The 72,089-nt window shown below is 41.3% G+C and overlaps 2 protein-coding genes across 5 annotated transcripts; both read left to right on the top strand.

Moving 5' to 3' along the window:
- The first annotated feature begins 44,548 nt into the window (after positions 1-44,548).
- Positions 44,549-46,955, top strand: TMEM225 (transmembrane protein 225). The gene is made up of 4 exons (XM_024557148.3): positions 44,549-44,723; positions 45,320-45,466; positions 45,738-45,872; positions 46,592-46,955. The coding sequence occupies exons 1-4, from the start codon at positions 44,549-44,551 to the stop codon at positions 46,801-46,803; spliced, it is 669 nt and encodes a 222-aa protein (XP_024412916.1). The 3' UTR covers positions 46,804-46,955.
- A 13,191-nt stretch (positions 46,956-60,146) lies between these two features.
- On the top strand, positions 60,147-65,742 carry OR10G6 (olfactory receptor family 10 subfamily G member 6). 4 transcript variants are annotated; one of them, XM_045192848.2, is made up of 3 exons: positions 60,147-60,273; positions 63,331-63,487; positions 63,570-65,742. In XM_045192848.2, exon 3 carries the CDS (start codon positions 63,587-63,589, stop codon positions 64,520-64,522), a length of 936 nt encoding a protein of 311 aa, XP_045048783.1. In that variant the 5' UTR covers positions 60,147-60,273; positions 63,331-63,487; positions 63,570-63,586; the 3' UTR covers positions 64,523-65,742. The 4 variants fall into 4 exon arrangements, with proteins under 4 accessions (XP_045048783.1, XP_045048782.1, XP_045048781.1 ...); XM_045192847.2 differs by having other exon boundaries at positions 60,147-60,308; XM_045192846.2 differs by having other exon boundaries at positions 60,147-60,498.
- Positions 65,743-72,089: the final 6,347 nt, after the last annotated feature.

Genomic DNA, 72,089 nt, shown 5'->3' with positions numbered 1-72,089 from the left:
AACATTCAATAAAAAACTAACACCTATCCCTCTCAAACTATTTCAAAAAATTCAACAGGAGGAAAGACCCCAAGGCTCATTTTACAGCATTATCCTAATTCCAAAACCAGATAAAGAGAATACAAAAAAGGAAAATTACAGGCCAATATCCCCGATGAACACAGATGCAAAAATTCTCAGTGAACTATTACCAAACTGAATTCAGCAATTCATTAAAAAGATCATATACCGTGAATGAGTGGGATTTCTTCCTGGGATGCAAGTATGGTACAATATCTGCAAAACAACTTATGTGATACACACTTAAATAAAATTAAAGATAAAAATAATATAATCATGTAAATATATGCAAAAAAGCATTTGACAAAATCCAGCACCCATTTATGATACCAACTCTCAGGAAAGTAGTAATAGTAGGAACACACCACAACATAATAAAAGCTATATATGACAACTCACAGTTAACATCATACTCAACAATAAAAAATTAAATGTTTCCCTTATGATCAGGAATAAGACAGAGATATCCACTTTCAACACTCTAATTTTTTATTGATTTCAGAGAGAGAGAGAGAGAGAAATATTGATTTGTTGGTCCACATATTTACACATTCATTGGCTAATTCTTTTATGTGCCCTGACCAGGGCTGATGCTCTAACCAACTGAGCTATTCAGCCAGGGTTCACCACTCTTACTCAACATAGTACTGGAAGTCCTAGCCACAGCAATCAGACAAGATGAAGAAATAAAAGGCATTCAAAATGGAAAAAAAGAAGTAAACTGTCATTATTTGCAGATGATACAATACTGCATATAGAGATTTCACCCAAAATCTTCTAGAACTGATAAATGAATTCAGGAAAGAAGGAGAATACAAAAAGTATTCAGAAATCAGTTGCATTTTAAACACCAATAATGAACTATCAGAAAGGAATAGTAAGAAAACAATTCTACTTACAATTAAATAAAAAATATGTAATACATGGGAATGAATTTAACTAATGAGGTAAAACATTTCTACTTCCAAAATTATAAGACACTGAAGAAATGAAGAAGATACAAGTTAATGAAAGCACATATTGTGATCATGGATAGGAAGAAATAGCATCATTAAAATGTCCATACTACCCAAAGCAATCTACAGATTCAACTCAATTCCTATTAAAATATTATTGGTGTATTTCCCAGAACTAGAACAATTAATACACTAATTTGTATAGAACCAACAAGACCTCAAATAGGCACAGCAATCTTGAGAAAGAAGAACAAGGTTGGAAAACTCACACCACCTGATATCAAATATAAATTAATATTTGACAAAGAAGAACATACAACAGGGTGGAGACAACCTAGCCAATAAATGGTGTTGACAAAATGGGACATATATATTCAAAAAGCAAAACTAGACCATCACTTACACCACGCACAAGAATAAACTCAAAATGGTTAAAAGACTTAAATGTAAGACTTGAAACCACAAAACTCCTAGTGGAAAACATAGGCAGTAAAATCTCAGACATTTCTCATTGCAAATTTTTTTCTCACATACCTCCTTGGGCATGGGAAACAAAAGAAAAATAAATGAGACTACATCAAATGAAAAAAAATTTGTACAGCAAAGGAAATTATCAACAAAACAAAAAGACAACTTACTGAATGAAAGAACATGTTCGTCAATGATACCTCAGATAATATCCAAAATTTATAAAGAACTCATACAACTGAACACCAAAAAAAGCAAACAATCCATTTTAAAAATGAGCAGAGGACCTGCATAGACATTTCTCCAAAGAAGACATACAGATGGCCAATAGACATAAGAAAAGATGCTCAAGATCACTAATCATCAGAGAGATGCAAATTAAACCCACAGTGAAATATCATCTCACACCTGTCAGAATGGCCATCCTCAATATATCAACAAACAGCAAGTGTTGGGAAGAAGGTGGGGAAGGGGAAGCCCTCCTGCAGTGTTGGTGGGAACGCAGACTGGCGAAGCCAGGACGGAAAAGAGTGTGGACATTCTACAAAAAACTAAAAGTGAACCTACCTTCACACCCAGTAATTCCACATCTGGGTATGTGTCTGAAGAACCCCAAAACACTAATCCAAAAGAATACACGCACCCCTGTGCTCACTGCAGCATTATTTATGATAACCGAATTACGGAAGAAATCCAAGTGCCCATTAATAGATAAACTGATAAAAAGCAGGGGTGCATGTATACAATGGAATGAATAAAAAAGAATGAAATCTCACTATTTGCAACAGTGTGGATGGGACTATAGGCTATTATGCTAGGTTAAATAAGTCAGTCAGAGAAAGACAAATACCATGTGATTTCACTTATATCTGGAATATAAAGAACAATATAAACGAACACCGAAAACAGAAATAGATTGATGGTTTCCAAAAGGGAAGGAAGGTGTTGGGTGAAACTGTGCTGCAATTGAGAAATACAGATTGATCGCTACGGAACGGTCACAGGATGTAAATATGGCAGAGGAAAGTAGTCAGTCATATCGTAACGTATGGTGCCGGGTGGGTACTGAAAACATCGGGAGATCATTTTGTAAAGTACATGATTGTTTAATCACTATGCTGTACAACTGAAACTAATCCCAAATAATATCAAATGTAAAAAATTAATTAAAAATAAAAATGAATGTTAACATTGTTAAATAATTTTACAATAAAAATAAATAAATAAAAATGATTACCAAATGATGCAGCAAATTTGCCTCTGAGGAAATGTACAAAAGACTGAAAGCAGCAGTGCCCTGGGCAGCCCCCACCCCCTCTACGCCTGCGTCTTGCTTCAGCAGTGTTTGCAGACACAGACCCAGGGACGACCCTCCTTCCAGCCTCCTTCCCAGTTCCTACCAGAACCGCCTCGGCCGTCCTCAGCCTCTGAGACCAGCCAACATCGCTTTTTGACCTTAACTCCTCATTGCCAAACAACCATGAGCTCCCAAATTCGTCAGGATTGTTCCACCATGGTGGACACACTGTCAAACGCCCGCATCTGCGGGCCTCCTATACCTCCCTCCCTCAGGGCTCCTACTTCCACCCAATGTGACTCTGGAGGGTGAGGGCCGCTCCTTCCAAGAGTTGGTGGAGAAGAAGTGCGAGGGCGCTGAGTGTCTCTTAAAGATGCAAAGCCACCGTGGCAGCCACATTCTCTTCCAGGACATGCTGAAGCCTTCCCAAGATGGGAGGGGGGGGGGTCGGGGGAGAGGGGTGACACTCAGAAAGTCATGGGAGCTGCCTTGGCCTTGGAGAAGCCCCTGAACCAGGCCCTTTTGGGTCTGCAGGCCCTGGGTGCTGCCTACCCAGCCCTCAGCTCTGGGATTTCCTGGAGAAGGACTTCCCGGGTAAGGGTGTGAAACTCATCAAGAAGATGGGCAACACCTGGCTCACCTCCGCAGGCTGGCCGGCCCCAGACGGGACTGGGCCAGTGTCTCTTCAAAAGTCTCATCCTCAAGCACTACTAGGAGCCTTTGGAGAGACCTTGGAGGGGCCCCTCTGCAGCCCTATGGTGGCTGGTTTCTGCCTGAGCCTCTTCCTGCAACCACTAGGCAGCTTTTTAACCATCCTGGAGCCCTCCCCCATGCACTGGACCACACAGGCACAGCAAAGCTTTTTGCAGGAAAAAAGAAATTAAAAGCAGGGGCTTGAAAAGATATTCATATTCATAGCATGTTTGTAGCAGCGTTGCTCACAAGAGCCAAGAGGTGGAAGCAACCTCAGCTCTGCCTGATGATGGACGCATAAATAAATGTGGCCTGAGCGTGCACGGAATATCATTCAGACTTAAAAAAGAGAGGATTCTGGACACATGCCACAACAGAGATGAACCTTGAAGATGCTATGTTAAGTGACGGGCTTACTGACAGTGACAAAAAGACAAATACAGTACAGGTCCCGTTATATGAGATATTTAGACTACTCATGTCAACAGAAAGAGGGTGGTGGTGGCCAGGGCTTGGGGACAGAAAAGTCGTTGTTTATGGATATAGAGTTTCAGTTTGGGAAGACTAAAGTGTTCTTGATGTTGGTTGCACAACAGTGTATACTAACAATACTGAGCTTCAAAGTGGCCACTTAAAATGGTTAAATAGTAAATTGTATGCCATGTGTATTTTACCACACTTTAAAAATAAATCTGTTTATTTAACTTTAAATATCCCTGTGATTTTTGAGTTTGTAGGTGTTCTCTCCCTTGTCTTACAACCGTTGTTAAGCTCTCACAAATCACTGCTCAACCGCAAACAGCCTCAATTTGATTTGGGCGGAGATGAGCTGGAGAAATACAGCCTCAGGTAGCCCTCCAGGGATCTGCCTAGATTCAACATTTGTCGCTTCCTTACTGCATACCAAGCACTGCAATTGGTTTTCTTTTTCTTTTTTTTATTTTATTTTATTTTTTAAATTAATTTATTTATTTTTATTCAGTTACAATTGTCTGCATTTTCTCCCCTTCCCTCCACCCCACCCCAGCCAGTCCCACCTCCCTCCCCCACCTCTACCCTCCCCCTTGATTTTGTCCTTGTGTCCTTTATAGTAGCTCCTATAGACCCCTCTCCCCACTATCCCCTCCCCACTCCCCTCTGGCTATTGTTACAATGTTCTTAATTTCAATGTCTCTGGCTATATTTTGTTTGCTTTTTTCTTTTGTTGATTATGTTCCAGTTAAAGGTGAGATCATATGGTATTTGTCCCTCACTGCTTGGCTTATTTCACTTAGCCAATGATACCTCAGACAAGGGCCTGATCTCCAAAATATATAAAGAACTCACACGACTGTACTCCAGGAAGACAAACAACCCAATTAAAAAATGGGCAAAGGACTTGAACAGACACTTCTCCAAGGAAGACATACAGAGGGCCCAGAGACATATGAAAAGATGCTCAGCATCACTAGCCATCAGAGAGATGCAAATGAAAACCACAAGAAGGTACCAACCATCTCACACTGGTCAGAGTGGCCAACATAAACAAATCCACAAACAAATGTTGGAGAGGATGTGGAGAAAAGGGAACCCCAGTGCACTGTTGGTGGGAATGCAGACTGGTGCGGCCACTGTGCTTTTCATGTATTATCTCATTTACCTACGTCAGGACACAAATCCTGTCATAGAAGATGAAACAAGGTTGAGGGTTGTCAGGTACTTTCCCCTAAATTACACATGTTTCTGTATAGAATTAGAATTCCATGCCAGATCCTCTTACAGCTATACAATATAGCCATTTTGCTAAAACTTTGAAAATAAGTATGTGCCCTATAACACATAGACCCCCCAAAATCTTGCTTCAGCTTTTTTTCCCTTTAAATATCTCTGATGTATAAGAACAATCCCAAATTATTTCTTATTCCTGTCTTCAAGCTCTCCCTTCTCTTAGCTAATTGTAAATCTTTATTTTCACCAAATCTTTATTTTCACCAGTTACTCTCGGCCTTTTCTATTTCTCATTAATCTTTCCGTCCTAGCTTCTCTGGTTCTCTCCTCACCCAACATGCTGATTCTATCAAACAAAGGCCTGGGAAATATCATAAAGACAGACTTCCTACAGCAGCGGAAATGGTACAAAGATTGTGAATACTGAACTGTTATTTTTGAATCTTCATAAAAATATATCTACATTTAAATGGGTAATCCAGTTTTGGGTGATTTTTACTTTCTTCATTATATTTTGTCTGTGTTACTTTCACAATTCTGCAATGATATTGAACATGTATTTTTTTAAAAAAGATATTTTCAACAGGAAAGAAAAGTCCCCCCAGTATAGTATTGAGTGAGGCTGATTATCCAAACCAGGAAGTTTTAAGAAAAATAATTCCAGGCCAATTCGTCTAGAGGAATAACTTTACAGCCATTTCTAAAACCAATGGTATGTATTAGTATGTATTATGTTATTTATAAATTATGCCTGAACTAATAATATGTAGGAAAATGTGCTAACCTCACAGAATGGGGTTCTATTATTCTCATTCTTATTCATTACTATTCTTGGTCGGTTCAAATCTGCTGGGTGTTCCCAGAAGATAGCTGTACGGGGGCCTCACTTGATCATTGGCATCCAAGTCCGCACATTCAGGCATAGAAACTTAAAAAGCGAAAATATTGAAATTCTGATCCGATGTCATCAGATTTAGCTAAAGTAGGGCATTAATGCACATACATTTTCAGGGTATTTATCTTAGTGACTGCCTTTTCTCCATTTTGCCTTGTATTTTAAATTATAGTACCAGGATCTTCCTCACTTGCCCCTTGAGTGTATTCCTGTTCCCTCCAATAGGTAAAATGACCTCTCCATTCTCCCTTTCTCCCACACACATTCCAACGCAATGCTGCTGGAAGCCCTCTCAAAGTCTCTCAAAGCTGCTGATACAGAGACCGCAATCTTTAAAAGGCCCAACCGAGCCCTGAGTGATCTTTTGCTTTTCTGCCTCTCAAGCTCTATCTCACAATTATGTTCCTCTCTTTCCTTGAGTTATTCAAATGTGTTGGGCTCCTTTCTAAAACCTTGGCACATGCTCTTGTCCCTGCCTGGAATGGTTTTTGCTTCCCCCTTCGCTGCACATTTACTTATTCTTCAGATCTCACCTTGGATAACATTTTCTCAGGAAAGTCATCTCCGGAACTCAAGGATCCCAGACAGCCAGGCAAACCATGATGTGTATGCATATTTACTGACGTGAACTAGGACATAAGTGACTACTTATAATCCAAATACTCTCCCATTATAACTTTTCGATCCTTTGAACTTTTCTTTCTAGCATTTACCACGTTCAATAATTATGATTCACATGTAAAAACATTTGACAAATGCTTTTCCTCTTTCACTAGACTGTAAGCTCTTTGGGGGCTGAGATCAAGGCCAACTCCTGCTCATGAGAGCACCAGGATTTGGGAACATCACATCTGCTAATAAAGTTTTGTAAAATGAATAAATGACTTCATTAAAACCTCTTTTTGTTCACATCACTTTCACTTCTCTTGTCCACTCTTTTTAGCTTTTGTCTAGTCTAGATATTTTCACTATTATTATAACTAGTTCCAAATTTTCCAAATCCTTCCTTTTGCTCTGTCTTCAGTGAACCCCCTGGCCTGCTCCATTCCTGCACTGATCCCGCTAGGTTTTCTTAGAGAAAAAGCACAAGCCAGGCAGCTCAGCAATGCTATAAATTCCTGATTACCTACCTCGAAGGCAATCCTATTCCTTTTTTCAATTGGGATTGCTTTCACGTGTCCATTGGATTGACTGCTGATGTGAGGTTGAACCTAAGACTCCTACTCAGCTCCTGATTTCTAACTTGTAAGGACAAAAACAGGATTCAACAGCAAACTGAGAACTAAAGATCATCTAGGTCTCAGTGATCACCACCCAGGGGTTCGCTGGTAAACTGAGTGGAAAATGTGGCTTAAACTGACTCTCCCTCCTTCCTGGCTGAATTGGACACAACAGGGTCTGCAGGACAGAGCTGCCTTCCTTGTCCACCAGCCACAGGAGGGAAAGCTGAAGCAGGAGGGAAGGGGAGGCGGCTTTTTGCTCCCACCCCTGCTCCTAACTCCTCACCCTTCTTTGTCCCACGCTGAGAACCTAGACCAAGCACACCCTTCTATGTGTAGTTTTCTCACGACCTTTACTATCCAGCGCGGTGTATATGCTTCATAAGCCTTTTTGAATAAATGTTATTCTTTAATAAATTAAACTTCCTATAGGGTGAAATGCTTATTCGTATGATTATTTTATTTTATTTTCATTGAATTTATTGGGGTGACATGGGTTAATAAAATTATATGGGTTTCAGGTGTATAATTATATAGTACATCATCTGTATATTGTACTATGTGTTCACACCATCATTTTTTAAAAAACATTTTTTTTATTTATTTTTAGAGAGAGGGGAAGGGAGGGAGAAAGAGAGAAACACTAATATGGGAGAGAAACATCGACTGGTTGCCTCTCATATGCGCCCCAACACAGGACCAAACCTGCAGCCCAGGCATGTGCCCTGACTGGAGTCGAACCGGCAACCTTTCACTTTGCAGGATGATGCCCACCAACTGAGCCACGGGGGTCAGACCTCACCATTACTTTTTTAATGTGCTCATCCACTGAAGAAAATAAAAGAGCTGCATGCATAGTTTTGCTGAGTAAAATGTAAATAAATTATTAATTTAAACATTTATATTTTTTAATATAAATATTAATATATTCAAGCCCTGGCTGGTGTGGCTCAGTGGATTGAGTGCCAGCCTGCAAACCAAAGGGTTACCAGTTCAATTCCCAATCAAGGCACATGCCTAGGTTGAGGGCCATGTCCCCAGTGGGGGGCATGTGAGAGGCAACCACACATTGATGTTTCTCTCCCTCTCTTTCTCCCTCCCTTTGGCATTAAAAAGGGTGCCAAATTCCAGTTCTTTTCTGAGTGTACTCCATGATTTCAGACAAATTGTTTAAATTCTTTGATCCTAACTTTCCTCCTCTGCTGAAGAGCAGTTGATGAGGTTTAAATACGACTCTTTCCTTTCAGAGAGACTAAGTGCTTTTAGCAGAGGGGCTATGTCTAACCCCCAACCTGACTTCCCTGACCGCACAATTGGTCCTCAGCATTCACTGGAATAAATGAATCCATCTATGCATAAATAAGCAAGAAGAAATAAGTGCATTCATTGAGAAATATGGCAGTTCCCACCCCAAAATATTTACCAAGTATGCAAGGCATTTAACTTAAGAGCTTTTAACTGATGTAGCAGAAGACAGATACTTCAAACGATGGCTTAAGATTGTTTGGCTTCTCAACGTTTCTTCCCCCTTTTTCCTGGCAACAGGCCCTTGCCCTACTTCTTGGAGAACTGCCCATCTCCCTTCCACGGTACCCTGTACCCTGCGCACAGAAGTTGCCATGTGACCCGGCCAAAGAGATCACACGTGGGCCTGGAGCTGAGGCTCACGGAAGCAAAGGCAGCTGAGGCTGACTCATGCTGAGGCTGCACCAGCTCTGCGGAGTCTCGCTGCTGAGGGCCCTGGATCTGCCTGAATTCCCACACTCCCACAGACCTAGTTTTCATGGATTTCTCTAATTCTTGTTTTTCTCTCCTGATTTTTGGGGGGAGGGGTGTTTGTTTGTTTGTATGTTATGTACCAGTTGTTTATGGCTTTTTTTGGTAAGCCACCTTAGTCCTTAAGTCCATTTTAGAAAGAAGCAGAGAATAAATAATGCATTAAAACAAAACCCGAAAGAGCTGTATTTTAGAAGTAAAATTACATTTTCTAAATAATAGAATGATGATCTTCCTTTTCTTGTCTTCTTGTGTATCAGCACAAGCGACTGAAAATAAGTCCAGCAGGTGGAAACTGTGAGTATGCCGCTGAGTGTGGGGTGAGCTATTAGCAAACATCAGCTGGCCACCGGTGACAGGTGGCTCCCGTCACCGGTGCTCTGTCGTCTGCTGTACAAGATTTCCCAATTATCCCAATTATGTCTCCTATAGCAAAAAAAAAATCCAGGATTATATATTCTATAAAGTTGTTTCTCTTTGGTTTCTTTTTATGTAGAATAGTTCTTGAGTCATACTCTGTATTCCAGAATATTAACGTTTTTGAAGGCTTTAGACCTGGTATTTTTAGAACATCCCTCAATTTCAGTTTGTGCGATGTTTACTCCACATTAGATTCAAGACTCCACATTAGACTAACTCGGAAATGATGTTTTCCTCTGCCCAGTATATCATAGCGGGAGACACTTGCTGAGGATTTATCCCCGTAGTAGTGAGGTTCGTGTTGACTATTTTTTTAAGGTGCTCTGCCAGATTACTCAAGTACAAAGTTATGTTTCTACTTTCCTAATTAATAGTAACATTTTTAGGAGTAGGGGTACTTTGTGATTATGTAAATATCCTGTTATTCCTCATATCTTTATGTGCTAGTTTTAGCATCTATCGGTGATGGTTGCCTGAATCAATTATTATAAAGTTGCCAAATAATTATTTTGCAAGTTCATCATTCCTACTACCGTTACAAATTGGCTTTCTACTGTAAGGAAATGTTTTATAAGGCTAGACCACTCCTGCATACACGTCCTGCCAAATACCTCAGCCGGGGACGGATGTACCTCATCAGTCTCAGTGCTACGCGACTACACAATACAGTTACAGGATGGGAGATGCAGTAACTCAGTTCGGTCCAGGGTCCTCAGCCACTGGGCTCAGACCCTGCAGCCCATGGAGTCTCCTGCAAGTACTTTCCTGAACGAGGTGCCTCAGGGATAGAAAAGCAATTGTGTACCAAAGTTTCATCAAGAAGTTCATCATTCATCTCACTCGGCATTTAGTCTCAGTCATGGAAACGGACAACAGTGTGGTGATTGCCAGAGAGAAGGGAGGCAGGGGAGGTGTGGGAGGTAGAGATGGAGAGGGGGTTGGGGAGGACATGGGGGGATGCATGGTGACGGATGGAATCTTGACTCGGGGTGGCGAACACACCGTACAGTGCGCAGGTGATGTGTCGTGGAATCATGCACCTGTATCATTTTGTTAACCAGTGCCACCCCAACAAATTCAACTAAAGGGGGGGAAAGAAATAGCAAACAAAAGGGAGACTAATGTCACCACTGTAAATTTCTGAGTATTGCCAAAATCTAAACTATCTCAAATTTTTCTACTGAAGAGAATATCTGTAAGTGAATTCTTCCCCAGGATATGGCAGCCTAATAGCATAACCAACCTCTCATTAGACTCATTCTCACAACTGGATGTGAAATCTAAACCCACAGCTGGTAGGTTCTCAGCAGCCTACCAGCTGTCAGGATGGTCTCCTTCCCCTCACTTTTCTCTGTCTGTGCCCCTCAGTCCCGACCGACGAGGCCTTTCACATAGTTCTTGGTTGGAATAGCAGTTAGGGTACAATGACATCATGTACAGAGTCCTGAGAATATGAGGAAGGGTAAAAAAAACACAGAATTTATTTTTTAAAAAAGTGTGTGTTTATTCTTACACGTTTAGCTTTAGTCACCTTCAAAGTACTCTCCATTTGATGCAATACACCTGTTGAGACTTCTTTCCACTGCTCAAAACAGTTTTGAACTCATCGACTTTGATGCCTTTTAGTGCTTCTGCTGTGTTTTTTTGTTTGTTTGTTTCACCTCTTCCACCTTTGTTTCACCAGCTCTCTTTGAGAACTTCTTTCATCCAGGAAAACAAACAAAGTTGCTCAGAGGGAGATCGGGTGAATAGGGAGGGTGGAGCACAGGGGTCGTGCTGGTTTTGGTCAAAAGTTGCTGAACACTCAGCATGGCGTGGGCAGGTGCACACATAAATCAGCCATTGTGAATTGGGCAAACATGTTGAAAGGGTCTTCAAAAAAATTCACTGAAGCTGAACACAACCTCTCACAGCCATGCCAGATGTTACACTGATACAGGTGGGTTCCCAGAACACTCACCTAGTGGGGAGAGCCTGTACTATAAGGGGCCTACCCTCCAGAACATAATTCTGGGGGTTTTGGGGGAGGGGGAGGTCTCCTTTGTATTATTCTGTTTGGAATGTTACTATATGCCTAAGAATTTACTTCTGTTTTTAATACTTTAGGTATGAGGCTGGTTTTGTGAAAATGACATTTTCCACTTGGGAAAGTGGAAGTTGTTTAAAATCCTTGTATTAGAGAAATTTAAATTGGGAAGTATTAAAGAAACCTCACTACAGGAAACCTATCTGAGTGGCATGGCGAATGTAGCCCAGCCCCTGACTTGGAAAACCAGTGGGGAGCAAGTTGGCAGACAGGAACCAAGCCCACAGATCGGTTCTCCTGTGGGGAATCAGGCCTCCATTGTACTAGGCTGCTTTGAGGATTGCTTTTTGCTAAAACTCCCTCACCCTGAATTGAGGCAGCAAATGTTTACTGCATATCTTTAAAGTAACTTCCGATGTCTGTGCTAAACCTCCCAAGTATGGAGTGTAACCAGTTCAACCACTTTTCCCCTTGATCTGCAACATCGTTTTCTTTGAAGTAATTAGGAACATTCTTTCCTTTGTTACCTGTAAAAGGTAACCACCTAAAGTGAACCTGTGCATAGTAAATGAGGACCATCCTCAATGTAATGTACCCAGAAAAGCAATACAAGCCTATCCAGGCAGGGGTCAGGGCCCTCTCTCACTTAGAGAGCAGCCATGCCATCCCTTTTTCTCCACAGGACTTCTGCAGTCCATGTGAATTTGTTCATCGCAGCCACAACACATGGACCCCATGGGCCGGAGCCTGCATCACCTCACCTCATTTCATCAGAAGGGAGGCCAGAAATTAAACACACACACATAAAAGGAACCATGACTCCCAATAAAGCCCCTCAGAATTAGATGAAATTGTGGAGGGAGGAATTCTGAACTGTTAATTTTTTGGATTTAACTATATGGCAAAATCATACTTCATATTTATATAGTTTCTAAAACTTTAATAAGAAATTTTGTTTTAATAACTGATGTTCATATGCCATTTGATGTTGCTGTTATTATACTATTTAGCATATTTTCACACTGCTGTGGGTGCTCCTTTTTATAGCTTCTTCTGCTGAGCTATATTGAAAAATATTGCTACATGTAATTTGTAGGGAGAAATAGAAAGTGAATTTTTGGCTGAGGGTGCTATGTGTCCTTGATATTAAATCAATTTATGTTCTGTTCTAAAGAGAGACCAACAGGAATCTGCTGGATGATGAGGCAGAGCTCCCTGGGTTGCCTGACAACCAGCTGGCTGAAGTCAATGTCTTGCTTCCCAGCAACAGAAGGTAGAGGGCAAATCAAGGTGGTCCTGGTTGCAAGGATTTAGAAGGAGGAAGACAGATTATTCAATTGCGTTCTTAATGCAGCTTTACTAGTAATAGAGCCAACACATCATTTTGACTTGCAATTGTATTTTTATGTTTATTCATTAACTTTAGTACCTAGAGAAGAGGAAATGGGCAGGAAGATTGGGCTCCCCATATACATTATCCCATTATTCCATCCTTGGGTTGCTATGATACTTTATACAGCCCAGGTTGCTTATAGATAAATTTATGGATTTATGTAGTATAATTCAATAACTGCTTACAATGCTTCATCACCTCAGCCTAATATGTATAAAGAAGCATTACAAGCATTTTCCAGGTGCATGCAAGCTATTATTTCTATTGAGCACAGAAGATTAAGTGTATATGAAAGATCAGAGCCTTTCTAAGTGACGAATACACTACACAAGGAGTGAGCATTTCCCTGCTCCCTTCCATCTGTCAAGTGATGGCATTACGACATGCCTAAGTGCCCAAGTCGGAAGCTAAGAGCACTTTCTTTCTCACTAACGCTCAACAGACCGACCACCCACAAAGTTCTATACCCTATTTCTTAACTATGTTTTCCTAATTATCATCCCCTCTCATTCCTAACTGCCACCACCTCTTTTGACACCCTACACGCCATGACAGCCTCCTGAATAAACCCCAGCCATCACCCTGGTCTGATTCCAGCCTCCCCTCCACACCAACGCACATCACCTTGGAAGAGCACCACCTGTCTCCACAGCCTGCAGTGTGATGTGCAGACTTCATCTACTGCTCGTCACAGGGACTGGACAGAAGGCTGGTTACATGGCAGTGTCCTGACTCCTCACCTTGCAGCTACCCTAATCCGCTGCCAGAGAGGGAGCCATTATTGCCATGACCTTCCTGATGCTAACCTGTGACCTACCGCACACAGATTTTCCTCACGTTGGCCTTTTCTCTCTCTTCTTCCTTCATCATTCTTACGTTTGCAGTGGAATTGCCATACCAAAAATTCCCTCAGCAGAGGCAGGCAGGGCATGCAAGGAGCTTTCTCAGCCAGCATTGCCCACCAGACTGCAGTTCTTAGTGGCTGCAAACAGAGCTCTCCTCTAATCTGTGATTTGGCTGCTGACTCTGTGCAATGCTCTCATTGAACAACCTGACCTGTAGCCTGAGGAACAGAAGTTGAAATGAGTTCCCAATAAAACATTAAAAGACAAACATCATTGAAAATAAATGTCAAGGCTTAGAACTTCTGGAGGAATCTTTTTTAATTTTTTAAATTTTCAGTTACAGTTGACAATATCATATTAGTTTCAGAGATACAACATAGTATTTAGACATTTCCAGAACTTATGAAGTGATCATCCTGATAAGTTCAGTACCCATCAATAATATTATAATATTATTGACTATAGGGAGTTAAGGGGGATTGGTGAAAAAAGAAAAGGGATAGGGAAGTATAAATTGCAAGTTATAAAAATAGACATGAGGATATAAAGTACAGCATAGAGAAGTCTTTATTATTCTTAGCAGCTTTCAGGGAACTGTGCTTTAATTAGTACTATGTCTTTAACTTCTTTCTTAAACCCTCTATCCCAGTGTGAATATTTGCTAGCACTCATGCTTTACAAGTGAATACAGTTTATTAGGTGAATAGCAGATATTTAATTACTATTTATCATCTGATCACCCCCAAACTAAATAATTTTTCTTATTTCCATGGAGAAAGTATAGGAAGGAAGTCTACGTTACAGCTGAACATCCCCTAAAAAGCATCCAGCCCTCACATTAGAAAATCGTTTCTCATGCATTTTTCGCCTCGACTGACAGAATCAGATAGCATCTCTTTGTGCTCATGTGGGTGCAAATGATCTTAAATTATCTTCTATTTGGATCTTATCTATTAAAAGAGCAAAACTCAAAGAATATTCTTTACATAAAATGTTATTTTATATGCATGCTGACTCCATTACTGAAGTAAGTTTGCCACTGGTGTCTGAGGATTTAATAAAGTGCATTCAAAGCAGGCAGTCTGAGATCATTGAAAATTGTATGACTCTTAAGTCTGTTGCTTATTTTTATGTACAATAAAGACAGAATTAAAATGGAGAATGTAAGGTATAAATTTAAAATGCTCTAATAGTGCAAAATACTTTGTTGTTGAGAGACAATCTTGCAAATTATCGGTGTAGATGGACTACATTGATTCTGAAAATGAATGTCCTGGGGAGATTTGTAAAGCTCTAGTTCAACGATGATCTCGCAGACATTAAGATCAGAAAAAAAGAAACTGTGAAACAAACTGGTGGGAGACAGTACTGCCAGGCAGGTGATGAGTGGTGGAGAAAGATTTGTTTTTAAGGGTAGGGATTAGGCTTGTAGCACCGTGATTACAAGTTATGTGGCTGAACTAGAAGAAGACTGCCCAGGAAGGTGTGGGCCTAAGGGAATGAAGCGAGATTAAGAACTGGAGCATCCAAGGTCAGTGACTCATCTGCAAAGGATTTGACTTCTCGGATGAATTTTCCTTGTACTATGAAAAAACTAATATTCAAGTGTATATTTTATATGTTATAAAACCCTCCAGCCCACCCATTAAGAGACCTGGGATGGCTTTACTACGTTGTGGGGAATATTATAAAGAAAAAAGCAATAGTAACAGTACAGAGAAGTATGGACAGTCCCACTGGAAGGAACAGCTGGAGTGTCTCCACTCCAGGGCCAGGGATGAAAAGGAATCACAATACTTACATATATAACACACCAAACTGATCATAAGTGAGGCAGGTTTCTGAGGTTGTCTGACTCTAACATTTCTTAGGACAACCAGAATCCAGTTCTCAAGATCGTCTGTTGTTTATCAGAGTTCATGTGATCCCCTGCAGGAAAACTGAGAGCAAGTCACTCACCGGTGCAGGATGGCATGATTGACAAGGGATGCTTGTCGCCCTGTGCTAAGGAATCCTAGTACATTAGCCTCACCTCTTACAACAGTGAGTGGACCTGGAAGCAGGGTGGGAACTACTCATATTGAAACCCAAAAAGCCAGCATTTGTGCTGCTGTTACCTACAGACCCAATAAGCAGAGAGAGGGATCAAATCTTTATGGGAACTTTATTCAGATGGCCGGTGATCTGAAAAGATGGCAGGTTTGTACCCTAACAGACTTCTTAAATTCCATTTTAAACTGACTTTTTTCTGTAAGGGGAAGAAAAGTGTAGGTAAGGGGATTGGAATCCATGGAAAAAGGTTAATCAGATAAAAGCTGCAGCATTCTTTCACCTGTGCCCTCTGCAGTCATCTTTATCTGTGTCCTGGGTGGTGGGCGTCTCCCCCTGGAGCACAATGGCTCAGATACCATCTTGATGGCTTGCAGTCCTCATGAGACACAAAGGTGGAACTGCTTGTGGTCTCCTGGAGTAAAGGTGGGTCATACCTTCAGTTCCTGGAACAATAGCTTTTTACAGACATTGATAACTAAGCTTATTGGCCGTGGCTTGAAACTAAAACTTTTCCAACCATATGATCTCACCTTTTACTGGAACATAATCAACAGAAGAAAAAAGGAAACAAAATATAACCAGAGACATTGAAGTTAAGAACAATCTAATGGGGGGAGTGGGGAGGGGACAGTGAGGAGAGGGGATTACAGGAACTACTATAAAGGACACATGGACAAAATCAAGGGGGAGGATGGAGCGGGAGGGAGGTGGGTTCAGCTGGGGTGGGGTGGAGGGATGGGGAGAAAAGGCATACAACTGTAACTGAATAACAATAAAAATTGTTTTAAAAAAACCTTCCAACGTTTGAGTCTCCCATTAACATTCCATGTATTCTCAGTAGAAGTGTGCAGGCTGTATGTGCTGTGCTGCTCCTCCTGCAACAGTGTTTAAAGCTGGATAAGCGAGGTGTTGCATTAGTAGTGTCCTGTGAGTTTGTAAAACTGTGACATCCTTACAGCTCTACTGGCAGCAGCCATTCACACCTTCTCCTCCATGGGTGCCTTGCTGGAAGAGAAAGGGTCCTTCTAGGGAACTCTTCCCAGGAGTTCCAGGTGTTGAAATGATCAGAGGGCCGTAGCAGAGCTCAGAGCTGCAGGAAGGACGTGCAGTGCTGGGGACAACTTTCCTTTGCCAGTACACCCCGAGAAAGATAGCCCAGCGAGACAGAGGGCAGGCCGACAGGTTATGCTGAAGCAAAGGCACTTCAAGATTAAACGTCCTGTGTCCCTAATTCTCCTTCTGTTCTCTTTGTTATCACCCAGCCCAAAGAGTTTTAGCAGAGTTTCTCAGTGGAAACTAGGCTGTCTCCACTGAAGGAAGGGTGAAAAAGAAATAATAATGCTAGAAGAAAAAAAAAGGTGGGGCATATCTGCATACCCCTCTTATTTGTCCTCATAAAGGTAAACTTACTTTTAAATAGTGTAAGCCAAAGTCAGACACTGTTAATGACAGTTATGGGGTCAGCAGAAGCAATTCACCCAAGAACTCCTAAATATCATAGCAAAGTCAGCTAAACAGTAACAAAATAACCAGAGACTGGGTCAGAAATAAAAATTTACTTAATCACAACTGTCATTAAGGAAAATAAAAGTCCTCAGAGATAAATGGTAATAACATGGGAAGTGAGATATCTTGTCAAACAGTGAACATTGAATTGAAATGTGAGTCAGTTTCCTCTTGTCTCTTTAGGACACGCCCGAGCTTATCTTACAGTTGCGTGATAAGTGCAGCTGTTAGGTTTCCAATGATCTACCCGTGGGGACCCATGCTGGCCTCCAATTCGTCCGTACTGCCTGCTTCCACGTCTTGATCCTGAACTTGCTGGCTGTACACCCTTTTAAATAAAAGCATGTAAAAGCCCCATGGAATCAGCCTGTGGTGTCCTTTTATTCCAACTCTCACTGTGTGCTTTTCCCATGTAGGATGGATTCTCTTCGGGCAGAAAGTGTGAAAAGGAGCAAATGTCTCAGTGTCTTCACGCTGCAGTCAGACACATCCACTACTTCCTTTTAACGCCAAAGGTTTTGCCACTGGTCAAGGGCGATGGGAAAGCAAAAGTGTCAAAACCTCATTAAGAAATACTATAAAACATAAAATAAATAAAATCTTGAGTTTCTAATTCCAAAAGAGAGAGTGTATCCTGAGACTTTGATCTTTCCCTAAACATAGAGAAATTATAGAAAAACTGTATGGAATATATAACTACAGATGAAAACAGAGAAAAAAGGATTTCTCTATAACAACAAACAGGAAATACTGAGTCACAACATGGGTAGCATTCACCTGAGGCTGATCATCAGAGCTGCCCTTTGCAAAGGAGGCTGGGCCAGAGCTGCACAATCCAGCAAGCCCCAGGCCATAGCCACCCCTCACAAAGGGCCAGCGTGATGTCACAAAACAATTACCATACAGGAGGGACCCGCAGCTGAGAACTGTTCTGTAGAGTCAAGGAAACCAACATCTTTAAAAGAGTATACATGAAACCAAAAAAGTCGGAAGAACTACAGCTTTGGAAATAAAAGTGCTATGACAACTAAATGAATTTAAAATGTAAGTATCAAAATGGACTGGCTCCACAAATATGAGAGAGCAAAGCCTTAAAAAGAGGCTTAAACAACAGCAGCGTCAACACAGGAGAGAGAGAAAGGGAATCCCACACAAGGGGAGGAGAGATCCGAGAATGATACCTGTGCCACCAGGGACAAGGACAACAGCCAGGCCAGCACCACTAATGTGGGGCAAGAAGTCAAAGGCTGCCTTCGGCAACATTCCCCACCACCTACTTCAACTCTAACTCTCTCTCTCTCTCTCTCTCTCTCTTCCCCCCCCCACCCCTCGACTCCTTGATCAGTCTGGCAAGAAATTTATCAATTTGATTGATATTTTCAAACAATCACATTTGCTTTTACTGATTTTCTCTATTCTTGGTATTTCCTAAATACTGATTTCTGTTTTTATATTATTTCCTTGTTTTCAGTTATGAACGGATTTCATTTGCCTTTCCTTCTTTTAAAATGATAAATTTCTCTGTAAGCCCTGCTCAAGGTACATTCCACAGATTTTGATATTTGTGTTTTACCTTTCAGTTCAAAACATTTTCTAATGTCCTGTGATCTCTTCTTGACTCATAGGTGATTTAGAAGTATGGTGCTTAATTACCAAATACTTGAGAATTTTTCATACGTTTTTGCTCTTAGTGTGTAACAATTCTGTTTTTTACAGAGAACATACTCTGAATGATTTCAGCTTTCTGAAATTTCCTGACACATGCTTCATGGCCCAGCACAGGGTCTTTCATGGAGAATGCCCCACACTTAGTGGTAAAGAATGTATATTCTGCCGCTGTTGAGAATATGTCTACAAATGTCAATTAGGGCAGGCTGGATTTTATAGTCATTCAAGGTTTGTTTGCTTACTGATTTCTGTCTACGTTTTCTAAGTTGTAGAGAAAGGAAAGTCAAAATACTGGATTATAACTGTGAATCTGTATTGCTCTTTTAAACTCTATTTCTTTTTTCTTCATATCTTTTTAAGAATTTCATAATGTTCATAATTATGTTCATACAAGTTTAGGAAAGTATGCCCTCTCCTGACAAAATTTTTATTGTTATAAAATTTCTTCTTTATTTTTGGTGAATATGTCTTTCTTCTTGTCCAGATATTTAATTTGTCTAATATTTATCTAGCCACTTCAACTTTCTGATTATTTGTGTTTGCATGGTACATATGACTTTTAATCTACCTGCATCTTTATATTTAAAATGTACTTCATCTATTCAGTATACCAGGGGTTTGCAAATGAAAGCCCAAGGGCCATCTGGTTTTCTTTTTGTTAATAAAGTTTTATTGAAACAGAGACATACCCACTTGTTTACATTCTGTCTATGGCTGTTTTTGAGCTAATACAGAAGAATAATTAAGTAGTTGAAACAGCAAACCTATGGCCCCTGAGACTTAAAATATTTACTATCTGGTCCTTTAATAAAAAGCTTGTCAACCACCTCCCCCAATAAAATAAAATGGCATTTAAAGAGATACTATTATGAAATAAGTATGGGAAATACTGAAATGTGGCAACAAAAATTATAAAAAGAAACCAATAGAAGTCATAAAAATAATAATGAATTTAAAAATTCAATATGATATATAACTGAATATCAGACTAAAGATAACAGATTACTAAACGGAAGATACAGTTCTGGAGAGTTTCGGCCAAGATGGAGGCATAGGTAGAAATGCTTAAATAAACAGAAGTGCCAGAAAATCAAACTGCATGGAACTCCAAAAACCATGGAGTTGAAGAAACATTCATCCAGACCGGTAGGAGGGGTGGAGATGGGCATCCTGGTGGAGAGGACATGGGGCAAGGTTGCAGACCATGCAGACGAGGCAGCAGCTGGCTGACTGGGAAACTAAAGACTCAAAATCTCTGGCTGTAAAGTACTGTGGGGGTTGGGAAGGTGGGAGAAACTCTCAGTCTCACAGGAGTTTTTTGAAAAGTGGGGCTAGAGCAGAGCCAGTGAGCAGCATTGTTCCCTCTGTGGCCCCTCCCCCACAGACAGTGCCACAACACAGCAAAGAGTGTTGCCCCACCTGGGTGAATACCTAAGGCTCTGCCCCACCTGGGTGAATACCTAAGGCTCTGCCCCCTTACAACATAACAGGTGCACTGAGACAAAGAAATGTGGCCCAAATGAAAAAACAGATCAAAACTCCAGAAAAAGAGCTAAGCAACGAGGAGATAGACACCTACCTGATGCAGAGTTCAAAACACTCGTAATCAGGATGCTCATAGAACTGATTGAGCTGAGTCACAAAATGAAGGCTACCCAAAGTGAAATAAAGCAACATATACAGGGAACCAACAGTGAAGGGAAGGAAACTAGGACTCAAATCAATGATTTGGAACAACAGGAAGAAATAAACATCCAACCAGAACAGAATGAAGTAACAAGAATTCAAAAAAATGAGAAGAGGCTTAGGAACCTCCGGGACAACTTTAAACATCAAGAGGGTACAACCTTTGTAAACTTGTATGCACTCAACATAGGAGCACCTAAACACATAAAGCACATTTTGATGGACTTAAAGGAAGCGATCTCACAGTCATAGCAGGTGACTCTAACATCCCCTCCACATCAATAAATAAATCCTGCAGACAGGAAACCCACAAGATTTTCAATGACACACTAGACACTAGACCAGATGGATTTAATTAATATTCTCAGAACACTTCAGCCAAAAGCAGCAGAATATACATTCAAGTGCACGTGGAACATTTTCCAGGATAGACCACATGTCAGGACACAGAACATATCTCAATACACTGAAGAAGACTGAAACCATCTCAAGCATCGTCTTTGATCATAATAGTGTGAAACTAGAAATCAATGACAAGAAAAAAACTTGAAAAACACATAAACACATGGAGGCTAAATAACAGGTTACTAAACAATGAATGGGTTAACAAGGAGATCAAGAAAGAAACTAAAAGATACTTTGAGACAAGTAAAATAAATCACTGGGTACTGTGGCTCAGTGGATTGAGCACAGACCTGTGAACCAAAGGGTCACTGGTTTGATTCCCAGTCAGGGTACATGCCTGGGTAGTGGGCTAGCCCTGGTAGGGGGCACGTGAGAAGCAACCACACATGTTTCTCTCCCTCTCTCCCTCCCTTCCTCCTCTCTTTAAAATAAATAAAATATTTTCAAAATAAATAAAAATAAATAAATAAATTTATTTAAATAAATAAAAACACAACAACCAAAACTTATGGGACACAGCTAAAACAATCCTATGAGGGAAATTCATAGAAATTCAGGCCTACTTCCAAAAACAAAAAATACCTTACATAAAACATCCAACCTTACCCACAAAGGAACTAGAAAAAAACAAAGTAAAAAGTGAGTGGGAGGAAGGAAATAATAGATTAGAGCGAAAATAAAATAATCTATAAAAATAAAAAAAATAATAAAACCAAAAGTTGTTCTATTCAAAAATTAAACCATATTGATAAACCTTTAACAGGACACATCAAGAAAAAAAGAGCAAGAACACAAATAAAATCAGAAGTGAAAGGATTAACAACTGACACCACAGAAATACAAAGGATTATAAAAAATATGATGAATAACTATATGACATCAAATTGGACAAACTGAAAGGAAATGAATGAATCCCTAAAAACAGACAATCTTTCAAAACTTAATCAAGAAGAAACATAAAATATGAACAGACTGATAACAGCTAACAAAATCAAAGCAGTAACCAAAAAACTTCCAACAAAGTCTTTGACTACTCAAAGGAAGAATCCACCAAGAAGACATAAACATTGTAAATATATAAGCACCCAACATAGGAGCACCCAAATACATAAAGAAAATCTTGGAGGACTTCAAGAAAGATATTGACAGCAACACAATTATAGTAGGGGACTTTAACACCCCACTGTCAAAAATGGACAGGTCTTCCAAACAAAATATCAAAAAGGATATTGTGTCACTTAACAATACCCTAGATGAAAAAGGAAAGAAAAAAAAAAAGTCTTTGACTGGATGGCTACACAGATCAATTTTACCCAACATTCAAAGAAGAACTAACACCTCTTTTTCAAACATTTCCAAAACCCTCAAGAGATGGGATGGCACCAAGCTCATTTTACAAGGCCAGCATTCTCCTAATTCCAAAACCAGATAAAGACACTACAAAGAAAGAAAATTATAGGCCAATGTCCTCAATGAAGGTAGATGAAAAATCTGTCGCATAATATTAGCAAAACAAATTTAGCAACACATAAAAAGATAAAACACCATGATCTAGTGGAATTTAATCCTGAGATGCAGGGTTCATACAGTATTCACAAATTAATTAATGTGATCAACACCACATGAACAAAATGAAGAATAAAAATCATATGATCATATCAATAGAAGCAGAAAAGCCTTTGACAAAATCCAGGACTCATAATATTGAAAAAAAAAAAAAAAAAAAGACCTTTCAGTAAAGTGGGAATACGGGGAATATACCTAAACATAATAAAGCCATATATGACACAATCACAAATAGCACCATATTCAATGAGGAAAAACTAAGTTTTTCCCTTAAAAGCAGGAAGTAGACAGGCTTGTCAACTTTCACCATTCTTCTTCGACAATTTGAAAGTCTTAACCACAGCAGCCAGACAAGAAGAAAAAAAGGCAACTAATTAAAAAGGAAGAAGTAAAACTGTCATTATTTGCAGATTACATCATACTGTATATAGAGAGGACCCTAAAGATTCCACCAAAAAACTACTAGAACTAATAAACAAATTCATTAAAGTAACAGGATACATAATATTTAGAAACCAGTTGGATTTTTATACATCAATAATGCACTTCAGAAAGAGAAACTCTAGAAAATCATTTTATTTACAATTGCCTCAAATAAATAAATAGAAATTTAACTAAGGAGAGAAAGGACGTGTACTCAGAAAATTATTATACCCTGAAAAAAAGAAATTGAAGTGGCTACAAATAAATAAAAGTATATAACATGATCATGTACAAAAAGAATTAACATCATCAAAATGACCATACTACCCAAAGCAATCAATATTTTAACCCAATTCCTATCAAAATACCAATGATGATGTTCAAAGAAGTGAAACAAATAATCCGAAGATTTACATGGAACCACAAAAGTCCTCAAATAGCTACACCAATGAACATTTGGTGTTCATTGAACATTTTTTTTTTTAAAGAACAAATTTGGAGGTATCACACTACCTGATATCAAGCTATACTACAAACTATCTCACTCAAAACATCATGGTGCTGGCATGAAAATAGACATACAGATCAAAAGAACAGAATTAAGAGCCCTGAAATAAACCCACACCGACATGGCCACTTAATGCTTGACAAAGGACGCAAGGGCATACAGGAAGGACAGTCTTTCAATAAATGGTGTTGGGAAAATTGGACAGATACATGCAAAAAATAAAACTAGGCCATCTTCTTACACCATACACAAGAATAAAATCAAAATGGATTAGATTTAAATTTAAATTCAAAACTATAAAACTCCTAGAAGAGAACATAGACAATGAAACCTCTGACATTTCTCTTAGCAATATTTGTTTTCTATTTTATCTCCTTGGGCAAGGAAACAAAGAAAGTAAACAAATGGGACTACATCAAACTAAAAAGGTTTTGCACAATAAAGAAAAATATCAATAAACAAAAAGACAGTCCACCTAATGGAAGAACATATTCACCAATGATACATCTGATGACAAATTAATATCCAAAATGTATGAAGAACTTATACAACTTAACATCAAGAAAACAAACAATGCGGGAGAACCAAGATGGCGGCGTAGGTAGACACACTGCGCCTCCTTGCACAACCAGAACTGACAGAGAATCGAAGCAAGGGGGTCCGACACCAAGGAATAAAAAATAAACATTCATCCAGACCGGTAGGAGGGGCGGAGACAGGCATCGGGGTGGAGAGGACTCACATGGCTGTGGCAGGACCGAGACTGGCGGAGCGTGGGACGAACAGTGCAGGCAGTCTGACCACTAGCAGACCCTGCGGCCCTACAGTCATGCACAGATAAACCGAGAGGGCCAGACTCACAGTGGCTGAGAACGGGGCAGGCAGAGCAGTAGGTAGCACCCCGCGGCCCCACATTCGCACGTAGATAAACCGGAAGACCGGCGGGGAATGAAGCAGACCTTGCAACCCAGAGCTCCAGTTCGGGGAAATAAAGCCTCAAACCTCTGATTGAAAAACGCCCCTGGGGGTTGGGGCAGCAGCAGGAGAGACTCCCAGCCTCACAGGAGAGGTTGTTGGAGAGACCCACAGGGGCCTAGAGTGTGCACAGGCCCACCCACTCGGGAACCAGCACCAGAGTGGCCCAGTTTGATTGTGGGTATCGGAGTGAAAGACTGAAATCCGGATGAGAGTGGAGCGGGCGCCATTGCTCCCTCTCGGCCCCTCCCCCACGTACAGCGTCACAGCGCAGGGACCAGCATTATCCTGCCTGGTGAACACCTAAGGCTCCGCCCCTTAAAGTAAGAGACGCGACAAGACAAAAAAAAAAAAAAAAAAAAGGCCCAAATGACAGAACACTTCAAAGCTCCAGAAAAAATACAACTAAGCGAGGAAGAGATAGCCAACCTATCGGATGCACAGTTCAAAACACTGGTTATCAAGATGCTCACAGTATTGGTTGAATCAGTTCAAAAACCAGATGAAAAAATGAAGCCTATGCTAAGAAAAACAAAGGAAAATGTACAGGGAACCAATAGTGATGCGAAGGAAACTGGGACTCAAATCAATGGTGTGGACCAGAAGGAAGAAAGAAACATCCAACCAGAAAAGAATGAAGAAACAAGAACTCGGAAAAATGAGGAGAGGCTTAGGAACCTCCAGGACATCTTGAAACGTTCCAACATCTGAATTATAGGGGTGCCAGAAGGAGAAGAGGAAGAACAAAAAATTGAAAACTTATTTGAACAAATAATGAAGGAGAACTTCCCTAATCTGGAAAAGGAAATAGACTTCCAGGAAGTCTAGGAAGCTCAGAGAGTCCCAAAGAAGCTGGACCCAAGGAGGAACACACCAAGGCACATCATAATTACATTATCCAAGATTAAACGCAAGGACCTACATCCAAGATTTCTCTATCCAGCAAAGCTATCATTTAGAATGAATGGAAGGGAAGATAAAGTGCTTCTCAGATAAGGTCAAGTTAAAGAAGTTCATCATCACCAAGCCCTTATTATATGAAATGTTAAAGGGAGTTACCTAAGAAAAAGAACATCAAAAATAGGAACAGTAAAAATGACAACAAACTCACAGTTATTAATGACCACACCTAAAACAAAAACAAGAGCAAACTAGGCTAACAACTAGAACAGGAACAGAACCATAGAGATGGAGATCACATGGAGGGTTGTCAATAGGAGAGTGGGAGGGGGAGAGGGGGGGAAGGTACAGAGAATAAGTAGCACAGATGACAGGTGGAAAACAGACAGGGGGAGGGTAAGAATAGTGTAGGAAATGTAGAAGCCAAAGAACTTATAAGTACAACCCATGGACATGAACTATAGGTGGGGAATGTGGGAGGGAGGGGATGTGCACGATGGAGTGGAGTGGGGGGGGAAATGGGACAACTGTAATAGCATAATCAATAAATATATTTTTAAAAAAAGAAAAAAAAGAAAACAAACAATGCAATTAAAAAATGGGCAGAAGACTTGAATAGACTCTTCTCCAAGGATGACATAGCACAATTTATCCAGTCTGGGGGAAGTCCTAAACATTTGCATTATTAAGGTAATTTTTACAAGAGCAATTTTATAAAAATCAAAACAAAGACAACACTACTTTTTTCTCAAGATGCTGAGTTTGTGAATGTTTTATTTACAATTTTCTAAAAAGGGGTCTTGCCCTGGCTGGTGTAGCTCAGTGAATTGAGCACAGGCCTGCAAACTAAACTAAAAAGGGGCCTTATGATTCATAATGGTGTCTATCACTGCAACCATAGAGACAGAGAAAACCTCTTTTATCTTTCCTTTTTCTGAGATTCTTTTTGCTAATGATCATTAATAGAAGAGGCAAAATTTTAAAGGTAAGCTTGAGAATTTAACAAGTTAGCACAAAAAGATTCTTAAAACTTGAAATATGGTAAATAAAAAGAACAGAAAATTTTTAACGAGTGAAATATGAGAAATATAATACTCTGTGTTTACTTGCAACCAAGAATTAAATGGGGAAGAAAATAAATAAGTTGTTTTTTTACATATATCAATAGCAAGTCTACTCAGCATTTTGAACTTGGTGTAGAGAGGGAAAGATTTGTGTCAGTCATGTTTTAGGAAAAGCAAAACAGAAACTGTTTGTGGGAAAACAGGGAGAGAAAGGGGAGTGAAAAAGGTAGAACCAAGTCAGCTTCTAGCTGTAGAACTCAAATAAAAAGAAAAAGAGGCTTCTCTCTTCTCACATCATAAAACTTTCAGATTTTATCGACATTTAGGTCAAGGAGCAGTAATAGTATCCTATAGCTAGGAAATTCTCTCCGCTGTCACCTTCTGTTGGAACTAAAACTTGGCATCATATAATCCTCGCACAATTTCTGAGCCAGATCGACCCCAGGCGCTCCAGGACAAGTCCAGTTCCCTTCCCCTTCCCCGCCCCCCCCCGCCCCGCCCCGCCGCAGCCCGTGGGCGGTGGTGGGCGGGAGGGTAGTTCGTGCATCAGCCCAGGGAGGTGCGCTGGCATTCTGCGAGTGCGCAGCCGGGTCCGGTAGCCCTTGCAGCCGTCCTTCATTCCAGACATTCTCTACTCTTACCCGAAGAACTTCTTGCACCCAATCTCTGTGGCAGAGGAAGAACAGTGCTATAGCGTCGCCTGCAGGTGAAAATGCCCCCCGTTCCTCCAGAGACACCGCCGCGAGCGGCGCCAGCAGAAACCGGTGAGCCCCGCAAGCCCCTCACGCAATGCTGGCCACCCTTTCGACCACTCGTCAGCCGATCCATGTAGGTCCAGGGTCTTTTAAAAGAGATTTTGGTTGAATTTATGGGGGTCACACTGGTTACTAAAATGACACATGTTTGAATGGTACAATTCTTGGAACACATCATCTGCATATTGTACTGTGTGTTCGCCACCCTTTCACCCTCTGCTACCTGCCCGCAGGCCGCGCCCTCTGCTCATCACCATTGCTTGTGTCCGTGTGGTGTGTGTGTTTGTTTTTGCCAAGATTTGAAAGCAGCCCAAGTGCCCTTTGGTGGATGAATGGATAAAAAAGCTGTGATGCGTTTACACAGTGGAATTCTACTCCGCAATAGAAAAGATCTTACCTTTGTGGCGGCGTGGATGGGCCTGGAGAGCGTTATGCTCAGTGAAATAGCTTAGTCAGAGAAAGACAAGTACCATGAGATTTTACTTATATGTGCAATCTAAGGGAAAAAAATAATGAACACACAAGACAGAAACAGAATCATTGATACAGAGAAGAGACGGTCGATTGCCAGACGGGAGGTGTGTTGGGGAACTGAGTGAAACAGCCCTGTTTTGGCAGCCTGGTCAGTCCAAGATAGGAGAAACCCAGCTTGTCGGTGGTCTGATGCCGCCATCTGCTGGCCAACATGGAGAACTTCACCTTGATTCAGAGTCCAATGTCAAGGGCAGGATTTAAAATCAAGAGTACCTAGTTAGCTATTGTTCTCACCACAAAAAGAAAATTATAATTACTCGATGTAATAGAGGAAATAGTCAACACTACCGTGAAAATCATACTGCAATATATAAATGTATCAACCAACATGTCCTACACCTTAAACTCAGCCTGTGTTGTATATCAACTATATCTCAATAATTTAATTTAAAAAATAGTAGTACTGCAAAAGGCAGTCATTTCTCCATCAAAATCAGAAATTATTTGGCCTCCGGACACGTTTTCCCCAGGCCATGACCAACTGGTTCTCCGTAAAAGTTTTTATGGTGGTATGCAATTTTGAAATGTGAAAGAATCCTTTAAAGATGTTCTAATCCATGTAAGTGAGATCATATGGTACTTGTCTTTCTCTGGCCGGCTTACTTCACTGAGCATAACGTTCTCCAGGTCCATCCATGCTGTCACAAAAGGTAAGATTTCCTTCTTTTTATGGCCACAGACTATTCCACTGTGTAAATGGACCACAGCTTTCTTTATCCACTCAAATACCGGTGGACACTTGGGCTGTCTCCAGACCCTGGCTGTGGTAAACAAGGCTGCAGTGAACAGAGGGGTGCACACAGTCTTTCAAATTAGTGTTTCAGGTTTCTTAGGATATATTCCCAGAGATGTGACATGCGGAATCTAACGAACAAAATAAGCTGACAGACAAAATAGAAACAGGGATGGACACATGCGACAGACTGACAGCGGTCAGAGGGGTGGGGGCTGGGGGGCTTGGTGAAAGAAGGGGAAGGGACTAAGCAAAAAACATAGACATAACCCTACAGAGAGACAGCATGTGCTGTGACAGCCACAGGGAGAGGGGACTGGTGGGTGAGTGAGGGTGGGCCACAGGGATAAACGTGGAAATGGGGAAAGACTGGACTTGGGCGGCAGGCCCATGGGCAGTGCGCACGTGATGTTTTTTATTGAGTCGCACACTTTTAACCTGTATAGATTTGGGAAACCAATGTCACCCCAATAAATTCAATTAAAAAGATGATCTCATCCACACTCTTCATTTTATAAGTGTTGGAAGTCAAGGTCATGGAGTCAAACGGACTTATTCAGAACCACACAGAGTATTTATTACCAGTGGAGCCTTGTTAGGACCCTGGTATTTTTGTTTCCTGGTTCTGTACTTTACCATGTGGGTAAAAAGACATTTCTACTCTTCCCATGACCTCAACTACCATTGGCAAACAATCCAATTTAAAAATGGGCAGAGGACCTGAACAGACACTTATCCCAAGAAAACATACAAATGGCAGCAGATATATGAGAAGGGGGTCAACTTCACTAAGTATTATGATGATGCAAATACAAACTACAAGGAGACACCATCTAACACCTGTTACAATGGCTTTTTATCAACAACAGAAGTAATAACAACTGTTGGAGAAGGATGTGGAGAAAAAGAAACCCTCATTCAGTGCTGGTGGGAACGCGAATTAGGACAGCCACTGGGGGAAACAATGACACATGCACCCCCGCGTTCATCACAGCATTGTTCCCAGTGGCCGGACATGGAAACAACTGAAGTGTCCTTCACTAGATGGTTGGATAAAGAAGATGTGCTACGTATTAGAGGGGAACTTCAGCCAGCGAGCTTCCCTGGGCCATTGCAGATGGAACTAAAGAATCACCCAGGCCTCAGTCTCCTTGCTCCGGAGGGCAAAGGGGTGGCGATTCCCTCTAGTGAAGAATGCTCAGAGCCCTTCTCCCACACGGCATTTATTAGGGTTGGGAAGTGCAGGGGGATACAGCACACGTGCACAGCTCATCAGTCAATGTCCAACAGGCTATAGCCATAAAAAACTAACACTATCTATAGGTAACAACTAAAGAAACAAAGAAATCTTTTCAGGTTGGGGTCTGTGAGACATGCAGACCCAGATGGCTGGAAAGGCGAATATCATGAAGTAGGGAGTCTCACTCCTTATGCCTTGAACTCACGCATCTGGGTTTTACCCACAGGGCTTATTGCTGGGAAGAGCCGACTTCAGAGGACAAAATGTGCATTTCAGGCCTGATTCCCATGGGACCCTCAGTGTTAGAATTGAGGGTCCCAATGCTGCCACCTGCATTATGACCTGGTTTTCCAGGGAGACTTACCAGCCCCTTTCAGAGCTTGCTCTCATGGGGCTACAGTCCTGAAACCACAGAGAGCCCCAACACCTCCCCTTTTTTGTTGTCATGGCGGACACAGTGGTAAGTCCTGTGAAGCTTACTCTTTATGTATATGATCCCTGGAAAACAATTTTTATATGCATGTCAAGGCACAAAAGACCACAATGATTAGGAGGCATCCTATAGCCCCCATGACCCAGACATGCAAATTCAGTCCTTCAAGCCAAGGTTTTGGATTGAGCCATTGTAAATTGTCGTGCAGAGTCTAAAAGACCCCCTGCTCAGTGAGTGGTTTAATGTCCTGAAGCTGCTGGTGCAGCTCAAGCTGGAGCTGATCGATTTGTCCTTTGAGATTGGAGGAAAAGGCCCCTTGCAAGCGATGTGGGACCTCCTCCCATGAGTGCTGACTGGAGTTCCACTTCAGGGGAGTGACACACAGCTTAGAGAAGCCTGGATCACAAGCGAGTTGTTGGCCAGTGACAAGAGCATCCTGCTGTTCTCCCAGCCATATTACTGCAGGGAGCCTGGCAAGGATCTCCCAGTCAATACATGTTTGTTGGATCATTTCCTGAGTTGTATCGGTGAGGAGGGCATCAGCAGCATGAGCAGTCTGGATGGATTCGGCCAGAGCAGTGGCAGCCGCTGCAGCAGAGGCAGGTATAACAATAGCGGAAACAATACAAGTGATGAGAGTCCCTAAGAAGCGCAGCACCCTCACTTGAGAGAGAGCACGGTTGAGGGCGGCCAGGCCTCCTGGGTCTTCCCTTTCGTGGGTGACATTAACTGGCAGCCAGGTTTCTGTTTGTATGTGAACTTCAAAAGCCGTAGTGAGATTGAGTTGAGTAGCATTAGCATGGGTAAGACAGCTAACACAGATAGATCCAGGGGAAGTGTAGAGACTAAATATCTTAGAGTTATTATTATAGGTTAAATGAGGCATGCCTGGGATGGCTAGAGAAAGCTAGGGGTGAGAAGTACATACAGTGACCCAGGAACTACTAATATTCTCCATAAAATACACACCCCTTCCAGTCCCCACCTCCTTTTTATATAGAAGGTGTCCTAGAAGGCATTCTATGAATGGGAGTCCCATTTTCCAACTACTAGTATGCCAAGGGCTAGTGTGGTTCGGGGATGTGACTCTTAATAAGAGCACCAGTTCCCCCACCCTGCCACCCCATACTCCAGTGTACAGTGTCAGGTTTGGCAGGGACAGTGGGAGAACCCACACTAGCACACACTTTTCACTTTGCCCCCCACCCCCGGTTTTCAGCTGTTAATGGGGTTATGTGACTATCAATGAGTGAGGGCTGTTGATCTCTACACAATGAGCGAATGACAGGCTCAGTGGTTTTTGTCTTAATTTTACAAAGGGGTACGTCTGGGGGTTACTGTTGTCCCCATCCCTTTCTCCTTTAAAGCCTATGGCTCCAGTGAGGGAGATGTCAGCTTGAAGTTCCTTACTGTCAATGGCATGTGGACACCTTGTAAAAGTTATAGGTAAACACAGAGTGTCAGACAGTGTGGAAAAACAAGCAGGCAAGTGCTCGACACACAGACAGTGTTTGTAGGGACGGACAACCAATGTCCTTTTTCCTCTAAAGGACTGTCCGATGGGAGCCAAGCGCCTCCTGTCCATCTGGTATCGTTGCTAGATAAAGGAGGCTCTGAATTCCACCAGGTATGGAGTTTAAATATGGGTGGATCGAGGACACGGCTCCAGTAAGTATGCTGAGTCTCAGCAGTGAGGCCCCAGCCTCCAAAACGAGCTAACAGAACAAGTATTATCCTGGCTTTGATGGAATTAGAGGGCACTATTGACAAATAGGCTAGAAATTGATTTTCAGGGCTGTCGTGTACCCCTACATCCTCCATGACATCTTCAGCCCTGCTATTAAGGGTTTTTAAGTCTCCCCACATTATCCCCTTGGGTGCAGGTGGTAGAGTGGTCTCTGTGGCCTGCTTCCCCCGATTCTGGTGACGGGCTCACATCTGACATCAGCGTTTGGCCACAGCCATCTGGGACAGCTGGTTGGTCAGGTCTTTGAGAAACCAGAACCTTTCTCTCCGAGTTGTCCTCAAGGGTTGGTGGGGCTGGTCTCCCATGGCAGGGTTTCACTCTTTTAGCAGGTGGCTACAAAGGGTCTGTGGGGACTGAAACACAAGCATGCCCTCTTCCCCGTGCTAACAATTCAAGCGGCCCCTCCCATTTCCCTTCTCCTCAAGGATCTCCGTATAACACTAAGGGATGGGGCCCCTTATTATCTACCTTTTATAGATTGAAATGTTTCTCGCTTGGTCTATTAAGAGAATTATCGCAATTAAGAAAATTGTAAGTGTACATGGCCAACATTATGAGATTTCTGGGAGAGGTTTCCTGGTGCCCCCTTTCTTGTCTGTTAAGAAGAGTTTTAAAAGTATGATGGGCCCGTTCAACAATTGCTTGGCCTGAGGGATTATAAGGGATGCCTGTTTTTTGTTGAATTCCCCATCTTTGTAGAAAATATTCAGTGGATCCGGCTGTATACCCCGGTCCGTTGTCAGTTTTAACTTGTTGTAGATGGCCCAGATGGCTAAAAGCCTCAAGCCAATAGGCCTGGATGTTTTTAGCTGATTCACCTGTAAGGGCGGAAGCATGTAATGCTCTGGAGAAAGTATCAATAGAGACATGAATAAATTTAAACTTCCCAAAAGGGGAGTAATGGGTGACATCAGTTTTCCAGACTACTTGTGGTGCTAAGCCTCTAGGATTAATTCCAATAGAGGGCAATGGCTTACCTAAGGCCTGGCAATCTGCACATTCTCTAATAATTTGTTTGGCTTGAGAACTTGTGAGTTTGAACTCTTTGGGAAGTGTGTGACTATTTCAATGAAAGAACTGATGGGAGGCAATGGCCTTTTCAAATGTATCTACCTGCTCACTAGAGCGTCAGCTCAGGCATTGCCTTCAGACACAGGACCAAGGAGGCCTGTATGGGAACCCATATGAGTAACAAACAGAATATGTTCCCTTTTATCTAGCAAGGTTTGCAAGGTTAAAAACAGGCTGAGTACAGTTCGGGGGGGGGGGGGGGGGGGGGCGGTGGTCAATGGACCCCTTAAGGAGAGTCTGTTCTCTTTGAAGGAGTGTATACAGTGTAACGAGAGTCACGAACTAGATGCAAGGGCTCCTGGGGCCACTGTTGGAGAGCCACAATGGCTCCTGAGAGCTCCGACCATTGGGTGGAAACAAAACCATAAGAAATACAGTGTTTCCACTCCTCATTTGCCTGCCAGGGGATGGCGGCTTTTCCTGTTTTTCCTGAGCCATCGATAAAAACAGTCCTTGCTTTGGGGATAGCGGTCTTACTAATTTTCTCTTTCAGACGAGTATTGAGAATTGGGAGGTTTTGTAATAATTTGTCTGAGGGCAAGCTAATTTCTATTTTGGTCGAATATTAGTACTACCAAAGCCTCCTTCCCCTCTTTTAATATTTTGAGTATTTGATACTGTATAGGGAAGAAGAAGTTGGGCTATAGGAGTTTGGGCAGGAATGACCTGATATCCAAAGGCTCTGATCATAATTTTGATTTCTCCCTGATAATCGGAATCAATTACTCTGGGCTGGAATAAAATCCCTTTAGTAGTAACGCTAGACCTTCCTAAAATCAATCCAACAGTGCCCTCAGGCAATGGTGCCCACACCCCTGTAGGAGCTATGAGGATTTCATCCTGTTCTTTTAAGATGAGCCCTTGGGTAGCGACCAAGTAAAACCCGGTGCTGCCCCTAGTGGCGGCGCGGAGGTCGGAGACTCCGGCGTGTTCCGGCGCCCAGAGCAGCGGGTTGCTGCTGCGGGGAAAACTCCTGCTGGGGTTCGGGGCCCCGCAGTGTGCGCCTCTCCGCCGGTTTCCCTGCGGTGGGAGCGGCTTGCCATTTTTATCACATGGAGATCTACACTCGCTCGCCCACTGTTTACCCTTGCCACCCCGTGGGCAGTCTTTACTGCGTGGATTCTTTAGACTATTCTGTTCTCTGTCCCGGCACTCCTGACGGGTGTGTCCTGGTCTGCCACAATTAAAGCATTTAATTTCTCCTTTTATGGCTGCCGCTAGCCATGTGGCTCGATGTTGTTCCGGGCCTACGTTTTGGCAAACTGATAAATTGACTAATACTAGTGGGGGTTAGTTTGGGAGGATTGAGTACAGCCTTACAATGATTCTTTGCATTTTCATAAGGCAGTCGTAATAAAAAGCGTCTCAGCTGCCTCCCGATTCTCAATTTATTTTTTGAATTGCTTCTTGTAGTCTATCGATAAAGTCTAAATACGACCATGGCTCCCTGCCGAACAGTAACTAAGGAGCCTGGCCCCCGGGCTTCAGCCTCCGCGACCATCTTTAGGGCAGGAGAGCTGCCTGGGAGCTTTGAGTGAAAGTTAGAGGGTCCATTTCTGCCTGCCCTTCAGCGCCTTCAAACTCATCTGTTCGAAGAAGCATATTAAGCTGGACTGGCGTTTCGTTTCGGTTATTTTCGAAATCACGGCGGCAGCGATCCGTGTATTCTGAACGCCACACTGCAAACGGGGCGGGCGTTAGGACCCTGCGAGCCGAGGCAAGCCAACCACGGGGCGCCACCGGATACCGTTCAGGGACCCCGGAGAGGAGCCCTACAGCGTGGGGCGACCGGAGCCCGTGGGCTCTAATGCTGTTCTTTACGTTTCTGTACATCTCAAACGGCAAAGGCTCCTGCGCTGGGTTGCCCCGCCTGTTAGTGACAGTGGGGAAGGCAGGCAGTGCTTCCACATCGCCCGCTTTTGCAGCCTCTCGGAGACCTCGCTGCAAGCTGGAGGCGGTCTGCCCTGGGGCCGGGGCGGATCTGATGGAGGAGGGGGTGGGGCGCGGAGGCAGATTTCGGAGGCTTTGGGAGCTACGAGCTGGGTGGGGAGGGAGCGGCTGGTCCGAGGCGGGGCTGGAGGAGCGGTGGGGAGGGGCGCTCCCTCCTCCCGGCGGCGGACGTGTAGCCGCTCGCATTTTAAAATTGCAACTCTTCCCCAGTACTTGGGAAGGCAGGCCCCCTGCTGTGTCTGCGCTAGCCTTTTCCTCCGTTTGCAGCGGTGGCGGATTTTTACTAATAGGTTTAGCAACTTTGCCCGCCGTTGCCCTACAAGTCCCTTCCTTTTCCTCTAAGTTTCCCTGATCATGGAGTTTGCTCGTAGGAATAGGCGCCAGCGCTGTTCTGACTCTGCTCCAGGGCAATAAACTCCGATGTCCTATTGGTGTCTCGTTCTCCCGATACCGCTTCAATTTCTGTCCTACTTTCCCCCCACTTCTAAATCTAGAGAGCCTTTGTCTGGAAACCACGGGTAGCAGCTCTTTATTGTGTTCAACAAAGTAGTTAAATTGTTATTTAACCTGACATCCCGCAGCCTGAAGGAGCTGCTGAAGCAGCCGACAACACATCTCCTGCTCCTTAGAAAGTCCCGAACCCATGTTGGCGGTTGGGAGGGATAGTTTTACTTTCGGATTTACTTTACTTTACTTTTTACTTTACTCCTTGCTCTCGCTCCTCCTAATAGCTCTGTAAGCCTCTTCTAACTGATTGCTGGGGGAGAAATAAATGCGGTGGGTCGCAATGTGCTGCTCTTGCGCAGGGCTCCCAGACTTGTCACCCTGGGTCATCCCTGCCTCTCTTAAGCGCCTCGGCTAGTCCCAGGTTGTCTAACAACAGCCAGAGGGACTCGGGGTGCTGGATGACCAATCCTTACGTGCACTTCCCCGAAGGAGCCAAAATTTAATTACCGTAATTGCAGTTCCCTAAGAGGCCCCTGCACTTGTCAGGGAATGACCCTGGACACGCCGGCAGGGCCCCCACCCAGGTAGGGAGCCCAAAGGTTTGGACCGGGGGAGGAAGTGCCTCTTGTCTTCTGAGTCCGGCGGGACCGGAGCACTCATAAATACCCTGTAACTAGTTGCTACTTTTAAAACCGATTAACGGGAAAGTCTTTGCTCTTTCTCCCAAGCCTAACCTAGGTGGGGGTTGTGCCGCGGGTATGAAATCGTGAGTGTCTTTACAGTGCGCCTCTCTTTGCGTAGACTTTTGCTTGCGGCTGGCGGGAAACTTAATGTTCTGTCCCGCTCCACGGTTTCAGCTTATCCTCTCACCCGTGTCTTCCAGCGGCCATCGCCCTAGTGTCTTTGCAGTACTCCGCCTGTCTTTGCGGCATTTGCAAATGCCGCAAATGCTTAGGAGAGAGCAAGACTCCTACTCACTAAAGAGGGTGCAGAGGAGAGAAGGTAAAACCGAATGCAAAATGGCCACAAAGAAGGCGGCCTTGGAAGAAATTCCTTTTCCCTTATCCTACACACACCCGCGGTGTTGCCAGAAACTCCTGGTACTGCTGTCCCTTTACCTGTGGGATGAAGGCACCGAATCCCCTCTTAAGTAGATGTGTGCTCTGCGACCATGGCTCGTAGACTCTGTCCCCGTTCCGGGCACCAGAGAGGTTCCCTGGGCCATTGCAGATGGAACTAAAGAATCACCCAGGCTCAGTCTCCTTGCTCCGGAGGGCAAAGGGGTGGCGATTCCCTCTAGTGAAGAATGCCCGGAGCCCTTTTCTGACATGGCTCTTATTAGGGTTGGGAAGTGCAGGGGGATACAGCACACGTGCACAGCTCACCAGTCAATGTCCAACAGGCTATAGTCATAAAAAACTAACACTATCTATAGATAACAATTGAAGAAACACAGAATCTTTTCAGGTTGGGGTCTGTGAGACATGCAGACCCAGAGGGCTGTAAAGGCAAACATCATGAAGTAGGGAGTCTCACTCCTTATGCCTTGAACTCACGCATCTGGGTTATACCCACAGGGCTTATAGCTGGGAAGAGCCGGCTTCAAAGGACAAAATGTACATTTTGGGCCTCAGTCCCATGGGACCCTAGATTTTAGAATGGAGTCATGCCTGCCACCTGCATTATGACCTGGTTTTCCAGGGAGACTTACCAGCCCCTTTCAAAGCTTGCTCTCGCCGGGCTACAATCTCCAACACCACACAGAGCGGTCCCCAACACGTATGTACAGTAGGATGCTATTCAGCAACAAGAAAGGATGAAATATAGCCATTTGTGACAATGTGGATACATCATGAGAATATCATGCTAAGCGAAATAAGTCAGACAAAAATAGTCAAGAACCATATGATTTCAGTCATACATGAACTATAAAACTGAAAGCAACAACTGAACAAACAAGAAAAACAAAAAAGACACAGACAACGGTATGGGAAGGAGGGGAGGAAGTAGTCAAGGGTAAAGGAGGTCAAATACATGGTGAAGGAAAACTCCACTTTGAATGATGGGCACACAATGCAATGTACAGATGATGTGTCATACAATTGTACACTTAACACCTATATTGTCCAATGTAACCTCAACAAGTTTAATGAAAAAAATCACCATTATTATTACATTTTTCTGCCACAGGACAGTAACAGGCCCACATACACACACTGCTGCGAAAGAATGTTCCTATAATCAGCAGTTCTCCTAAAAAAAACCCTAAATATTTAAAAAATTGAAAATTCCATCTAAATAAAAATCATTTAAAATAGAATTACTATTACACTTTGAATTTATTCTATTCTAAAAACAGAATTCTAAGAGTTTCAACAAACATATTTAAATAAGTATATAGTAAAAAAATGAGTAATTAAACCTCATTTTTATATAATTAAACAAGTTTACTTATGACTTCATTTTGTCCTAAAACGAAAAGTAGTGTGTGTGTGTGTGTGTGTGTGTGTGTGCGCGCGCGTGAGTATAGTAACCATGCACAAACTGGACTGGTGTTCTAAGACATGTGCTTGCTGGAAGGTAGTAAATGGACCTTAGAGAAAAAATAAAGCAGCATGGGATTTTCCACAGTGGGGCAAAATGAACTAGGTAACCTTTAAAGACCTCTCAACTCTAAGTGTCTTAATTTAACTTTTCTGCATGCTACATAATCTGCTCTGGATGTGACTAAAATCAGTTGACTAAGTAGGTAGGCAAGACCTGAAGAAAGAGTATCACATGGGAAGCTACAACAGGTGGGATGAAATGGGAACAAAATACAGTGGAACCTCAATTCTTGGACTTCATTCATTCTGGAAAACTGTTGGAGGAGCAATTTGTTTGAGAACCGAATTTCCTTGGTTTGTTGCCTGAGAGATGGTGACTGATCACGCAGGTGTTAGCAAAAAAGGGGTGTTGTGTGGAGAATGAGACCTGCTGTTTTGTTAGACAACCGACATTCTCTCCGTGCCCAGTGTGGTTGAGAACCGGATAGTTCAAGAACCAAGATGTTCGAGAACTGAGGTTTGACTGTATTTTTATGCCCTGAGATATTTGATAACATTCTGTCAGATTTTTATCAGCTCAATAATCCATTTCTTTTTTCTTATTCAAAAACATGAAGGTATATCATTATGTCACAATAGGAAAATAGTTCGTCCTCTTTTCTAAATATTCCATCCTTTTCACCTAACTCTGCAAGTGTATCACACATGACTACAAAACATGTCGAATATATATATTTACATGGGTGTGTATTCTTCTTTATGTGTCAAATACTATGTAAACTTCAAAGCTATGAATTCAAAGCTCTTGAGACAAAAAAAAAGAAATCTTAATGAAAGATTTTTCCACAGAAGGAAAATGAAACCAAGTGAAAATTTGAATCTATAGAAAAGGATAGGAGTGCCAGAAAAGATAAATTCACTGTTTGAAGCAAAACTAATAGCAATGTGGATGGGGTTCATCACACATATGCAAGTGAAATGCACAACAACAGCAGCTCGGGGATGGACACTGTACTGCCTTACGATTCGTTCATTATATGTGAAGTGGCAAAATGTGAAAGTAAAATCTAATCATTTAAAGATGGATTTCGTGATGCTTAAAGCAACTACTAAAAAATAAGGCAGAGGAGTAATCAAATAATAAAGACAAATTGAAACAAAAAATAAAAATAAAGACATTTTACTAATATGAAAGGCAAAAATAATATAAGGAAAAGCAAAGAACATATCTTGAATAAACAGTAAACAAAGTAGCAGGTAGGATAGTAGACCTACACCAGCCTTAGCAATGATTATATTATATGTAAGATATGTAAACATTTTATTTAAAAGTCGGATATTATCAACACTTTACATGCCACTTTAAAACACAGACAGGTTTTAAGTAAAATATAAGATATATCATTTAATTACTGATTATAAAAGATTTAGTGACTATATTAATACCAGATAAAGTATACTTCAGAACAAGAAATATTACTTGAAATTAAGGGAAATTCTGTAATGATAAAGGTATCCGTTAATAACGATGTCAAAATTCTAAATGTGTAAGCTCGCAATATTAAATTTTAAACACATGAAGCAAAAATTGCTACAACAAGAAGGAGAAATGGACAAATTTCTAATTATAGGTAGAGACTTTAATATTCTCTCTCAGTAACTGGTAGGACCTAGACAGAAAAACAATGAGGTTAGGACAATACTGTGAATTAAGTTGACTATATTGACATTTATAGAATACACCATGGTCTTGCTTGGACAGAATACACGTTTTTATCAAATGCACATGGAACATTCAGAAGTATCATCCTTCGCCTGGGCCATAAAACACATCTCAATAAGCTTAAAGTGATGAGTGTGTTCTTTCTGACTACAAAGGAATTTAGAAATCAAGGCCACAAGGTTTTCCTGGTGAAATATTCAAAGTATTCAATTAAGAATAATGTCAAATTTATATAATAACTGAATAAGTAAAAGCTTCCCTACTCATTCTGTGATTGCAACATTACCTTGATATGAAAACTAGTCAAAGACATTACACAAAATAATCTATCAATTAATATTCTTTAAAAATGAGGATACAAAAATTCTTAACAAAATTTAACCGAATTAAGTTCAGTGTATATAAAAATGATTGTACAACATGATCGAGAAGTGTGGATTCCAGAAATATAAGTTAGGTTCAACATTTCAAACTCAAGCAATATATTTCACTATAGTAACAAAATTTTAAAAAGGGGGGAAACTACATGATCATCTCAATAAATGCAGAAAATTTATTTGAAAAATTCAAATATCCATCTGATAAAAACTCTCAGCTAACTAGAAATAGAGGGATTATTTTCAACTTATTAAAACAAACAAACGAACAACTCACACCTAACATCATACCTAATAGGAAAAAACTGCATGTTTTCCCCCTAAGATTAGAAACAAGACAAGGAGCCTACTCTTACCGCTGCTACTCAGCACTGTACCACAGTTTCTAGACAGGATGACTAAGCAAGGCAAAGAAATGTAAGGCCTCCAGATTATAAAAGGGAAATAAACTGCCTGGGTTTGTAAACAAAATTACTATTGTGCGTGACACTCCTACACAGTGACATCCCCACATATGATTCAAGTGCCATCCTCTGGCTGATAGCCCTACTGTGTTGTCAAGTTCCTGGACTAATTCCATCTGTTGTGCATCCTGCAGACAGACCATGTGCTGTGTGACTCACTCTAGCACCAGCTAACTTCTTGCTCGCCAGGCCTGTGTTTCCTCCTGTTTGGCATCTTGTTTAATGGCATCATTGCCCACTGTTCTCTCTGGCTGGACAGTGGATTTCTCTTTTAACTTGTATCTTACTAAATCCCTCAGCTTCTGTCGGTTTTTCTAATCTGGCCACATCTTTATATCTTTACTGTCATTACCTATTAAAATTTAAGAAACACAAATCTTTTAGGCCAGGAATCCTACCCCTAAGGATCTATTGCGTATAAGTAAAAGCATCAATATGTAAGAATATGATAACATAAGTTGTTGTGGTGTTCTTCCTATTGCACTCATGATCCTTCTGCTTCACCCAAGGGTCAAGGGTCAAACCAATAGAAAAATACCTTGGCAGCTTGTAGCCCTAATAGCCAGCTGGCCCTGCTACAGGAGTGGTACAGGGTGAGGACTCATTCCCACACCACTGGAAATGTTGACTGCTGATGCTTGCAGTCCCCAAGACAAAGGAATCGTCCGAGGAAGCCTGCATTCCGTGACAAACTGCATGATCTTGCTCCATTCAGGATGACTCCGAAGGACCATCCCAGATTCAGGGCTTTTAGTGGTGTTAGCCAACATTTCTTGTGTTGAAACTGCATCTCAGTTCAACTTCTGCTCCTAAGTGTTGAAGTCACAACTTCAGGGAATCTGCTCTGCCTGATTCCCTGAAACACTTAACAGGTGTGGTACCTGAGTATACTTCCCAGTACTTCCCACATACAAATCTCTGCCTCAGCATCTCCTTCCCAGGGAATCCAAATTAATGCTATGGTAATTGCTTATGTATCATTTGTTTTGTGCTGGGAACACTGTTAAGGGCTTTACATCTCTAAATTCATTTAATCCTTACAAAATCCTTATGTACTAGGAAACATTATTATCTTTAAGACTACAAAGCTGTTTAGTGGTAGAACCAGGATTTAAAATCAGAATCCTGAACCCATTTCATTAACCAAAACATCTCCTTTGTAAGATTAAATATATTGATCATTGTTTTAAAAATTAAAAAGATAAATAAAACATAATAAGATGAATATAGAGGTCTGAAAGATACCATAACATACTTGCGACTGAGAGAAACCCAGAAATCACAGATACTGCAAAGTAGACAGAAAGAAGTTTGGAGATAGCTTTCATCTTAGTTCAGGAAAAGGCTTTTTTTGGATTTCAGCGCAAGTTTTCTAACTCTGAGTTTAGTGCATTCCATGGTTGCCTATCCAAGGAATCCAAAAATGTTTACTCTGCCTAGATACACAGCTAATTTTGATGAACAATTATCTGTACCTTATAAGTAATATTGGACTGCCATGGTTTGGTGTATGAGTCCATTTCTTTTGGTCTCAAGAGACTGGTTGCTTTCCTAGATGACTGCCTACCTGATTAAAATGCCCTAGGCTTTCCAGATGAGGAACAAAGTTGCTCTAAAATATCTTGGGTTTTGGAACTTCCAGCCAAGATGGAGGCATAGGTAGATAAACTTTGCCTCCTCGCACAACCAAAAGAAAGACAATAACAAATTTAAAAACAAAAAACAACCAGAAGTGCCAGAAAATCGAACTGTATGGAACCCTGACAACCAAGTTGTTAAAGAAGAAACATTCATCCAGACTGGTAGTGGGGATGGAGACAGGAAGCTGGGGCAGAGAGGATGCACATCAAGGCAGTGACTGGCAGTCCTACATTTGCATGCAGATAAACTGGGAGGAACAATTCGGGAGCAAAACAGACCATGCAACCCAGGGTTCCAACATGGAAAACTAAAGCCTCAAAATCTCTGGCTGTAAAAACCTGTGGGAATTGCAGCAGTGGCAGAAACTCCCAGCCTCACAGGAAAGTTCATTGGAGAGACTCACAGGGTCCTAAAATGTACACAAACCCACCTACTGGGGAATCAGCTCCAGGAGGGCTGAATTTGCTTGTGGGTAGCTGGGGAAGTGACTGAAAGCCTGCCGAGGGTGGAGCAAGCGGCACTGTTCCCTCTCGGACCCCTCCCCCACAGACAGCACCACAACACAGCAACCTGGATTGCCCCACCCTGGCAAATACCTAAGGCTCGCCCCTTACAACGTAACAGGTGCACCAAGACAAAAAAATATGGCCCAAATGAAAGAACAGAGCAAAATTCCAGGAAAAGACCTAAGCGACAAGGAGATATGAGATGTTAAAAACACTGGTTATCAGGATGCTCACAGAAATGGTTGAGTATGATCACAAAATAGAGGAAAAAGTGAAGGCTATGAAAAGTGAAATAAAGTAAAACTTACAGGAAATTAACAGTGAAGGGAAGGAAACCAAGACTCAAATTAATCATTTGAAGCAGAAGGAAGAAAGAAATATTCAACCAGAACAGAATGAAGAAATAAGAATTCAAAAAAATGAAGAGAGGCTTAGGAACCTCCAGGACAACTTTAAACATTCCAACATCTGAATCATAGGAGGAGAAGAGGAAGAGCAAGCAATTGAAAACTTGTTTGAAAACATAGTGAAAGAGAACTTCCCTAATCTGGCAAAGGAAATAGATTTCCAGGAAATCCAGGAAGCTGAGAGAGTCCCAAAGAAGTTGAACCCAAGAAAGCACACACCAAGGCACATCATAATTGCATTATCCAAGATTAAAGAGGAGAAAATCTTAAAAGCAGCAGGAGAAAAAGAGATGGTTACCTACAAAGGAGTTCCAATAAGACTGTCAGCTGATTTCTCAAAAGAAACCTTGCAGGCAAGAAGGGGCTGGAAAGAAGTATTTGAAGTCATGAAACACAAGGACCTACATCCAAGATTGCTCTATCCAGCAAAGCTATCATTTAGAATGGAGGGGCCAATAAAGTGCTTTCCAGATAAATCAATTTAGAGGAGTTCATCATCACCAAGCCCTTATTATATGAAATGTTAAAGGGACTTAGAAAAAAATGGTCAAAAATATGAACAGTAAAATGACAACAAACTCACAACTATCAACAACTGAACCTAAACAAAAACAAAAACAAACTGAGCAAACAACTAGTACAGAAACAGAATCATAGAAATGGAAATCACATGGAGGGTTATCAGCAGGGAGGGGGGAGGGAGAGAATTGGGGAAAAGATACAAGGAATAAGAAGCAAAATTAGTAGGTAGAAAATAGACAGGGGGAGGTTAAGAATAGTATAGGAAATAGAGAAGCCAAAGAACTTATATGTACAACCCATGGACATGAACTAAGGTCGGGGGGAGGGGATGCTGGTGGGAGGAGAAGTGTTAGGGGGAGGGGATTAAAGGGGAAAAAATGGAGACAACTGTAATAGCATAATCAATAAAATATACTTTTAAAAAAACATTCTGGGTTTTGAGTGGTCATTCCCTTTTGTGATACTGCTAGCTGACTACTCATTTCAGTGATCTGAATTCCTTCTACTCTTCACTGATCCCTACCTATTGACTAGTCCTGGAACATGTAATTCTATCTCTAAAATTAGGCCTCTTAAGTATTGTATGCTTAAGTTCTTTCAAGGCCTCTAGCTACCCATGTATCTGATAACTCTATATGTGATATCATATCTCCCTTTTTATTTGATAGCTTTTCCAGGACCTTCTACTGCACCAGACCCTAGGGTCAAGGGTCAGGCCCACAGATGATTCCATGGCAGTTGGTAGCATGGACAGCAGTGTGGTCCAGATAGAGGCGTGGGATTTATCTTCTCTTTTCCATAGGCTACTTCAGCTCCTGCCACTGCCAGTGCCTCAGCAATCACTGAAAGTCTAGATTTCCCTTCTTCCTGTGACTACTCAAATCAGAGAAAGGACATGGGAGATATGGGTGGTGGGTGGTCTCTGCTTGGCTTCTCCACTCCAATGGGGCAGCTGTCAACCAGGAACATCCAGGCCCTCAACATGATCTTCTCCTCCTGGGCCTTAGTCTTCTTGTCGTTGGGGATTATGGTCGATGACTGGGTTACACTGAATTTTGAAACAAAAACAAATATGCAAAGCCACAGTCCATGGATACACACTACTATTTGGCCAAAAGGTAAGAACTATACCATGGAAAGAGGGGTGGGGAGGGAGGGTTCATCTTTCCTTGACTTCTGTTTGCCTGACCAGCTGACTCATTATTCTCTGGCGCAGTTTCCTCAGGTTGCAGTGTGTCCACTTCCACAATCAACAGAGCCAAGGCAGAATCCAAAATCCCACCATTTCTGTTTTGGTGCAAAGTTTAGATGTTTGCAGACGTACTTGCTGGACAGTTGAGAAGCCTTGGCAGTAGCAGCAAGGTGACCAGCCCAGCAGGAACATAAGGGTATAAAAGAAAGGGAACTGCCAACAAGGAAAGCAGGTTACATCGGCATCAGAGGTGAACAGGATAAATTAAGGAATGAGTTCTGATAAAAGGAGAAAGGAGAAAGACGCTTACACAGATATCAAGACAGAATGGTTTCTTTTGGCCCTCTCTCCCATTCGGCTTATGGTTCTCTGCTGCTTCATTTCTTGTCCATGTCTCTTCGTTATTTAATCAAATATTTCACCCCATTTTCATTCTTACTTAGACAGTTGTGGCCCTCGGGTGGAAATGAGCCTAGAGGAAACATGTGACCTTCTCTGAATATAGCTTCTGCTTCCCAACAGACGACCTGAAAGTGGTCAGGATCATGATGATTGTGGTGATCAGCTTTTCCTTCTTCCACAACTTGTTCCTGGGACTGGAATTCACCTTTATGATTCCTCAAACTAAATGTATCTTCCTCATCACTGTACTCCTCAGTTTCTTCACAGGTAACGTCCTAGCTCCCCAAACATGGGCTTGAAGGTAAATTCGGTTTGTGTGTCCAGCCTGTGGTTTTTGACTCATGTGGCTTTCCCAGATTTCTGGCTCAGATATGCAGCTTCTGCGTTGAATCAACCACTGATGTGGGACTGGTTCTTGGATAAGGTGCCTTTGTATGGGGTGGAGGCTTACAGTTAGGCATATCTGGGGTTAAGATGAATGAATGAAAAAGCCAAGGTTCCCCAGAGGGTGCTTTTTCTCCTTTTCTTTGGACTTTAGGCATCCTTCTGCTCTGTGCGCTCCTGCTGTATCACCTGAAGTTAAGGCGAGGACAATCTGTGTACTACTCCGGGTATAACATCACCTGGACCATTTCCACTGCCTACTTAAGTGTTTTCTTCCTTTTTGCCTCTGGTGAGTGTCTTCAGGGCCCTTGATGGGTTATAAGAACAAATTCACCCCTGATAGAAGGGAAAGTAAAAGGACAGGAAAGAATTAAGTAAAAGGTACCGTCCCTTGCATTTTAAAGGGATAGAGTTCAAGTGGACTCACTCCCTGATGACAATTCCTGTAAGGAGATTAGGACTGCATGAGTGGTTCAGTGTGCTTGCCTCAGAGAGCAGCTCCTTATTTCTGCCTTTTCTACTGTCTTTCACACCCTCCCCATTTCTGGGTAGAGATAACCATCAAAGTCAAGACTAAGAAGAGGGCTAATATGGAATGCTCACTCCTGTGGAGAGGGGCAGTAACCCTTGGTAGGCAGTGTAGTGCCAAGGCAGCTTTAGGTCAGAGCAGAGCAATATCTAATACTAAATGTTCAGGCACCAACACTGGAGACTGTTCTTTAAAAAAAAAAAAAAAAAAAAAAAGCTTTAAAATTTTATTTAGCAATTTCTAATGCATAAGCATGTCCTTTTTCAAAAAGAATCCTCAATTTTGTTTAGTTAAGAAGCATTTAAGCTATTCTGCATACTTTGGTCCCTTATACTAAAGCACCTGCCTTCCAAATGGCTTGGGATAGTTCAAAAGAGACCTACTGCACTTGGGGTCAGCGTCTCTCTGCCAACACGGAAGGATATGTTTTTGTGACTATTGTTCCTTCATTGTCCTCCCCTGGCTTCTCTTTTCCCCAGGAATCCTGTGTCTCCTACAGTACAAGCAATCCATGAATTCTGCCAGAGAAAGTCATGATACACAGCAACCTGAGAGGTCTATCGAAGTTATTCCGTTGCAAAAACTCACTGCAATGCCTCCTAGTATTGTCCGCGTGCGCTCCAAAACCTCAGAGCAAGGTACTGTAAGGAAATCACAAATCCAAAAACGTCGTGTAACCTGGGCTCTGTGATTTGACAATATGTCGCTCAAATACGCTCATCAGAATGAAGCCAGTTTTGTGTGCATCTCCAGCTGCGTCGTCTGTGTGTGGCGCTATGCAGATGCCTGCGACCAGGTTGGATCTGTAAGAAGGTCCAGAATACGGCTTTTTAAAGTCCCTGTCTGCTGAACAGTTTCTTCTATTCGTTCTCACCATTTAATCACATTTGTTAACTAATGTAATAAAATTTAGAGTACTATATAATACCGTACATTTCTTTTGTTTATTTTATTGTACAATATTTCCAACATTCACAAGAAATACAAAATAATATAATAAACACCTGTATACACATCACCCAACTTTATGAAATTTTAACATTATGCCCTATTTGCTTTATTTCCTTTTGTTCTTTTCAATTACAGTTGACATTCAATATTATTTTATATTAGTTTCAGGTATACAGCATAGTGGTTAGACATTTATATAATTTGAAATATTATGAAATATTCCCCATGACAGGTCTTGTGTAGCCACCTGGCACCACACATAGTTATTACAATATTAATGGCCATGTTCCCTGTGCCATACTTTACATCCCCATGAGTGCTTTGTAACTGCAAAACTGTACTTCTTTATTTATTAAGTATATTTTATTGGTTACACTATTACAGTTGTCCCATTTTTTCTCCCCTTCCTCCCTGCACCGTCCTCCCCACCAGCATTCCTCCTCTTTGTTCATGTCCATGGGTCGTACACATAAGTTCTTTGGATTCTCCATTTCCCATACTACTCTTAACTTCCCCCTGTCTGTTTTGTACCTTCCATTTATGCTTCTTATTCCCTGTACCTTTTTCCCCATTCCCCCTGCTCCCCACTGATAACCCTCCATGTGATCTCCATTTCTGTGATTCTGTTCCTGTTCTAGTTGTTTGCTTAGTTTGTTTTTGTTTAGGTTCAGTTGTTGATAGTTGTGAGATTGTTGTCATTTTACTGTTCATATTTTTGACCATTTTTTTCTAAGTCCCTTTAACATTTCATATAATAAGGGCTTGGTGATGATGAACTCCTCTAACTTGACCTTATCTGGAGAGCACTTTATCTGTCTGCCCTTCCATTCTAAATGATAGCTTTGCTGGATTTTTTAAAAATAGTAAATTTTATACCAAATTTTCTATACTAGATTTTTATATAGTTATGTGCATTTTATATACCAAAGGTAGAATTTTTCAAACTACATTTATTTCTCCCCACAGAATATGAAAAGTACCTTATCTACTCTACCTCCACCTGATTTAGGTTTTAAATGCTTCATCACAATGTACCACCCCATCTGTATATAAAAATGAGCGAACCTACGTCTCCGCACTTATTTGCCCTGAGAATATGATGCTTTGTCTGGAAGCCTGAGCAGCGGGGTCTTCACTTCCTTGTTCCTCCAGTGCACACCACAGGGCTTAGAAACGGGGTCAGCAAGCTGTGGAAAGTGCCACAGCCCCACCTGCGCACGCTTGGAGTCCGGCCTCAGGTCAATGGAAACAGGGAACAAAAAACAAAGGGGAGGCGCAGGTCCGAGAGGTGCGGGTGTTCCGGGTGGAGCAGACGTGGACACATGGGACAACTCTATCGCGAGGAAGCAGCCAGAGGGCACTCCCCTGCCGCCGAGGAAGGCTGGCGTCAGTGGGCAGAGGTATCTGCACAGGCCAATTTGAGGATGAGCGATGCTGGGTCCAGCTGCATCCACAGCAGGACACACGGAATGTCGGTATGCTCTGGACAGCAGACTGTGGAGAGCCCCTGAGCCACGTGCTTGTGGCCAGGAGGGCACACGTCCTCCCCACATCAGGCTGGCATACCTGGGCAGGTAAGGGATGGCCAGGTGGCAGTCCTAGGACATGACTTGGTGCTTCTCAGGAAGTGGAGGAAGTAGAGCTGGGCCACACAGCTGTGAAAGGAGCTAGCCCTGCCTCCCTGGGGAGACCAAGATCATCGGCATTTGGGGGACAGTGACCTAGAAGAGCCACCTGCAAAGCAGGACAGGTTGGTCAGAATGTAGGACATGGGGGTGTGAAGGTGGGGATTCACCATGATCACTGGCAGGGTGAGGGGGTTCCCCACCACAGTCAGTACATAAATCAGGAAGGTTCCCAAGAGAAGGGGGTGTCCTGTGTGGGTGCATGGGGGAGGTTCGTCTTTTCTCCAGACCTTTGGTCCCTCTCCCTTTGAGAATATAAAGAACACTCTCCATGTGGCAATTGCACCATCTGTGGTAGGTAATTCTAGACTTATTCCTGACTTTGCTTATTACAAACCTCCTTTAGAAAAGGTGACGGAATGATTTCATCATCATCAGCATCAGCATCATCAGCATCATCATCATCAGCCTTCTCTTCTCGCACACAACATACACACAAGAGGCTCACACAACTATATGCAGAAGGAAGTAGAAGAAATCCTTTGCATTCATTTATACTTGTGTATCATAAATTACCACAATTTTAGCAGCATAAAGCCATTCAAATTTGCTACTTTGAGGTTTTTGAGTCAATGAGTTGGGTCCTCTGCTCAAGGTTTCCCCAAGTTGAAATCAACTTGTTGGCTGGATCTATAATTTCATTTGAGCCTGTAATCTCATCCGAAGCTTGGGATCCTCTACCAAGGTTACTGAGGTTGGTTTCAGAATTCAGGTCCTTGCAAGTTTTGAGATTGAGGTCCTTAGTTGTTTTGTTCTGTTTTGTTCACTGGCTGCTGGCAGAGAACATCGCTCTAGGCTTCCAGAGGCCACCTTCAAGTCCTAGCCACCTGATCATCTGATAACATGGCAGCTTACTTCTTCAAAGCCAGCAGGAAAGTCTCTCTGCAGCCTCTGGTGACACGTGTGGTGTTAACAATGTAATCAAGAGAGTGATATCCCATTATACTCATAGGTTCCACCCACACTCAAGTGGAGCAATTTAACAGGGGGTATATACCAGGGAGTAGGGATCTTAGGGGCCACTTGGAATTTTATTTTCTCCCCAGAGTTTATAGGGAAGTTAAATAAGCAAGAATTTAGTCATTTGTTGTGTGAAGAAACAAGGATTTCTGCTCTTAGCTCAGACAAAATGTATCCTATCTCCAGGCACTATGGGTTGAGCTATATTAAAGTTATATTTTTCAAATAAGAGAATAAATAGCAAAGACTGAATTACCCTAATTACCTACATGGACATCAGAACTCAAAAATGGAGCACATATAACTCTGAAATTTTTACTGCACCAGCAGAATCCCATCATCAGCATAACATCACATTCAAATTAGGTGAAATATGAACATTTTTGTCACTAGAATCACAAGACAGCCTGAGGCTTAAGGCAGGAGTTCCAGTCTGTGTCTGAGTTCTCTGTCCATGCTGCAGTAACTGAGCCCCTACGTGGGTAACCGCATATACTGTGTGTGCGTGTGTGTGGTCGTGCACGCTTGGTGATGCGATAGCAATTCTGTCCTCGTGCGAACATCACAGAGCGCACGTACACAAACCCAGAGGGTCCAGCCCACTACGCGCCCAGGCTATGTGGTAGAGCCCATTGCTCCGAGGCTATAAGCCCATACAGCATGTCACTGTACTGAATACCACAAATAATTTTAAACTAAAGGTAAGTATGTGTGCATCTAAACATGTCTAAACATCAAAAAGGTACAGTAAAAGTATAGTACAGTAAAAATAAAAGATAAAAAGCAGTACACCTGTGTAGGGCACTTACCGTGAATGGACTGGACTGGACCGTGTAATGACAGGACTGGAAGTCGCTATGGGGGAGTCACTGAGTGAGTGGAGAGTGGATGTGAAGGCCTAGGACATTGTAACACTGTAGCCTTCCTAAGCACTGCAACACTATAAATTTAGGCTACATGTTTAAATACATGTTTTATAAATTTATAAAACAACATCAGATTACATCAAGCACAAGAGAAAACGGTGCAGTTATAGTAAACACAAAGTCTATGAGTATGCCCGCATAACATGGCTTACTGCTTAACAGCAAACCTTTTTCGGAGTAGAAAGAGTGCACTCAAAAAAATTTAAAAATACATAGTGTAGTAAATACATAAACCACAGTATAGTAAATACACAGTATAGTAAATGCATAAAATACATATTGCCATTGCCAAGTAGTATGTACAAAACTGCATGCGCTGTACTTTTTATATGATTGGCAGTGTGTGGACTTATTCACACCAGCCACACCCAAATGCAGGAGTAATGTGTGGCCCTACATGTTACCAGGCCTAATATATATATGGGGGTAGGGACTAGAGAACCAAATGTGGAAGGAAGTGTAACAAACCCAAATGTCTTGTCTCTGAATGGTAATTTAAGAGGAAAGCAGGTGGAAATAATAGAATTCTAGCTTTCTAAGAACTGACCTTAAATTATATGTGAATAATTTCAGTAATATAACTCATCTGTGTTTTGTTTCCCAAATCTTTCACTTTCTATGTGTTATGTTGAGGCACTAGTTTGCAAGTAATTACTCAAAAACATAGATACACCTGTCATTTTTGGTGAACAAGGGTGGCTCATTGCTATTCAAGGACCCAAATAGTTTAAGGGCAGGAAATGGAAACTAACAGAGGTAGACACATAAGCACTTAACTTGAGTTAGTGTCTCAGAGGATAGGATTATTCTTGGGTCTTTAGGTTCCCTTGATGAGCAGAAAAATAACAGGAAGAGCCTGATTAAAAGTTTTTAATAATCATGAATATATTTTTCTATGTGTTTGGTATTTGAACTCTCCTGAGAAGATTTCATGTCTTTCTGGAACTAGTAATTATACTGAAGAGAGAAGAAGGAGGACTCAGTTCATTGTTCCCCCACCATTGATGCAGGTAGACTCACAACTCACTTAAAGTTGTTCAGGATCCATAAATGCCCATCACCTGCTTGTACTCTCTGTCTCGATATCACTCTTTCACAAGTTTAAGGTGGTTTAAAACATTTATATTTCCCAACTTTTTTTTTTTTGCTTTTTAAAGATTTAGTGTCTTTTTCTGAAGAAATACCCAAGGATACACAATTATTTCCCAGTTATATAAGTAATAATTAGATTCCATTGCTATTACAACTTTTATTGCTTCTATAAGTAACCCATATTTCATAATATCTTATTTTATAAATTAGCTTTTCATAAACTTTATTATTTCTTTTAATGTAATGGTCATTTGTTATTGATATGTCTGAACTTTCACAAATTGAGAATACTAATTCAAGTTGCTAATATCAGAATCTATCATGGGCTTTATCTCACATATTGGAGTAACGGTGTATAGTTCTCTTTCAGGGAAAGCAATAGAACAATAGTTACTAAATTTTACACACACACACACACACATATATATATGGAGGGACAAAAAAAGGAATTATCTCCTGGAGAATGGGCCCCTTGCATCACAGGCTTCCCCAGCAAGGTGACTGTTTTAGGAACCCATCTGTATCAGTCTACCAGCTGGCATTGTTGTGAGAGGCTGTGTTCGGCTTCAGTGAATTTTATTTGAAGACTCTTTCAAGACGTATGCCCATTTCATGATGGGTGATATATGAATGCACCTGCCCACACTGCGCTGAGTGTTCAGCAGTTTGGGACCAAAAACAACATGACCCCCATGTCCCACCCTCCCTGTTCACCCGATCTCTTCTAGGGCAACTTTTTTTTGTTTCCCCAGATGAAAAAAAGTCCTCAAAGGGAAATATTTTGTCGATGTGGAAGAGGTGAAACAAATAACTGCAGAGGTACTAAAAAGCATCAAAATCGATGAGTTCAAAACTGTTTTGAGCAGTGGAAAAAACATCTCGATAGGTGTACTGTATCAAATTGTGAGTACTTGGAAGGTGACTGAAGTTCAAACATGTAAGAATAAATACACCATTTTTTTAAATAAATTCTGGGGTTTTTTTCAGTCCCCCCTCGTGTGTGTATGTATGTATTTTTAAATCCAGTGACTTCACTCTAGGAGTCTATCTCATGGGAATAAAAGCACCAATATATAAGTATATTTATTTACATGTGTGTTGATACATGGTTTATAGTGACAAAAAACTGAAAACCAAGTCAATATTTCTAAAAAAGAAATGTTGCGTTAATCATGGTACTCCTACACCATGAAACATTAAGCAATTAGTTTAAAAAGTTGAGTTATAACTACACTAATTGACCTTGAGTGGTTTGGTGAGATACCTTTGTGGCTGGAAACACGATGCATGGAAGTGCGGTTGGCATCGTGACACTTTCTGTAAAACGACAATAACAACTGTATAGTACAGAAGAATAGAGAAACAAGCAGAACATAACTGAGGTTATTTTGGGTTGAGGGGCGGTAGTGATAAAAAAAACTAACAAAAATTTTAAAAGGTGAAAATAAAGTGGCATACATGATATAATCTAATTACTTTTTAAAATATACACATTATTGCATGCATAAAGAAACCAGAAAAACAAAAGAATTGGACATTGATCTACTGACCTCTAGGGGTGTCCATAATACATATTCTCAGTGGAAAAGCAAGTTAAACAAAAATGTATATTTTAGTTAAAACATACCCTCTGCACTAAAACAACCCAGAACAGCCAAACAATCCAACTTGTAAAAGGCACAGGAAACATGAGGCCAGGCTGAATGACTGAAAAACTACGCCTGATCAGTATGTGCTGCGGGTCTGCCGCTGTTGTCTTGGAAGCCACAGAGCGCCCACCAGGGCTACAGACACGTGGCACGTGGGCGGCCCTGCACTTCAACTCTCTGCTGCCCGCACTGCCCTGCCGCACAGGCGAGTCCGCCCTCTGGTGTCTGTGCCCTTTGCTGCTGCTTGCGACTCATCTAAAGGCTAAGTTGATACACTCGTGTTGTAACGGTCAAGCCTAGACCCCATGTTCCTGTTCCGTATTTGCCAGAGTGAGACTCAGCTTCTACATCAGAAGTCAGCCCCACTTATGAAAGAAGAGTTTCAAAGATGCACAGACAAAATACATGATTAAGTAAATATACCAGCAGAGCCCCGTGACAGTGCCCCACCCCGACCACACATCATTTGCATACACCCTTCCCCCTTATTTACATACACAATGTCAGTGCCTAACGCAGTGCAACTTTATTCCTCTCTCCCTTTAGAGAGACAGCCATGCCAATACATCAGTATCACCATTGCTTTCATCCAGGTCCAGACCTGAAGTCACTGAGTGATTGCAGTTACACCTCTGGTTCTGAGATAAGTCCAAGTATCATGTTACCTATGGGCAAAATCATAAAGGTGCCACTAATGTTACAGTAGGCAGCTAGTTGGATATTCACGAAAAAGGGAACCAGGCATCGAAGTAAGCAGATTGACTGGGAAGGGGCAGCTTCACAGACCCTCCAGGGGACCACGGCATCCCCTGCCACACTGACACTGACAGACGCCAATCCCCCAGTGGGCGGGAAAGGCCAGCTTTCCAATTTCCCCCGGGGAACAACTGGTGTGCCCCGCCCCCCCCTTAAGGGCCGGGGTAGGGGGGCGGGGGAGAAACAGCGAGGGGAATGCCCTTCCCTGAGGCCGTGTGCACTAGGAGCCAGAAATGGCCACCATAAAGTGGGGGAGGCGGTTCTGGGTTCTGGGAAAAGGGGTTCGGGGCGGCACCAGCATGGCCTGGGGAGACGCCGGGAAGGAACTGGATGGTTTTAAAGAAAGCCTGCTCTTGCACAAGCCCAAGAAATATAATCAAAGCTTAACGAAGGCCCAAGGCATTCATTCTCCCTCTCTCACTTCAGCAGCTGTGGGGGTCGAAGCGGGGAGCTGATGGCCAGCGGAAGGGAATTGGGAATGTACTGGATTCCCGGGGCCTCAGGCGCTGGGCGATGGCCCGACTACTCTGCAGCCTGGCCTCCTCCTGGGCTCGGTGCGGACAAGCTCAGACCTGCAGCCCCAGAGGCTGGACTTCCTCCACAGCGACAGTTTCCGAGCCCCCTGGCCTGGATGGGCCATCGCCTAAGCCCTTCCTTTGTTCTCCGATAAATCTTGCCACCATACCTCGAATTCTCTTCTGTGTGTATCTCGAAGTGTATTTCCTATGTTACTGTGGAAGAATCCGATTTCCTTCAGCAACATTAATACATCTCATCCCTAATAATGGAGTGCATGAAGGAGAGAAAATTGAAACTGTAAATACATATATGCCAAAGCAATGCAGAAAATACACATAAACTTACAATAATTATTTTGCAAGTGGTTATGAGGTAGTAGCTAACATTCATTTCTGTCTAACACATTTTCTTATCAGGGAACACAGCGTGTCGATATTGAAAAATGGGGTGAATCAAATTTCAGTTTTAACAATCTTTCAATTTTCCCCTTCTTCTCTTTATTTTTTCCTTTTAAAATACCTATAACATAATTTCATAAAATGTCTATCTTCAATGTCATCACACAAGCTAAACAATGTTTTCTCTCAAGTCTAGGATGTTACAATAGTCTGTTAACTGGTCATTCAAACACTTGTCTCGTTTTTACTCTCTCTTCTCATTTATCCCATGATTTAGTGTTTAAGGGATATGGCTTCTTATTGTGCTAGTTGAAAGAAAAGGAGAGGTAGGGGGAGGAAGAAGAGAAGAAGGAGAAGGAGAGAAATAAAGAGGCATAATGCCCACTGCAAAATCCAAACGTTTTACTCGGGCCTTCAAAAGGCCCTTTTCAGTCCATGCAGTAGTTGAAGGTCATTCACTCCCTTTTAAAAAAATATAGTGTTGGGAACCACCCTGTCTAGTTTCAGAAGCTGTAACCCCCATGGCTAAGGCTGAGTGACAGACTTGGGGACCATAAACCACTAAGGACACAAAGCTTATCTCCCTGGCAGGGGAGACACCTCTGCCCTCTTTTACTTCACCCTGCTTGGCCCTGAGTGGAGGACTGGTTAGCCAATGACAGGAAAGATTCCTCAAAGGAGGGATGACCTAAGACAGACATGGTCTCAAAGGGGCCCTCAGGGAAGGACTTGGGGGGCTATAGAAAAAGGGGGCGATGGACCCTCACCCATCGGCTTTGACATAGCCTGAGTCCTCATGCTGTCTGCAAAAAGTCTCCTAATCTCTTGGCTGCCTTACTTCCCCTGCCTGACTTAGGCCTGAAACAATGCAGGAGGTGGGTGCAGCCTTGTGCTGGAAAGGGCCAGTTCCCTGGGGCAATCAGGCTAAGAAAGAATGCATAAAATCCTATGAAACCTGCTTTGCTAAGAATGTCCTCAGTTTTCTGATAAGGGTCCAAGTATGAAACGAGCTTGTTTCCCAAAGTTTTTTAGCCCTTTAGCTAACTGACCCTGACTCAGAATAAGCCCTCATAGTTCTTTGTATGTTGTCTATTGTTTGATCCTTACTGCCTGACAATGATTGATGAGCTTTCCCTGTATTCCTGTGCAAATTGAACCCAATAAAAGTCCATTGAGGAACAGGCTCCTGGCCCTTCTCCTTTGAGAGATCAGCCACCTTTCCTCCCCAAGCAGATCATGTCTTCATAGACTTATTCTCATCCGTGGTGGCAGACAGGGGGAGGGGGCTCTGTGGGTGGAACCCCCCAACACACAACTACTGCAGAGTTAAATGGGATATGATAAAAATTTTTCATCCTAAGTCTTTCAAATCTCTGATAGTAGTATGAATATCTGTGAGCCTCCCCGAAGACACAGAAGTTCTTATGAATCTTTTATTGGAAGTAGGAAGACAGAGCGTTTCCACACAGCTCTTTTATCAAAACAGTCTCTACTTTCTCCTGGGTCAGGACAACAGTGTGGAGATTCCCAGTTGCTGAGAACATCAATTTCAGCTCCACACTCATGACAAAGGAAATAATTGCAGGGTAATTTGACACTCTGCCAAAGTGGACTTGATTCAGAGCCCCATTTACCACCTGACACAGCCAGAGTTTAATAAATTAAAAGTGGTCTGGATATTTTCCTTGACTAGGTACTCCATGGTAGGAGCACGGGCCCATTTGGGGAAAACTAGGGAAAATATGCACAGGACGTATTTCTGACCTTGCTGTAGGGTGAACCCCTGTCCTCCCCTTCCCTAAAGTGGCACTGAAGCAGTGAGCTGACTCAGTCAGGAACTGGCTAAGGGCGATGGGCCTCACGGTCACTCACTTGGGGCCTCTAGGTATGAGACCTGGTAGAATTTTGTCATAATAACCATGAAGGAAAGAAGCACATTCTGGTATGGCAAAACCATTTGCTAATTGGTCCATTTTGGACAACCACATTGTTCTGACTACTCACCCTGATAACCTTTCCCAGTTCTCGTTTGGCAGTTAAGGCCTGTTACTCATGATCCTTAAAACATTGTAAAAATTAGAAGCTTATTTCAATGGAATCAGTTCCAACTACTATTCTTGGCTCTTTATGGCGACCTTTCTGAACAATTCTTAGAGCCTCGGTAAAGGTAATAATCGGCTCCCTCAGGGCACATGGTTTGCCCATGAGTGGTCAGGCTGCACACTTATGATAAATCCTCTCCACATCTCCAGTTTATCAAGTCATTCCATTCCTTTCCCTATATCTTGGTTCAGCACAAGCCACTGTTGAGTCCAAGTGTCAGTCACCCAATCAGTAAGTAAGCAGAGTGAGGCTACTACCATCTGACCAATGAGCACACTGAGTGTAGAACTTCTGAAAAGGGAACATTGATAACTTATACAAATATTTAATTATATTCTTTTCTCCTTGGTCAAACTCTTCAAATCCATTTTCATCTGACTAAAACTAATATGGGGTAGGTGGTGGGTCATGGACTGAAGGGGAAGGAAGGAGGCTTGAAGGGAGTTGCTGAGGGGAATTCTCCCTTTTTGAAAGAGAGGCCTTTTGGATCCCCAAGCAAGGCAAGAACAGCCTCAGCAGACAGGGCAAGGGGGGTCATTTTTTCCTGGGTAGACAGATTCAGTGTGGGGTTAGGGACTCAGGTACAACATCACTCACATCTTGCCACTAATCCCTATTCCATTTCTTAGAGCTCTGGTTTTTTTTTTTTTCTAATAATTTTCTAATTTATATGAGAGTACTAGCAAAATAAGAAGTTTATCTGAAATAATTTAATAATCCACATTCAAAATATATGTTTTGTTTTGTGCTATTTTAGCCCTGTTGCTACAACAAAATAAGAAGTTATTTTATCATAGTCATAGAATGTTCCTAGGCTTCAGTATGTCTTTATTTGAAAATATGCAGATTTCAGATTCCCAGACCATGCCTGTAAGTTTGTACTTGCATGGGAAATTGCCATCCTCTCCCACGGACTTTCCATGGCCCCATCCACAGAGAAAACCCAATGGCAAGCACAGGGAGGTCTAGAGTGAAAAGACAGCCACTTAGCCTCCCTCACATGGATGAAAGGTCTTTTCTAACTTCCCAAGGCCAAGGATCCACATTGGAATTTGGAACCAAAGCCTCAGTTTGTAACCAGGTGTTCCTTTGCCTCGTATTATTCTGCGTAAATATGTATTCCCATCAGGAATATCACAGAACAGGAAAGCCTCCTGTGATAGGGGAAGATTAGATGTTTAAAGTCTTAAGTTTCTTCCATTTCTCTTTCTACATGTAGAATTACCTCTTACCAGAACCTTAAATCTGACTTAAATTTAATATCATGGAAAGTATTTAAAAACTAGGGACCCATGTCCATGCAATAGGTAAATGCACCTATAACCACAGACTGAAATACTTTGTGCTGACTTTATATGATTCCTCACATGGAAAGTCTATTCAAAAATAGACTGAGTGCAATGATGTGACTCACAGTATGTTACTTGAAAAATGCATACCAACAATGGTTCAAAGTAAATAATTTAAAAATTAATTATTTTAACAAAAATTTATAATTTTCCCAGCACTATCTTGAAACTACAACTTCCTTTATTCTCACAACTGGGTAATTTCATATCATATATCTATAGACTTGTATGAGACTTTATCTATACAACTTTGATCTTTCACCTTTGGAGAAGTCCTTATTCTCTTTAGAACTGGGTTGGGGTTTTTTTAGCTATAAAATGGGGGTTTGCTCTAGATCATTTTTCTAAAGGGCCTTGAAGCTCTAATCTAATTATGTTTGACTTTTAAGGGATTGACAAGTTTTTCACATTCCATCAAGCTTAGTCTTCTATTTATATAGTTGTATATCTAGACAGTTCTACTTAAAATAATGTTGCCTATTCTGATGTAATGTCCTAATAATTCGCTCTTCAAATATGACTTAAATTATTTATTTTTTATTTTTTATTGTTGTTCAAATACAGTTGTCTCCATTTTCCAGTCACCACTTTCCCTCACCCCACCAACCCCCACCTCCCACCCTCAATCCTACCCCACTTTGGCTTTGTCCATGGGTCTTTTATACATGTTCCTTGACTATCCTTCTCTTTCTTTACCCTGTTATCCCCCTCACTCCCTCAGGTTACTGTCAGTTTGTTCTTTATTTCATTGTCCCTGGTTATATTTTGCTTGCTTGTTTGTTTTGTTAATTATGTTCTACTTATAGGTGAGATCATAGGGTATTTGCCTTTTACCACCTGGCTTATTTCACTTAGCATAATGTTCTCCTGTTCCATCCACGCTGTCACAAAGGGTAGGTTTCCTTCTTTCTTTCTGCTGCGTAGTATTCCATTGCATAAATGTACCAGGGTTTTTTGATCCACTCAGCTACTGATGAGTACTTAGGATGCTTCCAGCACTTCGCTATTATAAATTGTGCTGCTATGAATGTTGGGGTGCTTATATGAAATATGACTTAAATTAAAAGAGCACATTTTAACTTTATTTTTATTATTGACTCTGTTACAGATATCCCCATCCCCCCTTTGCCCACTTCCACCAAGTCCCCAGTCCAAAGTAATAACCATATGGTATCCATATAGAATTTTTGGCTTTAAGGTTCTTTCAAATTCCATTCTTATACCTTTATGGGATAAGTAGAGAAAGCAATATCATCTCCACTTAATAGATGAGAAAACCAAAACTCAGAGAAATGGAAGGAGTGATCCTTCCTGACTCCTTCCTGATCAAGTGTATGCTCTTAGCAGGATCCCATGCTATAGGATCATCAAAAGCAACTAAGTAAACTTCCTAGAATAGTTATAGTTCATGTTTAACAAAGCCCATGCAACATATTTCCCTCTGCAGTGTATTTCTCTGCAAGTTAATTGTCCCCACTGGGTGAAGAAGTGATGTCAGCCCCCTGCTGCCACCCCATGGGGACTCTAAAGAGGAAGAAGCTACTTACCAGAAAATAAAACTCCAGAGGCCAAAGTCTAGGAAAACTGCTGTCAATACTTTCAAAAAGGCTAACAGAGGAGGGATGAGCCGGAGGAGTGTACAGGAAGAGCACAGTGACGAAGTCAAGAAGGGGCATGTCAGAGGAGACCCAGGGGTCTCCACAGGAAACAGCAGGAGCACACGGACACTGGAGCAAGCAGCAGGCCGCGGCCTCACTGCAGATTTACACCCAGGTGGTGGCCACCAGCAGGAGCAACTCCAGAGGGAGGTACAGGGGTAGTGAGGGAAATTCTCCTGAAATATATATTTATTAAAAGTATGTTAGAGACATTGAAAACAGAGGAGACAGCTGAGATCTCTTAATAGTGTTATGCTTTATAAGTAAGATTAAGGGGGAGACAAAAACATTTGTAATTTACCCAACAAAGGCCAATTTACCTCTCAATTTTCCACCCCAGGTAAGTTTCAGAGTCTACCGTAAGCCCAGTTCAGTTCACACAGAGTGTGAAATGGGCAGATAAAGCTAGTATATGGGTAGAACTAATGCCCTTTCCCCAAGACTATTTGTAGAAACTGCTTCTTTTCCTATTCCACAGATGAATATATGATATGCTCATAATATAATGTGGTACTGACTAAATTGTATACACATGTACCTGGAGCAGTTTTTCTTGTTAATGAGTAAACCAGGGGCATTTTTCTGCCTTCCCAGGGAAAAGAAATGATTATTTCTATGCAGAGAGAGTAATAGATTATAAAAATGAATGAGGATTGAGATGTTAAGTCAGGTAGGGGACAAGAGGAAAAATATAGTAAAAAAGGAACTGAGACGAGGAGGAAATGGATTTTCTGTGTGTAAGAACAAAATTTAAAATGTGAATTGATTTGACAGCAGAAGAAATTGATATTTCTTTATTGGAGTCTACATCAACTCCTCTTCCATCCTTTTTTTTAACAAATGAGAAATTGACAAAATAAGACTGAAAATTTTTAAGAGATTTGTTCAAAAGAGTGTAGCTAATTAGTAAATTAGTAGTAACAGTCTCAGCACTGAAATTCTTATGATTTCAGGAGCTAGATTATAAAACCTAATTGACATTAGCCTGGACTAAATGTCTAAATAACAGGTGCATGCATGCAAAGGGGAATGCATTTATTCAGTTAGATTTAAGAATCTTTCTGTGCAAGTTATGCTGCAAACTTGGGATGAGAAGAAAAGTGAGACAAAGTCCCTGTAGGAGCTCACAGTCTAATGGGGGAAATCAGGCATATGGGGTGTAACTGCAACACACTTAGTAATCCTCTAGAAACGTGAGTGAAGTAATGTGGAAGCTGTGAAACACGAGTGGCCATTGGGAGGAAAGGGAGGAAAGGCTTTACTTAGTAGATCACATATAAGTGCTATCTTGAATCAGGCATCACAGGAGCAAGGCCATTCCAGATTAAAAGGGCTAACATCCATCAATGGTGTCCAATCTGTGACCTGTGGGCCGCATGCAGCCCAGGATGGCTATGAATTTGGCCCAACACAAAATTATAAATTTACTTAAAACCTTTTTTTTGCTCATCAGTTTTGATTAGTGTTTGTATATTTAATATGTGGCTCAAGACAACTCTTCTTCTTCCATTGTGGCCCAGAGACACCAAAAGGTTGGACACCCCTGGATACAGAAACAGCAAAGGATATTTGACTAGAGCACAAATGTGTGGTATGGAGTGCAAAGACAGAAGGCTAGGAAAGTAGGTCAACACCAGATTTGAGGCTCTCTATTCCTATATGTTATGCCAATAAGTTTGGACTTTTTCTTTGGGCACTATAATGCCAAGGTTGATAATCAAGGAAGTGTCCAGAAAATCTCTAAGAATTTTCTCAGAAATTGTTTAAGAATAGATGCTGTAGCTACATGTAGAGAGATTATTTAGTTCCTAAGTGTTTTAGACCCTAACTTATGGTGATCACCTGACTCAGTTTGCCCTGGACTCTCCTAGGTTTAACAAGAAGATAGCTAAGTCTCCTGAAAATTTGTTTTCACTGATAAGAGTCATCCTTGTAGGTGTAAAGATTAAGAGGGATAAAAACATGGATACATGGCGATTCGTGATATAGAAATAGTGGAAGTGGTCAGATGGCAGCTGTAGTTGCAATCTTGGGCCTTTTGCCCATTAGGAGTCCAGCTGGAAACCAAATTTTATTCCACACCACCTGAAGCCTTCTGCATGATTCTGAGTGACCCTCATGTCCTCAGCAAGATGACACACCACTTTGGATATTTGCCCCCATGGTAAACAGACCATTAGAACAAAGATTTGTGGAAAGAAGGTGTCACTAGGAAGAGTATACCTCACATGACTCCTCAGGGTCTCACATGACTCCTAGGAAGACTTGTGGCACCCCCCTAGCCTATTTCCTGATTTCTTCCTCTCCCTGTGTCTGACACTCTGTAATGCTGCTTCAAATTTGAGGACTCAAATCTGCTTTTCGACTACTCACTGGAAGCTACAGGTTCACTTTAGGCCTGAGGCATAAATACGATGACTAGAGTTTCTGAAAATACAGGACCACAACACATGGTTAATGGGAAATACTAGCTAATATTTATTGCATGCTCCTCTGAATTCTTTGGATTAATTTATTGAACCCTTACAACAGTCCCAGGAAGTAGGCATTATGATTCTTTCAGATACAGGCAAAGAAAAGTGAAATGGCTTTTCCCAGATCACCAATAAGTGTAAGTGGAAGAGCTAGGATACTTAAATTTTAGGCCATGCTCTCAAAACACAATATATGCTACTGTACTAAGTGGACAGATGGATGAATGAATAAATAGATGGACTTCACTTATCCAGAGGCAGAGAGAAGAAGTGATAAGAGATGTCCTAGGGCTGAGATTTTGCATTGCTTCACTATCCTGAAATATTTTAAAGAACATGTGTATTTTTAAAATAGAATTTATTAAAATAGATATTTTAGCGATAACTTCAAGCATTCAGAATATTTTATGTTCACTGTATAGCCCAGATAATACATTTTTAAAAATCTACACAGGTTTTTATTGGGTATACTTACACTAGAAAATATAATTCCAACTCTCATTTTTTTTAAAGAAAAGAAAGCTGTAACCTAACTCTCTGGTACATAGATCATAGATCAAACTGAGTAAAACAGACCAGTCAGTTCTTTATAGATTTATTTAGGTTTTATATGATTATACTTCTTCCTGAAATAAAAAGCTCTGTGTATGGTCTTTCCTTTGATCTCCTGAGTTATATACACATAATCTGTTACATAGGTTTTAACCTCGGAGGGAACAATTTTTCCCTGGAACCAGGCAGAATAAGGAGTTGTTCAGAATGTGAGGAGAAAAAATGACTAAGAACAACAGCTACAGCCAGAGCAAGATCTCTCTTTTTGAGATCACTTTCTTGGATCATTTCTGTTCATATTTGGTAAGGACACAGAAAGAAGGATGTTATACCCAGAGTATTTGAAGAACATTTGAGATTTCTCTTCTGCTCCTTCTTTTTGCAGGTGTAAACAGCAAGGAAATGCAAGGTGGAAACCATACCTCTGTGTCTTACTTTATTTTGGTGGGCCTGCACTACCCACCACCACTGGGGGTACCACTCTTCCTAGCTTTCTTTGTCATCTATGCCCTCACTGTCTGTGGCAATGGGCTCATTATTCTCACGGTCTTGGTAGACACCCAGCTCCACCGCCCCATGTACTGGTTCCTATGTCACCTCTCCTTCTTGGACATGACCATTTCCTCTGCCATTGTCCCCAAGATGTTAGCTGGCTTTCTCTTGGAGAGCAGGGTTATCTCCTTTGGGGGCTGTGTAATCCAACTATTTTCCTTCCATTTCCTGGGCTGCACTGAATGCTTCCTTTACACACTCATGGCTTATGATCGTTTCCTGGCCATTTGTAAGCCTTTACATTATGCCACCATCATGACTCATAGCATCTGTAACAACCTGGCTCTAGGTACCTGGCTGGGAGGCACACTCCACTCACTTTTCCAGACAAGCTTCATATTCCGCCTGCCCTTCTGTGGTCCCAACCAGGTAGACTATTTCTTCTGTGACATTCCTGCCATGCTGCGTCTAGCTTGTGCTGACACCACCATCAATGAACTGGTCACCTTTGTGGACATTGGTTTCCTGGCCCTCACCTGCTTTGTGCTTATCCTCACTTCCTATGGCTGCATAGTGTCTGCCATCCTGCAAATCCGGTCTGTCGATGGACGCCGCAATGCCTTCTCCACCTGTGCTGCCCACCTCACTGTCGTCATTGTTTACTATGTGCCTTGCACCTTCATTTACCTTCGTCCTGGCTCACAGGAGCCCCTGGATGCAGTGGTAGCTGTCTTCTATACTGTCATCACTCCCTTGCTTAACCCCATCATCTACACACTGCGCAACAAAGAAATGAAGGCAGCGATATGGAGGCTGGGAAGGGGGAAGGATTTGCAGCCTCATTGACTCCAGACATCCCAGACATATAGTAGATACCAAAGTTTAAAACACCAATGGGACACCCAATAATTGGGAAGATTTAAGACAGAAAGAAAGGAAAGGATTCATGTAGAGAGTAGAGGACTTCTAGGTACAGAAGTGAAAACACTGGTAAGTTCCACATTGGACCTGTTTTCAAAAATGATGCTCTGTATTTCTTTCTTCTATACTAATGGAAATTAAGCAAAGCACCTCAGCAAGGATGAAACCTTACAGGAAATATCCAAGATAAGTGAAACATTCACATCAAAGCTCTGTTTCTCTGTGACATCCACCTACGTGTATATTGCTGCTTCTAATCCCTGTGTCGATACCCATATCGTTTTTTACAGGTCACAGATAAACTTTATGCAAACCAACTGACTTGACTTGGACAACAATTATGTGAAATAGATATTATTCTTCCCAGGTAACTGTGGGGAAACTGAAGTTCAGAAAATAGGTGCCTTTTCCAAACTCCCTACTCTGTGCCTTTTACTTTGACAAAAAAAAAAAAAAAAAGGTAGAGGGTCCCTGACCTGTGTGGCTCAGTTGGTTGGGCATCATCCCACAAAGCTAAAGGTCACCAATTCAATTCTCAGTCAGGGCACATGCCTAGGTTGTGCGTTTGGTCTCTGGTCGGGGCCTGTGCCAGAGGCAACAAATTAATGTTTGTCTCTCACATCAATGTTTCTCTCCCTCTCTTTCTCCCTCCCCTCCCCTTCCTCTAAAAATAAATAAATACAATCTTTTAAAAATCTGGTAGAGGAACATGAACTTGAGGGGGCAATTTTGCCACAGTGTGAGGGAGCCATGACATGTGCACTGCATTGTGACCTGAGTAGCTCTACCCTTCTGAGCTTGCATGGGACTCCACTGCCATGAAGGTGATATAGGCGTGGCAAGGATAAGCTTCTCTGCTCCACAAGCGGAGATTAAGTCCCCATGGTGTTTCCATGGGTATTAATTAAATAGATAATATGAGGTGGTAGAAGAATACATGCACTCTCACATTCTTATATTTTTCCACAACTTTTGAGTGTGAGTGTGGAGCAGGATGGGATGGAGCATGTATCTGGTTGCAAGCAGATGACCTGCAACCTATTCTAAGTGGTATTTCTTGTGAAAGTCTTTCTTGTAAACATATGCATTTCAATGCAACAAAAATGTATTCATTATAACTCCATAATGATGACATTGTTATCTATTCTAAATGAGTGTATAATCTTATGAATAGAAAATGCATTTATATATGAGGCATAGAGATATATTATATAAATAATAAATGACTAAGTAACACTTGGTATAATTCAGTGTACAATAACGTATTGTAGTAATTCGGGGAAAGGAGAAAGAAAGAAATGATTAGGCTCAGAATTTGTAAAGCTGGCATTCTGAAAAGGGAGGGTACTCTATGGTTAGAAGGCCTTTAAAATCTAGTCAGTCAGAGGAAAGAAGTAGATCGAATTTTCATGTGATAGAAATAACAGAAACCATTAAAAATAATTCTAGGATAATGCTCTAGAGAAGTCTAATTACCTTAGGAAGAGCAGCCCTGGGGCTGGCACAAGGTAATTACAAATTTTATCTGGCAAACATATAAAATTGTGGCGCCATAAGCCTCTCAACATTCCATGGCACAAAGGGATGCAAAACTTATTTGATACACCTCTTGGGCCAGAACAGAGACCACCTGGGAGTAGATTAAAGTAAACATGATGACCTCTTTCTCAACACAGCTAATGACATATCACACTCAAAAATAAAGGATCACATAAAAATACTTAACTTGGACTTCCAGCCAAGATGGAGGCCTAGGTAGACACACTGTGCCTCCTTACACAACCAAAAGAAGGACAACAACAAATTTAAAAACAAAAAACAACCAGAACTACCAGAAAATCAAACTGTATGGAATTCCAACAACCAAGGAGTTAAAGAAGAAACATTCATCCAGACCAGAAGGAGGGACGGAGACAGGCAGTCAGGGAGGAGAGGACTTGAGTGACAAGGAGTGGCTGGAGAACTAGGATGGGCGAGGTGACAGCTGGCAAACAGGGTGGTCCCACACTCGCATGCGGATAAACTGGGAGGAACAACTGGGGAGCAAGACAGACCAAGCAACTGAGGGCTCCAGCGCAGGGAAATAAAACCTCAAAGCCTCTAACTGAAAACACCTGTAGGGGTTGAGGCAGCAGCGGGAGAAACTCCCGGCTCACAGGAGAGTTTGTTGGAGAAACCCACAGGGTCCTAGAATGTATATATACCCAACCACCCAGGAATCAGCACCAGAAGGGCCCAATTTGATTGTGGGTAGCAGGGGAAATGACTGAAAATCAGCAGAGAGCAGAGCAAGTGGCACTGTTCCCTCTCAGACCCCTATCCCACATACAGCATCACAATGCAGCGATGTGGGCTGCCCCATCCTGGTGAACACCTAAAGCTCTGCCCCTGACTATGTAACAGGTGCACCAAGACAAAAAAAAAAAATGGCTCAAATGAAAAAACATATCAAAGCTCCAGAAAAAAATACAACTAAGTGATGAAGAAATAGCCAACCTATCAGATGCACAGTTCAAAACACTGGTAATCAGTAAGCTCACAGAATTGGTTGAATATGGTTGCAAATTAGAGGAAAAAATGAAGACCATGAATAGTGAAATAAAGAAAAATGTACAGGGAACCAACAGTGATGGGAAGGAAAGCGGGATTCAAATCAACGGTTTGAAGCAGAAGGAAGAAAGAAACATTCAACCAGAAAAGAATGAAGAAACAAAAATTCAAAACAATGAGGAGAGGCTTAGGAACCTCCAGGACAACTTTAAATGTTTCAACAGCTGAATCACAGGGGTGCCAGAAGGAGAAGAGGAAGAGCAAGAAATGTAAAACTTATTTGAACAAATAATGGAGAACTTCCCCAATCTGGCAAAGGAAATAGACTTCCGGGAAGTCCAGGAAGCTCAGAGAGTCCCAAAGAAGTTGGACCCAAGGAAGCACACACCAAGGCACATCCTAATTACATTTCTACAATTCTACAACACATCATCTGTACACTGTATCATGTGTTTTGTTTAACTTTTAAAAGAGAAATATAAAATATCACATCATTTTAAATTAAGAAACTTACCTCATAAAAACAACAAATATTTATTACTTTATCTTTTATCCACAGATAAAACGGCAGCAGAGCTGATATGTAAACCTAAGTCTGAGTCCAGAATTTGAACTCTGCACTAGAAAGAACCATATAAAAGTAATATTTTTATGCAACTTCACCTCTGAACATGATATTTTGTTTTCAAGTTTGTTCTGAGGTTATCTAACCCTGAGAAAGAAAAAAAATAAAACAGAAGAGAAAAAGTAGTTAGCCTGAATATTTCTCCAGTTTCAAAAATAGTAACTAAGAACATACTACTTAATGAATATTAAATGTTCATTGGCTTATTTCTATGCTTTGGCTTCATATTTTTAAATTCAAATAGCTTCCTGGCTTCATATTTTAAAACAGATAATTTATCCAACTAGAATTTTCTAATATAAATTGGAAAATTATATTAACTTTTATTTCCCATATGGCCAGCCAATTGGCACATTACACTTATTAAATATCTGTCACACACAAACATGCTTAATATACTACCCTTTAAATACATTAAATTCTTATATGTACTTAACCTTATTTCAGATTATTCTTTTATATACGTATGTTCATGTACACACATATACAAGAGGTGATACAAAAAAATGAATTCTGTTCTGGAGGGCAGGCCCCTTGTAGTACATACGGGCTTCCCCTGCTAGGTGAGTGTTCTAGGAACCCGTCTGTATCCATGTAGCAATGGGCATTGTCATGAGAGGCTGCATTTGACTTCAGTAAATTAACTTTTAATTTAATCTTTTATTGTATTTTCTTTGCATTACCATTTAGTACCCTTACACCGCCCTCCTCCCAGCAATCACCACACTGTTGTCCATGTCCATGAGTCCTCTTTCCTTTTTACTCAATCCCTCCACCCCCTAGTTTCCCCCCACTCCGACTAGCTGTCATCTGCTCTGTTTTGTTTGTTAGTTCAGTTTGTTCATTAGATTCCACATGAGTGACATCACATGGTGTTTTTCTCTGCCTGGCTTATTTCACCTATCATAATGTTCTCCAGGTCCATCCATACTGTTGCAAAGGGTAAAGGTTTCTTCTTTTTACAGCTGAGTAGCATTCCACTGTGTACATGTCCCATAGTTGTTTTATCCACATCTATGGAGGGACACTTGGGCTGCTTCCACATCTTGGTGATTGTAAATAATGCTGCAATGAACATAAAGGGGCTTATGTTCCTTTGGATTAGTGTTTTGGGTGCTTTTGAATATATTCCCAGAAGTGGGATCACTAGCTGAAAAGATAGACCCATTTTTAATTTTTTGAGGTATCTCCATACTGCTTTCCACAGTGGCTGCACCAATGTGCATTCCCACCAACAGTACAAAAGGGTTCCCTTTTTTTCATGTCCTCACCACCACTTGTTTGTTGATTTATTGATGACAGCCATTCTGACAGGTGTGAGGTTTAATTTGCATTGTCTAATGATTAGTGATATTGAGCATCTTTTCATATGTCTATCAGACATATGTATGTCCTCTTTGGAGAAATGTATTTCAGGTCCTTTACCTATTTTTTAATTGAGTTGTTTGGTTTTTTGGTGTTTAGTTTTGTAAGCACTTTATAAATTATGGATATTAACCTCTTATCAGATGTACTGGTAAATATGTTCTCCCATACAATGGAAGAACATATTCTCCCATTGTATGGGAGAACATATCTTTTTATTTTGTTGATGATTTCCTTTGCTGTGCAAAAAATTTTTAGTTTGAAGTCCAATTTGTTTATTTTTTCTTTCGTTTCCCCCATCTGGGGAGATATAGCCAATAAAAAAATTGTTTTAAGAAATGTACAAGATTTTGTGGCATAAGTTCTCCTCTAAGATTTTTATGATTTTGGTCTAACATTTAAGTCTTTGATCCATTTTGAATGTAATCTTACATGTGCTGTCACAAGTTGGTTTAGCTTCATTTTACTGATGAATCCATCCAATTTTCCCAACACCATTTATTGAATAAACTATCTTTAGCCCACTATATGTGCTTGCTTCCTCTGTCAAATATTATATGACTATAAAGGTGTGAGTTTATTTCTGAACTCTCTATTCTATTCCATTGATCTATGTGTCTGCTTCTATGCCAGTACCATGCTGTTTCGATTACTATAATATAGTTTGATATTAGGTATTGTGATTCCTTCAACTTTGTTCTTCTTTCTCAGCATCACTGTTGCTATGCAGGGCCTTTTGTGGTTCCATATAAATTTTTGAAATATTTGTTTTAGTTCTGTGAAATACATCATTGGAATCTTGAAGGAATTGCATTGAATCTATAGATTGCTTTGGGCAGCATGGACATTTTAATCATGTTAATTATTCCTATCCATGAACACAGTATGTGCTTCCACTTATTTGTCTTCTTCACTTTCTTTCTTCAGTGTCTTATAATTTTCCATGTACAGGTCTTTTACATCTTTGGTTAGGTTTATTCCTAGGTATTTTATTATTTTTGAAGCAATTGTGAATGGGATTGTTTTCTTAATTCCCTTACTATTAGTTCATTATTGGCATATAAAATTCAACTGATTTCTGTATATTAATTTTGCATCCTGCTACTTTGCTGAACTCAGTTATCAGTTCTAGTAGTTTCTTGGTGGAATCTTTGGGGTTCTCTATGTACAATATCATGCCATCTGCAAATAAAGACAGTTTTACTTCTTCCTTTCCAATTTGGATGCTTTTTATTTCTTTTTCTTGTCTGATTGCTGTGTCTACGACATCCAGAACTATGTTGAAGAAGAGAGGTCAAAGCAGACATCCATGTCTTGTTCCCAATCTTAAGGGGAAAGCTTGTAGACTTTGCCTGTTGAATATGATGCTGGCAGTTGGTTTGTCATATATGGCCTTTATTATGCTTAGGTGTGTTCCCTCTATTTCCACTTTGCTGAGAGCTTTTATTATAAATGGGTGCTGGACTTTATCAAATGTTTTTTCTACACCTATTGATAGTATCATGTGGTTTTCATCCTTCATTTTGTTTATGTGGTGAATAACATTTATTGCTTTCCAAATATTGTACCAATCTTGCATTCCCAGAATAAATCCCATTTGATTATTGTGTATAATCTTTTTTATGCATTGCTGTATTCGGTTTGTTAGTATTTTGTTGAGGATTTTACCATCTATGTTCATCAGGGATATTGGCCTATAATTTTCTTTTTTTATAGTGTCTTAATCTGGTTTTGTAATTAGGATAACTCAGGCCTTGAAAAATAAGTTTAGTAACCTTCATGCCTCTTGAATTTTATGAAATCGTTTGAGAAGGGAAGGTGTTAGTTCTTCTCATAATGTTTGGTAAAATTCACCTGTGAAGTCATCTGGTCCAGGGCTTTTGTTTCTTGGGATTTTTTTTTTTTATTTCTGCTTCAATTTCACTAGGTGTAATCTGTCTATTCAGATTCTCTGATTCTTCCTCATTTACTTTTGGATGATTGTATATTTCTAGGAATTTATCCATATCTTCTAGGTTGTCCAATTTTTTGGCATAGAGTTTTTCATAATATTTTCTTACAATCCTTTGTATTTCTCTGGTGTCAGTTGTTATTTCTCCTCTTTCATTTCCGATTTTATTTATTTGGGTCCTCTCTCTTTTTTTCTTGATGAGTCTGGTTAAAGGTTTTTCTAGCTTTTGTCTTTTCAAAGAATCTTCTCTTGGTTTCATTGATCTTTTGAATCATTTTTTAGACTCTATTTTGTTTATTTCTGCTCTGATCTTTATTATTTCCTTTCTTGTACTCACTTTGGGCTTTGTTTGTTGTTCTTTTCCAAATTCCTTTAAGTGTAAAGTTAGATTGTTTGTTTGAGCTTTCTCTCTCTCTCTCTCTTTTTTTTTTTTTTGAGTTAGGCCTGTAATGCTATGAATTTCCCTCTTAGGACTGCTTTCCCAGTGTCCCACAGATTTGGAATTGTTGTGGCCTCATTATTATTTGTTTCAAGGTATCTTTTGATTTCTTCCTTGATCTCATTATTGACCCATTCGTTGTTTAATAACATGTTATTTAGCTTCCATGTCTTTGCATGTTTTTCAGTGTTCTTGTGATTGATTTCTAGTTTCATAGCATTGTGGCCAGAGAAGATGCTTGATATTTCAATCCTCTTAAATTTGTTGTGATTTGTTTTGTGTCTATCCTAGAAAACATTCCATGTGCACTTGAAAAGTATATGTATTCTGCTACTTTGGGGTGAAATGCTGTAAAGGTATTGATTAAATCCTTATGGTCTAGTTGTTTAAGGCTGCTGTCTCCTTTTTGATTTTCTGTCTGGAAGTTTTATCTATTAAAGTCAAAAGAGTGCTAAAATTCCCAACTATGACTGTATTTCTGTCAATGTCTCCCTTTATGTCCATCAAGATTTGCTTTACATACTTAGGTGCTCCTATGTTGGGTACATAAAGGTTTACTGGG

This window comes from Desmodus rotundus, chromosome 7 (genome assembly GCF_022682495.2).
Source record: "Desmodus rotundus isolate HL8 chromosome 7, HLdesRot8A.1, whole genome shotgun sequence".
Lineage (NCBI taxonomy): Eukaryota > Metazoa > Chordata > Mammalia > Chiroptera > Phyllostomidae > Desmodus > Desmodus rotundus.
Note: the sequence above shows the minus strand (reverse complement) of the source record. Positions and strands in the feature narration are given on the sequence as shown.

Excerpts from the sequence above, each read along its gene's own strand:
- TMEM225 (XM_024557148.3), top strand. The coding sequence starts at position 44,549 with ATGGGGCAGCTGTCAACCAGGAACATCCAGGCCCTCAACATGATCTTC. Across the intron at positions 44,724-45,319 it reads CACTACTATTTGGCCAAAAG|ACGACCTGAAAGTGGTCAGG; the intron begins GTAAGAACTATA and ends GCTTCCCAACAG. Across the intron at positions 45,873-46,591 it reads TTTCTTCCTTTTTGCCTCTG|GAATCCTGTGTCTCCTACAG; the intron begins GTGAGTGTCTTC and ends TCTTTTCCCCAG.
- OR10G6 (XM_045192848.2), top strand. The coding sequence starts at position 63,587 with ATGCAAGGTGGAAACCATACCTCTGTGTCTTACTTTATTTTGGTGGGC.